Source organism: Chamaea fasciata, unplaced genomic scaffold, assembly GCF_029207755.1.
Source record: "Chamaea fasciata isolate MVZ Bird 193981 ecotype frontalis unplaced genomic scaffold, bChaFas1.0.hap1 SCAF_1, whole genome shotgun sequence".
NCBI classification, from domain to species: domain Eukaryota; kingdom Metazoa; phylum Chordata; class Aves; order Passeriformes; family Sylviidae; genus Chamaea; species Chamaea fasciata.
In genome coordinates this window covers 30,626,786-30,698,874 of record NW_027094086.1, presented here as the reverse complement: position 1 = coordinate 30,698,874, position 72,089 = coordinate 30,626,786, and positions in this window count along the sequence as shown.

The following is a 72,089-nucleotide window of genomic DNA, read 5'->3' as shown; positions in this document are numbered from 1 at the left end:
GATGTTTTTAGAAATGTCTTTAAAAAAAAAAAGACTTGCTGTTGCATAAGGGTACCAATGCTTACCTCTACCTCATTTAATTGGAATGTAGTTTCCTCAAATAAAACATTCAAAATGAAGAGCTAAAAACACAGGAATCTATAAAAGTAACTGAAATACCATTAAAAGGCAAATTGTTCTCCATCTGAAGCAATTTTCATTGTGCTTATAAATTACTAGATAGACTATGCTATCCAAGTGCCGTATCATTTGTTTGAGTTAGCTCTAGCTGCGTGTTGTGTAAATTTTAGCTGAACTGACAAGTAATGTATCACTCTTGGGCATGTCTGATGTTTCTACCCTGAGACCATTTTCTAGAATTATAGGACGTAGCTTTGCCAGCTAGTGATGAATTTACAAAGGCAATACCCCGCATAAGCAAACAGTTGGTCCATTTCAGCCCTGAAGTCTAGAAAAACTTAAAACGTAAAAAATGTTGAAAAAAGAATTTAAAATGAAACATTCTTAATTTCAAGAAATTAGTTTGAAAACTTGTGTGCAAAAAATTAATTCAAACTTTAAATATATTTAAAGTTTGCCACTTAACTTATATAAATAACATATATATTCATTGTCTATGTAGATATGATTTCTGTGATTTATACTTGGAATTCAGTATATGTAAATGAGATACCATAAGAGCTTGTGTTCCTTTCTACAGAGCAAAATCAAGAGTGGAAAATAAGGCACTATACAAAATGGTATTTTTATTCTTTAGTGTCAAAACAAGATATAGATAATTTATTTATTTTAATGTTTGGTTTTAACATGGCAACATTTTTTGTTCTTCCAAAGATGTTAAAAATAAGATAATTTTCATCCTGTGCACACAAAACTGCAGACTTTCTGCTACATGTTGCTGTATGTTGTGAGTAGTAAATTTTTTTCGTTTGTTTTCTGGATCTTTTGTAAGCCATGATTGCCATATTGCACAGTGCTTCTTGCAGAATGTCTCCTGGAACACATAATTAACACTGTGCAGTAATTTGGAATAAGTGCTGTTAAACAAACAAGATAACATCCCAGTTATTTTGCTTTCTTTTCACCTTCCCAGGTGGTAAATAGAAAAGGTAAATTAAATAGTTAATCTTGGGTTTTCATTTTTATCCAGTTTTAGTCTATTTTGTATTTTTATAGCAATTAGGTTTAGTAAACATTTTTTTTTGGTGCAGATAATAATAGCTTTTGTTCCTGTATTGCTTTTCTTTTAAGACAATCACAAGATTTATTTTAGGAGTTCTAGTGTTTCTCTGTTTCAAACAGGGTGCTTCACATAGCCTCATTTTGTGTACCTCTTTTGTTAATATTTTAATATGAACTTGAGATTTTATTCAGGATCTTTTCACTTGTCACACATCTCATATTTTTGATACATTTTTAAAATGGTATTTTTAAAGCTTCCAAAGGGAAGTAGAAAAAAAAATTATCCATTTTGCTTAGATATAAATAATAATATGTGTAATTAAATTTAATATTTCAGCTTTGTAGTTAAATGTGCAACTCTGTTCAGAAAACAGAGGTTTTAGGTTTTGTTTTACACTGCATAAGAAGAGTATGTAACATTAATTTGTAATAACAATGAAAAAAAAGTCTTGAGGTGAGAGAGTAAGTTTAGGTTAGATATTAGGAAGCAATTCTCTGCTGTGAGGGTGGTGAGGCACTGGGACAAGTTGCTCAGAGAAGATGCGGATGCCAATGCCTGGCAGTGTCAAGGCCGGGCTGGATGGGGCTTGGAACAACCTAGTCTAGTGGAAGATGCTCCTGCCCATGCCAGGGATTTGGAGCTACATTATCTTGAAGGTCACTTCCAATTGTCTGAGAAATGTCTTGATTTATGGCTTAAACATTTTTATGAGACTTTTGCCCATTATAGCAAAACTGTATAATGAAGCTGCACCATAGAAGCCCAGCCTGAATGGGCGTCCTGGCTGAAACCCTGAACTGTGAAACCCCTAACTGCCTAAGGCTATTCAAGATGAGGAAAAGTGACACTATAGTTCAAAGCATCTCAGGTCTGGAAAGTAATGGATAAGGCTGGGAGAGCACTGGAAAAGCCAAGCCCAGCAGTTTCAGGGTAGAAGCCATAGCCCCAGGCTTATCCATTGCGAGGTTTGCACAGACTCCTCCCGGCCCCCAACCCCAGGGGGAAGGAGGAGAGGTTTTGGGTTTGTGAAGTAGCCTCTGGTGGGAGGCAGCGAACGCCCATCTTCCTTTACACAAACTGGCTCAACTGTGGGGCTCCCCACCGTGGCAAAGGCACGTCTACAGGACATTCACATGAGTGGCAGCTGAGAGGGTGTCATGGTCCACCCAAGGCCTCCCAAAGAGTACCTCAGACCCTGCACCAGAGCACTGCACATGATGCAAAATGATGCAACTGACCCGAAGTCTTGTAAGAGACAGTGTCACATTTGCACCTCCTCAGAGGAGGTACCTGGGCATTCCCACCTGGCCCAAACGTATATTAATCCATTGGATTCTGTGGTTTTTGGTGAGGAACCATCACCACCAAGAAGACCAGATGGCAGGGATCAACAAGGCATTATTGTGAACCATGGAGTGCTGATATGTTTCTATTTAATGTCCTCCTGTCCCATCTCCTAGCCCTCCATCCCTTATCCTATTTCTTTTTCTTTCTTTGTTTCTTTCTTTCTCATTTTGCTATTAAATAAAAGGTATCTAAATCTTTGTGCCAGCATTTAATGTTGTTTGGTTTTAATCCTGTTTCGGGGAATATTTGAACCTCAGGATTCTATCCATAATCTATTGAAAGCTCACTTTGCTCCTCTGTGATTAGAGTGGATCATAATACCACCCAACCCAAACCATTCTGGGATCCTCTGATTCAATGGAAATATCCTTGTTTTAAAAATGTACAATTTAGACCAGATTGTGGATACACAGGAAAGTATTATATCTTAAATTTATAACTATTTCTTATCTTTGTGGGTCTCTGTATGGATATTTCTATTCTGGAATAAATATGGCTATGGATAAACTTCTAGTGACATAAATATCATATCTAGTGATATAAATTAATAATTACATTATGTAAACAAGTTGAAGTACCTGTGCCATGTGCAAACTCCCATACACTCTGCCAGGAAGGAATTCAAGTTGCCTATGCTAATGGATTAATTCTCCCTGTGTGAATATAAAAGAAAGCAAAGTGGAAAAAAATGTAAAAAGCATGTTAACATTGCTATAAAAAGTAAAAACCATAAAATATTTTTTAATTTTATGCGCTTTAAAAAGAAACAATAAAGTTATTACTTGATTGTGTAGTACTTAATTGAATATTTTGAAAACTTTTCAAAGTAAAACTTTCATATTTAGAAAACTGAAACCAGTCAAATCTATATATTTAATCTACTCTTAAATAAAATGTAGTTCAAAACAAGTAAAATTCTAACTTGAAGATGTTCTACATATGGCATATTCCTTACGATGAATAACGAAACAGGGCTATCATGGAACTAACAGGGTCCTTAAAAATTTAAAGCACCACCTCTGGTAAAAACCAAAGTGTGACTGCTGGTTATCTCAGTCCTTAAACCTTCCTCTCTCTGTTGAGGGATAGAAATATGTGAGTCTTTCTTACAATTTGCAAACTCATGCTCAGAAACACATTCATTTGTAAATGTGAAACCTGATGTATTTCTCCATCATGAAAACAGAATAGCCATCCCTGATCAAAGAATGCTTTTTCTGATTTTTTCCAATTTAAGTAGTACTACAGATTATTATACAGATTAGAAAAGAACTTTGGGGGTAAAGTCTGTAATAATGAATGTCTTCCCTCTTCCTGCTGCTGCCTGTGGTATGTAAATAAGACTTGTAAATGCAGTCAAGATTGAGTGATGAGAATAAGGCAGAGGTAGGTACTGCTTAGATTATTGTTGTAGATGAAAGAAACTGTCATCAATGTAGAGCTCGAGACAATGGGCGTGAGATTTTACAGAACTATTTTTCTTCAGTTTGAGATGCATAGTAGTTTGCAACAGGATTTAACAATGCTGATTTCACAAATCCAAGTCATACTAAAAATGCAGAACACTGAGGTGAGCTGCAAACCATTTTCAAGCTGTTCAAATTCCCCTAATGCTACCCTTTTAGGTTGTATGCACTAACACAGCTTGAGAACTGCTGGTGTGAGAGAAGTTACATGGTTGGGCCTCAGAAATATATTTTATTCCTCATTGTTGATCTTGCTGTGGACATTTTCATTCCTAAGTGGCATCTGCTCTGCTAGTCTTAAATGATGAGTAAAGAAAGAGTGGGAGCTTTGGAACCAAACCATTTGGCACTGTAGCTATGTGGGGATTGCTTAATGTGTGGATTGAGGACATGAGACAATTGCAGAGTAATAGACATTACAGATGGAAAAAGACCTGTTAGGTCATCCCGTCTGTCTCCTTACAAATTCAGGACTATTCCCTGCAGAACATTTTCCAACATTTTGTCCGGTTTGGTTTTAAATATCCTAAATGATGGAGATTCCACTACTTCCCCTGGGATGCTTTTGTGCTGCTTTGCTGGTCTTATTGCCAAGTAGTGTTTCATCATACTCAGACACAATCTTGTCTTTACTTTTTAAAATTTGTAATTATTATTCCTCCTTTTAAAATTAAATTCAAATTATTTAATAATTATAAAAATCAGTCATATAAATATTATGTGTAATTGTTGGTATCCCCGTGGATGTCTGTGATGTCACTTAATCCTCTGTAGTGAAATTGTATTTTTAATTTTCAAATATTTTTCTTTACATGTCAATGTTGCTGACTCTCTCATCACTTCCACTGGCCTTCTCAGTACACTTATTTACTTACACTTACTTATCAGTGTGTGTGAACACACCTTCCTAGTGAACTTCTATGATTTCCTGGTGGTCAAATGAAATGTTAGGAAATATTTTGGGTGCATTGGCATGGACCTAAGGTTAGAGTTTCTATGTTATTTCAAGGATTTACAGTGACAGTGCAACAGTGGGAGGAAGGAGTAGGTCATGTGTGTACATTGTTGGTATTCCTCTGTAACAGCAATGTGAAAGTAACTCCTGAATACAGAAGTGACTTGCTGCTGAACAGCTTCAGATATAATCTTTACAGTTATAACATTGGATGTAGGTTGTCACTGTTACAGACACAAACTGATTTTGTGGCATTAATTTGAGAGTCAGATATTTCCTAATAGCTCTTTTCCCACACTTTTTTTTTTTTTGTAATATCGGTGTCAAGCATCATAACTCTTGAGGGAGAGTAGCTGTGTTTTGTTTTCAGACTTTGTACAGACATTAATTCCCACATATGTTTATTATCTAGGGAGGTGATTAATTCATTAGGCTCCATTAGCACTTTGACCAGTTGTTATATGGCCTTTTAGATGCTGTTGACTGCTCTCTAACATTAAGAACTGTAAGATGTTTTGGTGTGAGGCATCACTGAGGAGTAGTGGAGAGGTAATATTGAGACTTTCCAAGCCTTTTCATAGAAATCACAAGAATGTATTTTCTTTCATTTCCAGTCTGTTAATTGTGTTAAAACTAGAAAATCCTGGCATTTAACTTCTAAAAATAAAAAAGAATGGAGGGGTGAAGAATCCATCTCCTTCCTCATGTTTTAGATTCTGTTCTTGCAAAACTCTTTTACAGAGTCTTCTCTGAAAGGAAGATGTCCCTTTTTAAGCTACTTGTTTATTGATACAGTTTGGCATTAGTTTCTCATGTTTCTTTCTGTTTCCAAATATATTTGCATTTTGCCTTAGTCAAGTTTGAGTTTCATATGATGAATTCATATTTGAATGCACTACAGCTGCTCCAATGATGCTTTCTCATCTACTTTGTCTTTCAAAAATCATCACCCTGATTTTCTTGTTGATCATATATATTCAGTTACTCCTAAATATATAAAATTCTGGACCAAGCCTTCATGTTGTCCCTTTAGATTTCTGTTGTGGCAATGAGCAACTTGATTTTACTTAGCTGTCTGATCTCAAATCCACTCAAAAACTGCAAGTTATAATGTGTTATTTGAAGCAAGCCCACTTATGGTGTATTATATGTATCAGAAATGCACAATGGAATCTATAAAAAGAAATGAAAAGTCCAGGTCATGGGACTCTTGCTTGAAAGATAATAAAAAACCAAACCAAACCCAAGAAACCTCACACACACAAAAAACCCAAATTAGCAAAAACAATAAAAAACAACAACAACAACAACAAAAAAAACCAAACAAAAAAAACCCAAAAAAACCAAACCAACCAAAAAACCAACAAAAAAACTAAGCACAACCAAACAAACCCAAAAAACCAAAAAAACCCCAAACCCCACCCCACCACCAAAAAATGAACCACCCTTAAAATTCTAAGGTAAAATTTACAGAGATGAGAATTGTCTTGCTACCAATGGGTTCTGTGAACAACCGGTACATGAGTAAAAGGGCCAGAGTTACAAGTTTTGGGAGAGCTGCCCTCAAATAAATGTCCTAAGTTGGGAAAAAAGTTTTCAAAAAAATGAGAACTGAGCTTTTCACTCTTGTGAGCAGTGGCAGGACTCAAGGAAACAGCATGAAACTGATTGAGGGGAGGCTTACGTTAGGTATTAGAAAGAGGTTTTTCATCCAGAGCATGATTAAACACTGGAAGGTGCTCCCCAGAGAAGTGGTCACAGCACCGAGCCTGACAGAGTTCAAGAAGTGTTTGGACAATGCTCTCAGCCACATGATGTGACTTTCAGGGTGTCTTGTATAGGGCCAGACATTGGACTCCAGGATTGATCCTTGTGGGTCCCTTCCAACTCTGCACATTCTATGATTCTAAGTATGATGCATTACTTTCTTAATACTACAAGCTTTAAAAAGTCTTTCAAGATGCAAGTCGTGGCTGTCAATCCTGCTTTGAACTATGGTTCCAGTTTTTCTTTGCAATTTTGCCTTCTCCTGATAGGACTCATTAGCTTCTCAAATCCACCCTGTGTTCCTTCCAAGTGAACTGCGAGCTGCCAGATTCAAATGTCAGCCATTTGCCACAAGACCTCTCTGTCTGTCAGTTCTTATTTAATGGGGCAGAATTACTAGCCTTAATAATTCTTTTAGTCCTTAGTTATGCTCAAGTGCAATTCTCTCTCAATGTTCCATGTCATGGTGGACCTGAGTTGTGGTCCTGCATAAACTATGATCCTTCATTATGGTGATCTTGTGCTTTATCTAAGGATTCAGCTGGTTCCATCTCTCCAATTTAACACTGTCATGTAAGTGTAGAATGATAATGTCCAGTGCAAAATATTTGTGTCATGTGTGTGGATTCTTTTTCTTCATCTGCAGACACAGGTCTGCTGTTAACAGCAGGACTATCTTTCTTTAACAATATGGAAAGCAATTTCTGGGTGTAATTTCATAGTTAGCTTAAAATATTGCTTGCTGTCCTTCCCATCTACACAGTAATACAGAGCAGCCTGCTTTTCAGGATAAAAGTCCATGAAAATGAAAATCAATATTGTTCATGTGGGCACAAGGTGGCTGCTACAGCACAAGGCTTTATGGAACCACCTCTAGAACATGAGCAATGTGGGTTTTTTAAGGCAGTCCATCTTTGATTGGTTTAATCTGCCATGTGTATGTGCTCTGTGTTCTTCCTCCTACAGAGTTTATCCTTTTTGATTTTGAGAAAAACACCCAACCACTCAACTATTAATAGGTCCCTCTGAATTCATATTATTGTTCACTTTGCTTAATAATCTGTTGTAGGTTACATTCAACCATGTCCTCAAAATTCTTCTGTGTCCCATTTAGACATGAAATGAAAACACTGATTATAAATTATGTGTAAATGCAAGGCAAGTAAAACCAATTATTATATGTGTCCCAGAATGGTTTGGGATGGGTGGTGTTATGATCTGCTCTAATCACAGAGGAGCAAAATGAGCTTTCTCTGGATTATGGATAGAATCCTGAGGTTCAAATATTCCCCGAAACACGATTAAAACCAAACAAGGTTAAATGTTCACACGAAGAGTTTGATATCTTTTATTTAATAGTAAAATGAGGAAGGAAGGAAGGAAGGAAGGAAGGAAGGAAGGAAGGAAGGAAGGAAGGAAGGAAGGAAGGAAGGAAGGAAGGAAGGAAGGAAGGAAGGAAGGAAGGAAGGAAGGAAGGAAGGAAGGAAGGAAGGAAAAGAAAGAAAGAAAGAAAAAGAAAGAAAGAAAGAGAAAGAAAGAAAGAAAGAAAGAAAGAAAGAAAGAAAGAAAGAAAGAAAGAAAGAAAGAAAAGAAAGAAAGAGAAAGAAAAGAAAGAAAGAGAAAGAAAGAAAGAAAGAAAGAAAGAAAGAAAGAAAGAAAGAAAGAAAGAAAAGAAAGAAAGAGAAAGAAAAGAAAGAGAAAGAAAAGAAAGAGAAAGAAAGAAAGAAAGAAAGAAAGAAAGAAAGAAAGAAAGAAAGAAAGAAAGAAAGAAAGAAAGAAAGAAAGAAAGAAAGAAAGAAAAGAAAGAAAGAAAGAAAGAAAGAGAAAGAAAGAAATAGGATAAGAGATGGAGGGCTGGGAGACAGGGCAGGAGGACAGATTAAATAGAAACATATCAGCACTCGATGGGCCCAATAATGGCCTCAAATATATTGAGATTTGGAAAACTTATATGTGTTTTCTTCCATATAATCTGAAGTCTTGGGCCCATGGAACTAATATCCCTATGTACATCAGCAAAAACAAGAAGGCTTTTAGATGCTGTTGTTGTTGGAGGTCTTAGAGGGATTCCTGTGCTTGATTGAAAAAAAAATAATCCTTTTCTATGGAAATCACAGTCTCCGTTCTTGGTATCAGGCACCTAAAATCTGTAGGCAGAAGAACTACTCATTGTTACACATGCCAAAATACTGCCCCCACATACTTTTGTCCTTCCGCCCCAACTTGGCTAATGCATCCAGCACCCTTTGGATGTTGTCTTTTTACTTTTTCTGAATTGAGGGCCAGAGAGAGAGAAAAGCCTCAAAGTGTTTCCTATGGTGTATTTCCTAAGGTATATTTGAATATATATATATATATATATATATATATATGTATACCTTTTCAGTCTAATGGGAAGGTGTTAAAGTTCTATGTGAAAAGGTGTGAAATAACCTGGTATCTTAGTTGCAACCTACAGTCCCCACCCTGGAGACTGAAATGTACTTGACCCTGGTCTCTCAACTCTATCCTCATAACCTATGTTTAGTAGCAAAATTCTCAGGTATGTGGTGGTGCCATTTACATAAATTAGATTTTGATCTCCTGTTAAAAATTGGTTTTTAAGAGCAGAAAATATGCCAAAAAGAGAGATTTTGTATATATTTCAATTGAATTATCATCTTTCATATCTAACTGCCAAATTCTTTTTTTCACTAGAGAGAATTTTTCTCAACACATCTTTTTTATAACTGTGCTGTTCACATTCATTGCTGATTTTAGTAGATCTTGGTAACTTTTACCAAGGGTGGAACTTTAGAGATGCAATTCTCAGCAGATGAACATGAAAATGAAACTAGAATTTCTTATGTTTACAAAGACTGCTAGTATTTTCAATAATGATGACTTAGGATACATAAGCACCTGTGGCTTAAAAACTGATTAATATAGAATGTTTTGACAGATTTTCCTTACTGTTGCTACGGTTGTTGACGGCTGATGGTTGCTGTAAGGGTTGAAATAGTTATTTTAATATGGTTTGGTGAAGGAATCTGTAGGGTAATTTCTCAATGAGTCTCAGTTGCTGCTGGGGTGTTGGGGTTTATTTTTGTTTGCTTGTTTTTTGTGGGGTTTTTTTGTGTGTGTGTTCTTCGGTTTGGTGGTTTTTGTTTGTTTTTGTTTGTTTTTGTTTGTTTTTGTTTGTTTTGTTTTGTTTTTATGGGATTTTTTAGGTTTTTGGGAGGGGGTTGTTGTTTTGTTTTGGTTTTTGTTTTGGGTTATTTTTGTTTGGTTTTTTTTGTTGGTTTTTTTGGGGTTTTTTTGTTTTGTTTTGTTTGGGTTGGGTTTTTTGTTATTTGTGTTTGGGTTCCCCCCCCTCCCCCCACCGCCTCCCCATAAAAAATATTCCTTGTGAGTATGCATTTATACTGAGGGATGAAAAACAGAAAAAATAAATTCACCTTTCAGTGTTTAGAGCATAAATATTTCTCATTTTCTTCAATGACGTTTACTGGATTTGGGAAGTATTTAGTGAATATTAAACACCTATCATGTTTTCTTTTGACCGATGGTGAACTGTAATTGTTCTTTCTTTGTTAAAACACTTCCACATTGGAAAGATGATGCATACACAGTGTTTTAGGTTAATTGTTTTTTACTGATAGATTTTTACAAGCAAAACCAGAAATTTTGGTGATTAGGGTTACAAAAGGACATTAACACTGAAGATCTCTTCACAGAATTCAAGTTGCTTTGGGCAGCTATCAACAAAATAACCACACAAAGTGAAACCGTAGTGTAGCCTTGGAGCATGTTAGTTTTGCCATGGACAGCATTTTTAGGGGTTTTCAATATAAACACAGGCAGAATAAAGTGCACCAGCACTTCCTTTACTTTCTGGGAAAGGCAGTATTCTTTCAAGAGAGCTTGACTGAAGTGATAGGAAGTAATACATTGCATAGGACTGAGAAATGGTAGTGCTAATTAGCTTAGCTCTTTAGCAGTACTGAAGTAATCCTTTCCCACCCCCCAGATCAGCAGGAAGGGACATCTTTTCTTAGCAATGACAATAAATTATTGGTGTGGGTTACTACCTATTAAGCACAGTAATAGTTGTCATGGATCAGATTTCTGTTCTAAAGCTGATGCGCAAATATAAACCCAATATGTGATTCTTGGTCAGATGTGCTCAAAAAAGTCAAAAGCAAGGAAGGGCAAAACCTGCGTCATGGTGCTTCACCTTCAGAACTGGTTTGCATCCAGCATGTCCACACAGTTGCATTGCTCTGTAGTTTGCTAGCAGTTACTTCCTATGAAGCACAATGGGAATGGCTATGTGGAGGAGCGATGGAAAGGGTTAACTGCTGCCACCAGTGTTATTCATCTTCCTTGCATCAGCTGCTGAAATTTGATATGTAGTCAAGATGACAGCCAAAAACTAGCTGTGGGATGAAAGAATAACTTAGAGGAAGGCAGTCTACTCTTACGTCCTTCTTTGTTGTTTACTCCTCAGTTATGGAAAGGATTAGATATATACTATGCACATGGAATACAGTTGAAATTTACAAATCAAATATTGTCTGGACTCAGTGAATTCATTGTGCATTTGCAGATTGACTGTTGCATGCATATTTGGAGAAACACAAGCAGTGGGATTCAAAACTGGGGGAAGGTAGTATGTTAACAACTTGCCACTTATATCTTGTTCTAGAATAATATTATTACTCTTCGATATACTCAACAATATTCGACAGAAAACTTTTTATGCCCATGACTGACTGTTCTTGGAGGCTTCTTTTTCTTCTTGGTCCCACTCACTTGACTGAGAGTGTTTGGCTGTGTCTAGCAGTCTGTTTATAATAGAGAATTCTGAATTTGTTCTCTTTGGGCCAAAAATTCAAAAAGAATGTCCAGCTTCTCAGCCTCATTACTTAATAGCACAGCTTGGCTCTGAAATTTTTACTTACACTTCTTAGTTGCTAGCACAGTGTTAAAACCTACATGTTATATTGTCTGAAGCTGCGTCCAGTACAGTGCAATCCTCAAAGAAAATTTTAAAAAAGCTAAAACAAAGGAGAACCTCAGCAATCATAAAGAATTAATCTTTACAGATAAAATTTCCAACTTTATGCATGCCCCTGCTTTTTTTTCTGATGGGATGATCTACTTTCCAGATGAGCCATTTTGCATGTGCACATGCACTGTTGTTTAGTTCAAAGTCCTCTGAGCAGGCTATGGCCTGCTTAACCCTTGGCTCTTCCTGATCCTGTTTGAACTTGCTGCAAGTTGGATTTCAGTTGAATTTTTTAAAATGCCTTCTGGAAAATAATATACATCTTCTTATATCCAGGGCAGTAGGGTAGAGAAGGAGGTTTGTATCAAAAGGTTCTGTGAGTAATCTGGTAATCTGTGCAAGATATTTAAACCTAATATGGGGAATTCAACTGCCTAAATCAAAGGTAAACAAAATTAGATGAAGACACTTTTTCAACATATAAATATTTTCAGAAATGTTGGTACTTTTTTGTGTTGCAGAAGAAGAGGCTTAGGAAATAGTGCACTTCCATGCTCTGGGTTGTTTTTGTTTGTTTGTTTGTTTGTTTCTTTTGAATCTTTTATGTCTTCAATCTGTACATTATATTTTGTTGCAACAAAACTGGAATTAAAAAAAATAATTAGGTAAATTTGAGGGAATTCTCCTTTTCTAGAAGCTTCCAGGTTTACTGTCATAGTAGATATGTATTTACTGTTTTTGAAGCCATAATGAACAACTTTTATAAAAGGGGATCTGAGGAATGGACAAACATTGTAACTAAATGTGGAAACAGATGCTCCCTTGCAAAATGCATGTTGAGCTCTTAGACATTTATTACCCTGAGTTCTTACACCCTCTTCCACTGAGGTAAGATAAATGAAGGAAACAGGTTCACATAAAGAAGTATGAGTAATATTAACTAGCTACTGTTTTTTCCAAGGCTTTTTCTTTCTTATCTGAGTGCCCAAAAATTAACCAACCTTTTTTTTGAGTTTTGCTGATTATCAAGACAATTTATTTTCTTGCAATTTCAGTTTTTTCCTAGTGTATTTTCTTCAGATTCTTTTTCATCTGGAGTCAAGTATAAATTAACTAGGAAGAGAAAAAATGAACTGTTATTGCTTAGAAGAGGTAGAAAAATGAGGGCAAAATGTGCCAAACCTTGCTCCTAGATTTCAGTTGAAAGGATCCTTCTGCTGTATCTTTCCTTTTCCTAGTTTGTGGCACAACAGAATTATGTAAGATTTAGAATTCTAAATAAGTTTTAGATGATACAGATGTGAAAATATGTAGTGAACAGAAAGGAATAGAAAGTAGCTAAATATTTAGAAAAGGAACACAATGTGTAGTGCTGAAAGATTAGCTCTCGCACTGTAAGTCCATCATTAGGGATTGTTCTTCACTGAATTTTGTTTTTAATAATATGGTATTATATTTTTGTATAAAGGTTATGGTGGTTCCTAAAATTTTATTTTCTGATAAGACACACTGGCAAAAGTGCCAAAACAAGAAAAATCCATTTTGGGTTAAATATTGTATGGTCAGCAGAATAAACTACTTAAATTGTCCATGAACTTAGCTGGGCATAAATTCTTCAAGTAAAATAAAATAATTAAAAAAAAATTATAAAAAGCCTTAAAAATTGACTCCAATATCCAGAAATATAGAAACTTCATAAGATTGCAGTTTAATGAATATTATCATAGATATAGTGTACTATATGATGAGATTTCAAAAGTTTAACAAATTATGTTAGTAAAATTAAAATGTAGTCCAAGGAGAGAAAATAGTTTATTACACATAAAGCAAAACCTCTAAACTCTGTGACTTGAACTTGGCTGAATTTTGCTAAAGTTCTTAAATGCAAGTGTTCAATTATGGTTAATATCTTGACAATACAAAAAATGCAAAGCTGCAATGTTCAATGAAAGATTGCAAGGTGTGTTGTTTTAAATGAGTTTATCGTTGTGGGTTAAAATAAACATATAAAACTACTTGAAAATTCATACCTAACTAGTTAAATAAAGAAGGTGTCATAGCAGGAAAGTCTGGGGACCCCATTTTGAAGTGTGTCTGTGCAACCTTAATGGTGACATTTCTTTGTTTTTAGGCCTACATATTTTCCTTTTAATATATTTATTTTTATGGAATTATTATAAAATTGTACATTATTCATTACTGCAATTATTCTGGCATTGGTTTTTGTGTAAAAATCCCTTTCAGACTGATGCTATCTTTATTGCAGTTTGAGTGCTGTCTTCTAGGTGAGGTTATATTTTTTAAATGCTTGATAAATTCAAGCTGAAGAAATCACTGATATGTGTCTGCACCACATTCTTAAACACATATCACGTAGAAATAAATAAGGTAAAATAACTCTGAATCCTACAAAGAGAAATGTTATTGCTTGATAAAGTCCTTGGGAATTGCAATAGGTACAAATAAGCCCTCCAGTCATGGAAATGATCAATGGCAGGTAAGCAGTCTCTTTTTGGTTATATTTCTTCTATTGTTCTGGAATGGACAATTACCATGTCAAAGGACTTAACCAACTGCTTTAAAATGTCATTAATTTTCTTAAATGAAATGTATCACAGGAAATAGCTCCAGTGCTTAATTTCAGAAGCTTGGATAATATACTGTGGACCTATCTTGGGACAAGCAGTCCTCTAACATTTTGTTTGCCCTTGAGATTTAGAAGGAATCATATCTATAGTATTCATAATAAGTAGCAATTTAACCAAGTTCAAATTAGATGTGAACAAATGGATTAACAAGCACCTCATTAAAATTTTAATTTCCATTCCATTTATCACTTTTAATAGAATCAACTCTGTTTCGGGGTGGGGGAGGATTAATTTCCAAGTATGACATTAATTTCACTTGTTTTTATCAATAGCTTGAATTTTTTCCTATAAAATATACTTTGTGTAGTTTCAAAATATGTGACCTGCACGTGGAAATAATAAATTTTAAAAGGATAAGGAAAATCTCTCTTGATTTAGTGGATATGTTTTTAAGTACTGAACTTTACAGTACTATTGTATGTATTTTCCTCTAAGTGGTAATATGTGCTTACTTGTAGTGATTTTAAGAAGAATAAATGAATTTAGAATAAGTACATTTGAGGAGTTATCTAAATAATTTCACTGAAAATATCAATGTAAATATTTCAGAAGTAAATTGTGACTTTTAAACTTAACATTCAGATTCCAACTTCAAAGCAATATTTTAAAGTACTTTGAATTCCTTGGGTAGCATAAATCATAAATGTGCACAGTTTTCTTAATTTAATGTTTTCATTCAAATAAAACTATTCTAAAACTCAAATGTGAATATATCTATTAGTGAAGAATGATTTTATACTAAAAGGCATTGGTTAAACACATGGTTTATTAACAGTTGTTTTCAAGGGAAAAAGAAACTAAATTGGAGGAATGTAAGAATTTTATCTTTTGAGGGTTCATGTGTTCTTTGAAGTCCCTGCATTCTGTTGTGGTGTGTTCTGGGTGTCAGGTGCCAGTTTTTAGGTTACTTAAAGCTTTTTTACAGGCATGTTTTTACCTCAATTTTTTTTTTTTTTTTTTTTTTTTTTAACATTTTGCACTGGTATGTACTGTATAGATCACTGAAAGAAACAGGATAATTATTTAGAGCCCTCTTTTTATGTTGCACCAATATGAATGTCAAATTCTTAAGTCTCTATCAAATAAAATAGAGATATCTGAATCACTTAAAATCTTTACACAGCATGTGGGAAAGAAAGTAGTTTTCAACGTAATGGCAGTCTTGAGAGAGAAGAGAGAAATTGGAATAGTATTTTAGGCACCTGTGAGATTCTTTCAGCATGTGATTTGTGCAAGAGAGAAAATAATAATATGAACAAATGTTGGGAAAAGATTTCAAAGCAAAATATGTTGTTTAAGATGAAGAACTGTGTTCATCTTTTTGGGCATCATTACAGGTTGAGGCTAAACTTAGTATTTGTTGAGTGAAATTTTTAGTGCTTTTGGATTTGTGCTTTTTTCCCCCCTAAATAAATATTTGTAATTGTAGTTTCTCAGTAATTATGTAATCAATTTTAGACAGTATTTTTCACTGAATTGATTTCAGCTATGGTACAGAAATCTAAATAAGTACCAGAGCATCCATTAGGATCTTTAAAAAAAAAAAAAAAAAAAAAAAAAAAAAAAAAAAAAAGGAAAAAAAGAAAATCACCCCCTAGGAATTAATTAAATATAAAACCAATAATGCCAAGAGTAACGACCTACCATAGTGAAACATGAATAGATCTTTCTCACTTTTTTTTCAGGTAAAGTAGTTCTGAATGTTCTTTCCTGTTATGGAAAACTACCTTAACATTTTGCAAAAGTGATAACTCTGGAAAATGTTCTGATTTCACATCTGAAACATAAAGAAATATTAAAGATAAAGAAACCTTGAAAGTGCATACATATAGGCTTGTGGTAGTGCTTCTTGGTTGCTGCTGAGGGTGGCTGACTACTTCTTTCAGGAAGAACTATATGAATAGGCTAATGAGGAGAAATGGTTGTCTGGATGTAAGCAATGCATCAGGTCAAATTAAATGTGTTGCAGGACATTTGTTGTTTAACTTCTTCAGCAGCCTGACTTTCCATTCTGCAAGATTCCTTTATGTGTTTGAACTTCTCTTTGGCAAAAGAGTAAATAGAATCCTTTTTTTCCTCCAGTCTACTTTCTGTTCTTGAGAGTTTTGTTCTGTGACAAGTTTATGTTCTTAATGTGTAATTATATCTCTGATATTAAGACATCTAATTTGATGTATTTTGATTTCACCCTAGGTGTACAGATTTGTTTCTGTCATACAGATTCAGAGCTGACTTGTAATAGCTGCCATTTTGTAAACTTCATGGTTTTACTCCAGTGGAAAACTAAGCACCATGCAGGCACTCGTTCACCTTCCCCCACTCTGCTCTTCAGGGGATGGTGGTGAGAATTGGAAAAGTAGGAAAAAAGTGAGAAAATTCAAGGGTTGAGATAAAGACAGTTTAATAGGTAAAGCAAAAGCTGTCCACACTAGCAAACCTAAGAATCCATCCACCACTTCCCGTGGGAAGGCAGATGTTCAGCCATCTTTAGGAAAGCCGGGCTCCATCACATGTAATGGTTCCTTGGGAAAACAAACACCATAACTCTGAGCTTCTCCTCCTTTCCTTCTTTTTCTCTACCTTTAAATTTTGAGCATGATGCCATATGGTATGGAATATCCTTGTGGTCACGTGGGGTCAGGTGTGTGTCAGCTTTGTCTCCTCCTAACTGCTTGTACACCCCTGGCCTGTTTGCTGCTGGGGTGAGAAGCAGAAAAGACCCTGTTTCTGTGTAAGAACTGTGCAGCAATATCTAAGACACACCTGAATTATCAGCCATTTCCAGCAGAAAGCCAAAACATAGCCCTTATTATCTACTATGAAGAAAATTGACTCTACCCCAGCCAAAACCCGCTCAGTAAATCATGCCTTGCTTTACTATATTAAGTAGTGTTTTGACAGGTTCTAATCAAACTTTTCTTTCTAACTTGTTGGAGACAAAAGAATATGTCAAAGAACTAAAGGGTACTTTGAGTTATTAAGGTAAATTAATTCTGGTAATTGCTATGAAGGTAGAAGATTGAAGTACAGGCTAAGGTTAATAAAGATAATTTAGACATTTTATTTATATATATACACTTTCTGTTTCTGTTAGGATTAAAATTTCCCAGAATGCCTGTTTAGTTTGGATTTCAACTAGTGGCCTGAATGTAATCAAAGACCGGGAACATACCTGGAAAAATACAACTCTTTGCTCCTTTTCCAGAAGGTACAGTTTCTCCTGTAAATTTAAGTCACAGTTTATGGAAAAGATGTCTTGACAGAAATAACCCCAAACAAACAAACAAACAACCCCAAAAAACCAACCAACCAAACAAAACCCCCCAAAAAACCCCAAAAAACCAACAAAGAGATAAACACCAAAGCCAGAGAAAAACAGAAAAAGAAGTCTGTTAACCTCATTTGGCTGGATATTTTCAAAGACGTAGCCTTGTCTTTCTGCCATTAAAAAATCACATGGAAAAACTCAATATTTTAAGGAAATGTCTGTATTTTACAAAAAGGCAGATGCAGTGAATAAGTATTTCCCTTCTGAGTAGTCTGTTCTGTGAAGTACTAATACACAACATGATGATGAAATACTGTCATCAAAGGCAAATTTCCAACACTGACAGATATTTAACATCCTTGTGATTGAAAGACTCAGAGCACTTTTCTTTTTTGTATCTTTTTAACATCTTAATCAAAATGTCTAAGGTACACAGCTGAATGCTTACAGAAGTCTAACTAGTCTCTAGGGCCCTATGATGGCTTGCACATTTGTGATGTTATTTGACGGATTATACATTAGGCCATTTCAAGCATTGTTCAAGTCAGTAGACAATCCAAAACCATAGTGTAAAGTGGTTTTCAGTAAAAATTCTAGTGAAAAATTTTCTTCCCATTTAAGCAGATGAATGGCAATAATATTTACATAGAAATGCTCTTGTGATGCCTGTTATGACTTAAATCTTTAGATCTTGAGGCTGATTGTGTAGATCAATTTCAAACTTAGATATTGTCATAGAATCTTATACTGGTTCAGGTTAGAAAGGACTTCAAGAGGCCAACTCCCTCCTCAAAGAAGGACAGGCTGTAAGTAAGATTTTATGCAGTCTGGGACTGCAAATTTCTGAAGCTGAAATCTGCATAACCTATCTCGTCAACCTATTCCAGTGTTTGACTAGCCTAGAGGTTGGAATTTCTCAACATCCAGTCACAACTTTCCTTGCTTCAATTTACATGTTCTTTGTGCGTCACAGGGTATGTGTTCTGTCCCCTGATCATCTTGGTAGCCCTCCACTAGTATTTTCCAGTATATCAATGGCGTTGATTGATGTGTAGAGGAGGAGGCAGCAGAATAGGATGTGCCATTCTAGATGCCAGCTAGCAAGTACTGGGATGAAGTGATGTAAGGATATAATCACTTCTCTGGTCTCCTGGCTCCACATAACCTGGGATGGTGCTGGCTGCCTTTGCTGCCAGGATACACTGCAGTCTTATTTTAGCACACTGTTTGTTAAGACAGGTCTTTTCCGTAAGAGCTGCTCCCCAGGCATTCAACCCACAGATTGTAATGGTAGGAGGAGTTCTTTCCCAGCTGCAGGACTTAGCCTTTGCCCCTCCAGTTTGTATTTGACCATTGTACTGTCCAGGCCGCTCTGACTAGCAGTCCCACTCTCCAGCATATCTATGGAACCCTTTCCAGTTTGGTGTCATCTGCTGACTCAGTGAGAGTTTACTCTGTCCTCCTCTAGGTCATTGTTGGTGTTGTTAGAGAGGAGAGTTCCCAATACACCTCCCTTTAGTACTCCACTTGTTGCTGGCCTCCAGGTAAAGTTTATCACATGAACCCCCTGAGCTTGACTATCCAAGCTTTTTTTTTTTTTTTTTTTTTTTTTTTTTTTTGGTGTAGCAGTCCATAAAGCCAGACTAACATCTTGCATTGGGTATAGTAATATAGTGGGGACAGTGTTTAAATCTTGACTGTTGATAGTGGATCCCAGACACAGTTAAAATGTCTTGGAATGAAGAACAACATTGATGCCTTTCAGGATTTTTCCATTGTCTAGGAGATAGTCCATATCCTGATGGGCAAATTCACCATTTTTATACAAATAAATGTATGTGGAGTCAAATATTTTATCATTTGTAAATAAGTTGTTTAGAAGTGATGCATCATTACTTGGAGCAATTTGATAGGTTATGATCTTGTCATAGAGATCATAAACTTGACATATTTAAGTATGAAGGCCTTCATTTCATCCAAAATGTTTTTAAAACCTATCATTTGATACTCATCTGTACTGAGTTTGGAAAAATCCATAGGAAAATAAAAAAAATATTGAAATAAAAATACATGCCAGAGTAAGGAAGTAATTTTCTTCTGAAAAGTCTGTGGACTGAGTGAACTGAGATGGTCTTTGGGTGTTGTTGTTTATTCTTCCATTGTTTTTAAAACAAAAGCAGTACTCTTGACTTGCATTTCACCAAATCAAGATATTTTATTTCATGCACATAATGCATCTGCTTTACTAAACAGATTTTTGAAGGGTAGGCTTATATTTCTTTTCTTGTCAGGAAAACCCAGCTTGCTATTTTTTTTTTTCTTTCAAGGAGGCAGAATCTCAGTTAAGATAAATCCATCATTTTGACTTGGCATTCATAGTACTCCATTTAGATATACTAACAAAGATTTTGTGACCTCTGTTTATGCCAAAATGGCCCTATGGTTTCATTCTGATTGGTATACAATATGGTTTTACTAGCCTTATCTTTCTAAGTAGCAAAACTCAACCTTGTAGAATTCTTTGTATTGTGTTTATGTAGAAAGTCTATTTTCAGTCTTGTGCAGGTACTTAAAAAAACAAACAAGCCTATAAGGTTACTTACTTTCAATAAGACTTTTTTTTGGTGGTGGTTCTGTACAGGTATTTTCAAATACTTGCCTCTTTTTTGTTAGAACTCATAATTTTACTGACCGAATTCCATGTGATGCTTCTGGTGTGTGTTTTCGTCTTGTGTATTCATATGCAATAGAAACTTCTGAGTAAGACTGCCTGAAATTAATTTGTGACTACTGTGATGTTCACATAAAAATATCCTCAGGGTCCAAGGTTAGGTTGTGAGACCTCACCTGAAATCCTGTGTTCAACTCTGCAGTCTTCAGCATAGGAAAGTCACAGACCTTCTTGAGCAGTTCCCATGGAGAGCCATGAACGTGATGAGGAAGCTGCAACATTTTTCCTAGGACATGCTGAGAGAGTTAGGATTGTTCAGACCACAGAAGACAAGGTTCTGGATAGACCTTACTTAGTTCAGCCTTCCAGATCCTATGGTAACCTTACAGGATAGATAGAATGGGACACTTGATCAAGGAGCGTAGTGATAGGACAAGAGGTAATGGTTTTACACTGAAAAAGGATAGGTCCTGATTAGATGTAAGAAAAATTATTTTCTGTGGTAGTTGTGAGGAACCGGTTGCTCAGAGTAGCTGTGGATGCCTCATCCCTGGAAGTGTCCAAGGCCAGATTAGAAGGTGCTTTGAGCAACCTGGTCTAGTGCAAGCTGGTCCTGCCTATGGCAGAAGAGTTGGAACTAGATGATCTTTAAGGCCACTTTCCACACCAAGCACTCTGATAATTAGTTTGGGGTTTTTTTTTAGTATAAATTTATAGTATTATAATCCTATATTGTAGTGCAGGGTTGATATTACCAGAGAAGGCATTTTGAAGGAACTAGAATTTCGAGTGTGCCATTGTCTTATTTCCTGTCTTTCAAGTGTCATAGAAAAAGGAGGTGGTTCTTTAGATCATTTGACTGAAAGATGTAGAAGAGTTACGATCTGTAGCTCAGCCTGGATTAGATGAATCATGGACTGACTAGAGGAGCTGTTGAGCGAAAGTGGTGGATATAAATAGCTGCTTTTTGACGTATTCCGTACTCATATTTATTGTCTCATATTTGTTAAACTCAAACTAAAATTTTTCAATTCTATTTTTGAGCATCTTTCAAGATGTTACCTCAGTGTTTTCATGGTAGAAGAGAGCAGTAGTTGGTTTGTTATTGTTGAAACTACTGACATGTTGAAAAACTGGTGCTGTCTCTGTACACCTTCCAACATCACTAATTCTTGCTACAGGCTTTGAGCTTGTGAGAGTGGCTTCTGTGATTACCTCTCCTGCAGTTTCCAAGGCTGAATATGTTGACAAAAAAAACCTTCAAAAGCTTTGGTCTTAAATCCAATCATACAAGTTTGTGGTTTTCTTTTCTCTTGGGTTTCTTTTCTGCCTGTGGTCTTTCTCAGTCTTCTTAGCACTTTTGCTTTTTATTGCCCTACAACTCTTGGCAGCCAAGGTGGTGCAGAAGTACTGATAATGACAGATGGGACCTTTGACAGTAGAAGTTTTTTAAAGCATGTGGAAAAATGTTAAAATAGGAGTGAAGAACTTCAGGAGGGGTTTTAACAACTTGTTATCTGTTAAATTTAGCTGTTTGGTGTTGCTCTGCTGCTGTAAAATCAGCTATGTTTATGTTGTTTAAAGCATATCAGAAATGAATGAGGAAATAAAGATTATTCTTTACATATTAATATACTTAAAACAAGGGGAAGCTTAGGTTTAATTACTTATTCTTTTTAACAGGTTTCACAGTGCTTTCTCCAACTGATCTACACTTTGTCCACTATACCAGGATATGCTCTTCTCAGTTGGCATCACTTTTCTGGTTTAAGCTGGGCCAGTAATCAGACTACAATTGAATATCTGTTGGATGAAGCACTGAGAGATGTGTAACAAGCTGGGAAAGCCAAATCCATTATAAGAAGCTTAATTCATGTTTTGTTTAATCTATAATATGCAATATTAAAAATGCATTTTAAAAAAAGAGAAAAAACCCCATGTTTCATGCATGTAATGAATTAGGCATTGAAAGAAATTGTTATTGAATAATGATACTGCTGATTGACCTGCAGGATAGAAGTCTGATGAAGTATATAAAAGTAATCAATGTATGTAGTACAATGTATGGCAAATGTTTTAGAACAGAAAAACTATTTTACCACTTAGTCTGTAACTTGTGTTTTTTCATTACTTGAGTACCTGTGAGAGCAATTGAACTGTGAGAGAGTTAAAAACAATCATCATTTACTATTACAAATATTTAAACTTCAGAGTAGAGCTCATTAAAATTATAACTACTCTGTGAAATTCCATATTGTTTTACTAATTTGGTCTATTTTGTTTCCTTTACAAAGCAGTCTTTTAGTGTCTAGTGTAGCAGCCTGTGACTTAATCATTAGATTTATACTTCCTGTCCTTAGAGTGTTGAAAGGTCAGTAGAATCAAAAAACATTGCCTTTGGCCATCCATTATGAGTCACAGACCTATTCTCCTTTGTTGAAAGCAACTATCAGACTATCTAAGAGGTATTCCTTTCAAAGGTGCAATGCTTACTTTGTTTGCCTCATAACCATTTGGAGTAAAATCTCCCAAGTATTTGAAACTTCTAAGCAATTTGCTTAGAAACAGCAAAATGATCTGACTGACCTTAGCTGCCTATATTGCCAACCCTTTGAAGAAAAGCTGTTTTTAAGACAGGAGATGTCAGAATAACATGAACAAAGACTGTGTATTTAACTATAACTTTAAAGAAAGAATATTGGCATTTTAAATGACTTGCAATATCAGTCACTAAACACTATTCATAATTTTAGTCCCTTACTGGAAATGCAATTCACTAGTAAAGTATTTCAGAGGCAGTTATTTCCTGAAATAAAGAAGATAGTAAGAAAAGGTACAAGAAGGATTTGTTAAGAGTTTATTAAGGACTTGATGGAACATAGCTGCAAGTGGTCATTATGTTACTATATCAGTTTTAATATCCATGCTGCATGTACTCTGAAATATAAGTGGATGCTGCTTCTAAGCATGGCCTCTGAAGAACATTCTGCCAAAGAGCAGAGTTGGAAGCTGTTATCTTGGAATACGTGGCTTGTATGCCAATTACCCCAGTGCCTAAGACCAACATTGAATGTACTAACTTTTAAGTACATTGACCCTTGCACTCCTACCTTCTGGGCACTTCGAGTTTACAGTCTTAACAGTCCAGGGACCATATAACACTTAAAGCAAGGACATGCCAGCTCTGCAGGGGAGTGTCATCCGCTTCAATAAATGGCACAAGAGAGCTGTAGATCATGTTTTGCATATTTCCTAAATTATAAGTTACAAGGATGCACTAATGTAAGAATTATTTTTTTATTTAGTTTGAAACTTAGTAGAAAGAATGTGCACCTACTCTAGGTTTTGTGTTAGAATTTAGGGAAAGGATTAATTTCATAAGAATGAGTTTATTTCCTTGAAGTGCTGAATAGTTTTTGATTATGCCATCAAAGGTTGAAGCCTTGTAAGAAACTTAAAGAACCTGAAGATAGAGCTTTCAGCTGTAGAAGCCACTTGTCACTGATACAGATTAGATGCTGTTAAATGTATTAGTGCGTGCTGCTTCTAGAACAAGCAGACTTAAGAACCAGCAAGATAATTTAATGGAATAAAAATGCAGATTTATACTGAAAAGTTTTTCTTCTAGAGTGAAGTTCTAATCTGTAGTAGTGAATTAAATTTTTCCTGCATCCAGTGGATTTAAACATCTGTTAATATTACTGTGTGTGTTACAGCTTCTATATTTAAAAGTCTTTAAAGGCCTTCATAAAAATGGAGACTCCATCCAGTCTCTTAAAAAAACCACAACAAAATAAAAATTTTGCCTCTGCATTTTATACTTAGTGACATGTGATATATATCATGTGACAGGTGATATATATGTGATATATACATGTTATGTAGCTCTGTAATCATGCATTCACTTAATGTGTTCTGGTATAAATACATATGAAAAGTATTCTGAAGTAGCCATTGTGTAGAACAGGAGAAAAATAATTTTGGCAGATTGAGGGCTTATCCTTTACCTTCTTGATTGTTGTGCACCATATAGATTTGATTCTGCTGTAATAGAAAGTGTAATTTCTATGACTTTAATTGATATCTTAGATACTATTGTAAGATACAGAATTGATAATGATGGTAACAGGGACCTTGGAAAAATTCAAATAGAATTAGAGTTAGAATTCTGTCTTGAGAATGTAAGGATAGTAGAATATTAATATACTTTTAGCTTGAGTTGTCAATTGTATTTTGTAAGTTTGAAATCTGAGCAAAGTGAAAGGACTCTGGTGGATGTTGCTTCCTTCTCTTTATATTGTTAAACAGCCATGGCAGGGCTGACTTCTATCACTAGCTCAATTTTGTATGTGAAATATCCCAGACCACAAAGAAAGTAGTTCTTGAATTTTACCCTGTAGAGAAGTACTCCTGGATCCACTTTGGTGCAACTGGAAACCTCATTTCCTTCTTCTAATGTTCTGTAATATTTTCTGAGAGAGTCTATAGACATTGTCTGGTTTGCTTAAACCTGAATTTAATAGCATAAAGTTTAAGGACTGTGTAGTGAACAATTGCAGTACTGACAATAAGAATTGAGTTTATAGTCTAAATCAAGTCTCATAAAAAAAAAAGGAGCTTTATGAAAGGTATTCAGAGTATTAAATGGAAGGAATATAATGAAATAAAATTAGTATGCTTATGCAAATGACCTAGCTATGACTTCATAATTTTTAATGGTATTCAGTTAGGCAGTGTTTACACTTGTTAATGACTTCCTTTATGAGTGATAATTGATCTTACTCATTATCATATTAAATCCTTGATCATATGTCATTAGTTGGGAATGTAATAAATGGTCTGTTTGATTTTTAGTGTAATGAACTAATTAGACTAATTAAAATCAATATGTGTGCCAATATTAGACTTTGAATCCAAATGCTGCTGTCTGCTGGCTAAAAATCAGCAACTCAGTAAAAAAGTGGCCTAATGCTGATTTACGAGCACTTGATGAACGTGAGCTAGAATAAATTGCTTGTAGTACTAGAAACAGCATTAGTGAAATACAAGGTATAAAGTACATTGTAAGATCAGGAATAAGGGCATACTTACATCTGTACTTACGTGGCACCTTTAAACCTTCCTGGTTGATTGGATCATTCTTCAGATATTCTTCAGACTAAATATTGAAAAGTGCATTAACCTATATTTATAAATGTAATATTCTACACATGTGTCTGTATGTACATGCAATTTATTTCTCTCCATGAGCCTATGTGTTTTAGTATGTTAGCACAATTTGTAAATTTTACATTTTGTACTGCATTTTTATTTTTATATAGTACTCTGTAAATATAACAAATAGGTCTCACTTTCAAATCCAGTAATGTATTGTTATTAAAATTCGCTATTCAACCATGGTATCCATTCACTCTTATGTTTATGAGGAATTGTGTTTATAAGCCCTAAGGGAGACAGGAACACATCCTGTAGTTCTGTAATGACCTTTTGGAGAAAAAGGAAATGGCTACTGGAAGGGAAGGGGAGGGGAGGGGAGGGGAGGGGAGGGGAGGGGAGGGGAGGGGAGGGGAGGGAAGGGAAGGGAAGGGAAGGGAAGGGAAGGGAAGGGAAGGGAAGGGAAGGGAAGGGAAGGGAAGGGAAGGGAAGGGAAGGGAAGGGAAGGGAAGGGAAGGGAAGGGAAGGGAAGGGAAGGGAAGGGAAGGGAAGGGAAGGGAAGGGGAATATTTTTACAGAATTCAGGATCTTGTAGCTGCAAAGCAAAACAATTATGGAAATCCTTTTTGGCTCAAAGAAGAAAGTAGAAAAAAATGTGAGGTGCTGGGGAAAGTATGCTACATTCTTATTTTTGAAAAAAATATTGCTCAGAGAAAAATGTTTGCATGTTTAAGTTTTAAATATAAATTAATGTATTTTTTTAAACATGCATACTTTTAAAAAGTCTCCTTAGATTCCTCTTAGGTTCTTTGTCAAGCATGTGATATTTGCAAAATGTAGTACTTCTAGTAATGCCAAGTGTTATCCAGATCAGAGTAATATTTTGCCAGCCTTATACTATTTATTTTGAAGTAATTATGTTTATTTTGTCGCTACGAAAGATCAAGGGCTACTTGCTTTCATTTTTAGTTGTTTTTTTGGGCTTTTTGTTTGTGTGGTTTTTAATTATAATGATTTTTGTTTGGGTTTGAGGGGGTTTTTTTTGTTTGGTTGGGGTTTTTTTTGTGTTTTTTGGGGTTTTTTTTTGGTTGTTTTTGGTTTTTTTTTTTTCTTAGATTATATTTTGCAGGGACACAGACACTCACAATTAGTGGGGTCTCTGTCCTTTCCTCTCACCTCTTTTCCCACACAATTCCATCCATACACAGTGTGATGTTGAAGAGAATACAAAATGCAAGAGAATTCAGTACTTTGTTACTCACACCTTGAGGATATTTTAGAGCACAAAGTTGTGAGAACCCTGATAAGTAAAGCAAAATAAATTAGGTAAACCCAATATCTAACTAAATCATAGTAATGGTCAGTACAAAAAAATTTAATTGTAAATAAGTGAATATGAGGAAATAGAGCTCAGAGACTTATGACTCCCAGGCCTAAACTTAATCCATGAGATCATGCAGCTTTGAGGAAGTACCTCTTCCACTTAAGTCACTGAAAATGTGGGTCTTCAGACACTAAATTTCAGGCTTTGTAGGAATAATCCCTTAATCATCTGACCTAATTTTGATGATGAATATTTTAAAATAGTGGTGACTTATTAATAAGGATTTCAGAAAGGCATGATTTGAAATAGGTGTCAACTCTAATTTAAACAAGTACTTGAAGAAAATCTAGAGGATTAATGTAGACTTAAATTGATTGTAGCCATTGAAATTTCATTTTTTCCTTGAGCTTGTAGACAGAAGAATTCGTGTTCAGAATATGTACTCATGTACTGTAAAGTGAGAATAAAATCTGTTAAAATAGTTTACCTTTTAAATGGTCCTTTAAGTGGTTTATCTGAGGCAATTAAAGCTTGTGAGTGTTTTTCACTAGACAATTACTAATTGTCAATTTCAGTAAAATCAGTAAGTGTTAATAGGAAATTCTTTACTGAATATCATTGCCTACAGTATTTTAAAATTTTTATCTTTGGATGAGATCTGAACAGAAGCTTGAAAATGATGTGTAGCAATCTAAATGTGGTAGAAGACGTATTGATTGGAAACTTCATTATGGCAAGGACTACTTGTAGTTCTCAGACACTGTGAACATCTATTGCAACAACAGACTGGGCTTGGGAGAGTATATGCAGCTTGAATCCCAGGGAACATACTTTGTTTTGTGCTTGAAGCAGTATACCCTGCAAACATAAATGAGATCCTTTATGTCTGAGATGCATTCACTATGCATATTATCAGCCCTCTGATCCAAAGCACATAACCAATGTCCTTGATTCATATTAAAGTGTTGAATGCCCTGAGGAGCTGTGTGGGTTTGAAACATCTGACTGTTGTTTGTGAGATGGCACGAGTTCAAGTACCTTTCTTAGCAGCGAGGGAGGGGAAAGACACTTCTGCAAGGTGTTTCAAATCAATTTTTTGTCCTTCATTTACCAAAGTTGAGAAAGCAACTAGTTTAAAATGGGGTGGCTCTCTCCATTGGTAGGTGCTCCACCATGTCTTTCTTCTTGTATGAGAGAAACAGAGTATAGAAAGAAATCTCATGTACATTTTTGTTGAATCTTGGCCCAACAGCAGGCAACAGTAACCCTTGACTTTAGTTTTACTAGAGTGTCTGTTAGGCAAAATGTATTCATGCTACTGCATCATTACTCTTGCAAGGTTTAATGTCTAATTTTGAACTTTGAGTTTTCCTTAAAGGAATTCTGTAGAAAAGAGGCAACCATCTTTTATGTTATCTTCTTTGTTGTTGTTGTTTTCCTTTTTAAATAATTTTTCCCCCCAGGATGTAAAGAGGAAAAATTTCTGAGATATTCCTTTTTACAAACAGTTTTACTTAAATTCCTTCTTTCATATTGCACTATTTCTCTCCATCTACGAAATTGTATTTCACTGACTTAAACCTTCTGTGAGGATGCTTATGTAGTTACAATAGTTTCAGCCTTTTTTTTTAAATGTTGTAATACTGGTAGACTTTGTTCTTGCCGAATACCTTTCTTCCTGGGTGAGGGATTTCAAGGTAAAGATAAAAAGGATGGGGAAAAATGGTAAGACCTATATTAAAATGAGTCAGTGTTTGCCTACAGAAGGGAGGTGAGGAATTACTGATCAATGGCAACAAGTGTCTTAGTGAGTAAGTTTCTGTGCTGCTGAATAACTCAACCCCATCTGAGAGCTCCTATGCCAGACAAACCATGACTGAGGGCTTGATAACTTGCAGACAGACCCTGAATTTTAGGAAGAGACTTTGGATCCTGTGATTATGTGTTTGTCCAGTTTACCTAAAAAAAATGACAAGGGATTCTAGTGTTTCCTGTCCATGGGATGCAAAAAGTATTGTATATGGAGACATACTTTTATTAAAAAGAAACCTGCAGCCTGGTACTTCAATCAGCATCATGTGTTCATGTCATTCTTGTGTGTATGAAGCTGTGAAAAGTCTTCACTGTTTGTATATTATGTTGTCTCAGTTGTACTCAAATTAATCTGCTACCAAATAAAGTCTTAGGAGTACTTCAAAACATTTATTCAATCCTATAACACTTGATTTGTAATAAGAACCAACCAATTTAATCTAGGCTGCTGTTATGCCACCTTTGTACAGACCTTCTGAAATTCCTCAGATTTTTTTTGTAGTCTGAAATGTGGAGTTACTTAGGGCTTGTGTTGGTCTTTTAATTCAGTCCTGACAAAAAAGACAGCTTCCTTATAGGATATAAAATGCTGTTTGCTGGTGCTGAAGAAATGAAGACCCCAAGTGAGTAAGAACAAATACTTCACGCCCATGGCCGACTCATGCTTTGCTCAGGGAACAGCTTAGCCTTGCACTGCCAGTGTTGATGCCATCATGCTGTGGAACAGGCTCCCGCCGTGTGTGTCATGAGGAGCAAACCATGATGGTGCCCTACTGCTGTAGCACAGTAAGCTTGCCTGGTCCCCACTCCTGCCCACTCCATGCGTGCATGTATGATAATGTAACATCTTCAGATGGAGCTACACCCCCTGCACACCCATAGGAGCTCTCCAGAGCTTTTAGCAGCAAGGGCTCTTCTGCTCTTTCTGCTGCTTCTGGTGCTTCTTCACTGCAGCAAATGGTGGCAGAGACACAAAGGGATTATCTTACTCAGATGAATGGTTTCAGGCAAATGCAGTTTAAAGGAGATGTTGTGCCCTTAAGGAGCCACAGCTCCTGTGTACCTTTAGCTCATGGTCCTTTGCCTCAGCTTCCTCTGAGTTTTTGAGTCATGAATTAGGTGACTGTACATGTAGAGGGGGAATTTATGGTAACGGAAACCCTACCTGGTGAGGTGTTAAGTGCTGCCTTTCTGGAATAACTGTAGTTGGTAGCCCTTGCCTCCTTCAAAGTCTTCTGCTGAAATCCATTGTAAATACTTTGGCACAACCTCACAAAAATGATGGTGCTTTTTTCTGTGGAACATCGCAGTACCAAACTCTTCCCAAGCAGTTAGCTATTGATTTGAGGTTAATCCATGGCATGTGTCTGGTTATAAAGACCTGAAGTGCCATGCTGCAGACCTGGCACTGTTCTCTCTTCACTGGTTGTGTCCTCAAAGTCATCCTTAAATGCACAGGAGGGCCATGTAGATCATTCTGTATGATGCCTGTCGCACAACCTTAGATAATTTTTACCAACTGACCCTTATGTATTTGTCAGTAGGTGTTGTGGCTGCTGCTGCAGGCTGTACTGAGCACTGCTTGCCTGGAGAGCACAGCCTAGGACCCCAGGACCTCACAGACTTTCAGCTTGGTCCTGCACTAGTGCAGGGTTGTGGTGGGCTGGCAGTCCTGCAGAGAGCCCAGGCTTGCAGGGAGCAGGTCACTGAGTGGGTGCCCACACCAAGCTCATGTGAGAATCATTGCTCCTTTATTAGCAAAATCTGCATTGGGAAGCTGCCAAAGTACATTCTGGACTTTTTGCAGTATGCCTGGCTACTCTTGTCTTGCAGACATGTTGTCTGCATCAGTGGTAATACAGGAATGAACATATATCTATCTATATATATGTCACTTGCACGTTGAGGTTTGTTCTAGTTCAACACCACAAATGCCATACGGGCCTTTGTGATCAGAATGGCAGCTACCTGCAAGCACCACATACACCATATCAGCAAGGACTCATCATAAATCCTTCCTACATCAAGACAAATAGAAAGAAGAATGGTTATTCTAAGCTGTCTTCTTATATGCCCAAAAGATACAATATACCCCTCAAAATAATACTTGAAGCCTCCAACAAACATCTTTCCTCACCATATCAAGCACAGGCAATAACTCAGTAAAGCTCCCTGACCTGAAAAAGGGAAGTGGGTCAGGAGTCTCATATCTAGTTACATTCTTTGGCAAGGCTGAGGTGCTCTGGGCTGATAGTTATCCTCAGATTTAAATGTTTCTGTAGTTATTGAAGACAAATGTGTCTGTTGTTCTTTTGAATTCCTATGGGTAGTTTATCCCTGACAGTTATTAATTGTTTATAAATCTGGAACTCTTATATCTGGCAAGATTCTGGTGTAAGTGGTGTTCTGCCTGCTACAACGTGCAGTCTCAACCCTCTGAAACTGCAGCATAGATAAGTTTTCATCAGTGCAGAAGATGACCAAGTATTCTCTAAGCAAGCTATGATTTTGCTGCAGTTAGCAAATTGAAATATGACAATTTATTTCAACTAAATGCTATATTATTCTTTTCAATGAACATTTCTAGTAAAAACATTTCTTACTAGTGCACAACAGGAGTGCAATAAACCATTAGCAACCTGATGATGTAAATATTAGTAATGTTTATTTCTTAAGATACTCCCTTGTAAAGTTAGTATTTTTACTACCTACAGGTAGAAAAAAACTCACCCAAATCTCAACCAAAGCCAAACTAATATTAAAATACACGACTAATTAATTTATTAACAGCACATAAACTGAGAGTGTATATGAAACCAAACAAGTCTAAGTCAAATTTATAATATTTTTACACTAGAGGCTATGTTAAATATAAATTTCACACATTACCATATGCTTGTTTTGTGGATAGATGAGGCAGGTTCAAAACCAATATATTTGATAGTGAATGTATGTAGAAATCTTTGAAAAATATTTTCAGAAAAAAACCACAAATGAATGGACACATCTTACTAGGTTTAATAGATATTTTTCATTTATTACCTTTGCAATTGTTTTTAATTTGTTCTAACCATATGTATCTTTTCAAAAACTGATTTCTCAAAATTTCCTAGGAAAACCAAAGTTTTTAATGAAAACTTTCTATTTCACAGGGTCATTTTCACAGATTTTACAATTACCTTCTTAATAAATTGTAAACCAAACATATTCTTAACGTGTTTGTAAAACTACTTTTGTTTTGTATTCAGGCCCTCATGATAGTCTTTGTTACATAAGAACATAATCTTATCTTCTTGCTGAACAGTTAATTCAATTAAGACAATACATAAGAAATAAAACCCCCTCTAATATTTCTTGCGAAGCATTGGATTTTTTTTTTGATTGCCAAAAGCTATATAATAGATCCTTTTAAAGGAATACTAAAGAAACTTTTCATTCCATCTTTATGCAGCTATGAAGAACATAATAGAGAATTTTTCACACTACAGAAATGTATCTGCCCTCCCACTACAATTTTCAAATACAAAATATCTGAAAACCAAAGTATATTTTCTAAAATCAAAGAGGAATTCAAACAAACAAAGCATAGTTACCAGAATAAGGATCCTGATTCACACCAGAAAATCTTCTGAAATATTTCCTTTACACATATCAGCTTAAATTGGTTATGGAATGCATTAGGTGCCTAGACAGTGACAGGATTAGGCCACCCTCTGACTTGTAAGACAGTATTTTTGTTTCTTGATGTCTTGTAATGTTAAAAAAAAATCAAATTGACATTAAGAAAAATAAAGTATGAAAATTGCTCATGGTACTAAGATTTCGCAATTTTCTACAAGGTGGACTTTCATACTCCAGTGTACAAATATCCAGAGTAACATTTTTAGCACAATGTATCATCATCTAACTTTGTTTAAAATAAAGCCTGAATTGAGAAAATATAGATCCTAAAGAAATTATATAGATACATTTTTTCCCATTCTTTTTACAGTTGCACAGAATTAGCTAGGAAAGCAGTTTTACATTTATTCACTTCTGGTATCATTTTTAATTTGCATCTTGCTGCTTGATGCCTCCATTTGATGGGTACAATATGACAACAGGTAATAGATACAATAACAGTAAAACAGTGATCATTACTGCTGGGACTAGAAACACCCATCATGGTGCTTTTTTTTTTGCTTTCCTCAGCTGGAAAGTTTTGACATCTGCTGGTTTGGGACATAGCTGAACAGCTGTCAGCAGTGGGGTAGCTGCTTTCAGCAGCAGTTGGCGGGATGGCAGGGTGCCAGCTTGTACCATCTGTGCGCCTGACATTTCATTCTAATTAACAGTAGGGTTAATTGTTCTGGCAGGCTCAAATGTAGTGTCTAACATTACCCAAGGGAAACATGTACAAGTGCAGGAGTGGCAGGGAGCTGGGGACAGCATTGCTAACAAACCTTTTGAGGGAGAATGGTTAACAAGTACTGATGATTTTACTAGCTGGCCGCATGCAATAAGGCTGAGGTATTTTTTTATTCTGATGAATTATGCCAAGCCTGTAATGATGTAGAAGAAATCAAGCTTTGAAAGGCTGAGACTGCTGCCTTGGGGCAATTGAGAGGGAACAATTTGCATGTTATTACTGCATATTCATACCTAATTGTGTTAGGCTTTGCTAATAGAGCAGAATGACAGTATGAAAAATCAAGCAACTGCTTTATAGCCAACAAAGCTAGTGTTTTTTCCCTACACTATGAGTGCTGAATGATCATTTAGACATTTAGTTGCTCAATATGACAAGTCTACCATTTGTTAGCTTGACATATAGTAATTTATAAAGGAGTATTCTAATTTTACTTTTAGTTTATTCTCATTTTATACAGTATTCATGGTAGCAATTTGAATGGGGATATTCATAGCTATGGTGAGTAGTTGTGATTCAAATAAAACTCTTTTGTATGAAGTATTTCTATTGTTTTATGATTTATTAATTTTAATGTTTAAATAGCTTTTTCAGATGTTAATATAACATAAATGGGAAGTTGATGAGAAATCTCTATTATGATCATGTTGCTACATACTGATTTAGCTAATCTTTTTACTTTCCCATTTAGACCCCCATTAAGCATATTTGGGCTGTGGGCTGGTTTAAGAAGCTGTCACGTAATACCATTCCAGATATTGTATTTTATAGATTCTAAATCCAAAACTTGTGATATACTCAATTTAGGCTGAGTTACAATCCAGGATGAAGGCATAAAAATCTCAAAACATCAAATAGAATGCATTTTTTTTCACATTATGCAATGTTACAGGAAAATTTCTCTTCTGGAAGAATGTACCTCAGTTTTACTGGAAGTTTTTAGAGGCTTACTCTTCCAAATGTATAGGATCTCAGTTCTTATTCCCTTCTTTCATACTGTTCTATGGACATGACTAAAACTCTAGAAAACATAGGTCACATTGCATACAATAAAATGCAACCAGTCTCTGAAAATCTTGAAATTAACTAGCTTAAGTGTTACAAATACTGAAAAAGTTGCTAGTGATATCACACATAATATAAAACTCCTGAAGGAAGGCCATAAATAAGATTTTCAATATCTCTTTGGTAATTTTGGAATCTAAGTTTCTTGAACATATAGCAGGTCTGAATTGCACAGTGAAAAGATGGTAAATTTGTCTCAGAAGCAGATGAGATTTTCAAGGCTTCAACACAAGAGAGGGAATTAGAACAAACTGAGGAGATTCAGTTATTTGCATGCTTTGCTGCAAAAGTAAAATAAGTTTTTACCATGCTGCGTGAAACTTGTGGTTTAAATTTTTTTATATTATTTGGGAATTGTTTACATGAATGCAATGCTTTCTTTATGGAAGAACATTACTTGGTTTTTTATGTAGTCAGCAGAAACATTTGTACTTCATCTACTTTGTTTCTATCCAAAATATTTCCAACATATAATGATACTATTTTAGTAATATCTATTTTTATGACTAATACAGATACACTTATGCAAGGTGTTGACTGCAGTTTGTGCAATTGGATATAAGCTTCCAATAGTTCACTACATAATTGAAGTGCATACAATATGGTTACATTCTAAACCTGTGGTCATTGGTATTTATTTTTTTTTTAACTTTACAAGTGGAATATTACTGCCAAACTTCTAGTTGGTTCTTTGGTTGGTTGGTTTTATTTGTTTTATTGGTTTTGATTGTTTTGGTGGTTTATTTTTTTCTTTTTTTGAGGATATTATGATTCATAAAGATATCAGCGAAAACATGAAGGCTGGTGTTGAGCCTCTGATGTTGCAATTGCAGTGAGGAACAACGTGACTGCTGCGGATAGGAATGCCCTTACCATAGTCTCATGGGTAAAAGATGTCTCACTAGGTAGATTTATAATTTTTACCTTTTAAATAAACCAAATTAACTTAATGGTTTATTTACTTTTAAAACCAATGAGACTTCTCTGGTTATATTTACCTGGATATTGCAAAGAGTGTCACTGAATATATATGAACATCTTTAGCAAATCAACATTCTGAAAATGCCTAGAGCTAATGTAATTTATTATGCATGGAAGAAGATGCTAAATATATTGGCCTTCAGCAGAAAATAATAAAATGGTTTGATTAGGTTTAATTTAATTATTGTTGTAAGTTAAAACCCTCTATTCCTGCCTTCTCTGCCCTTCAAAGAATTCTTCATGGAAGAAAAACAGTAAAAATCCACTCACCATGTTGCAAAACAGTATTTTAGTCAATACCATTATGAGGCCTTGTCTGCTTGTTTTCTTGTCTTCTCTTTTAAACTGTAGCAGCTGAGCTTCACTTCTTTGCCATCTGTACCCTCAGTATATATCTAATCTGATGCCTTCCAGACCTTCTGCTGAAAAACAAAGTAGAAAATTCACCAAGACTTTACAAGACTGAAAAGTTTAATTAACAAAATGTGATTAAGGTTAATGTTGCTATTTCAGGATTTACCAAAGAAGGGTATTTTACATTTAGGTTATTCTTTATTTGTACTCTGTATTTGAATCCTCCTTATTCATCCCTGCAGGTAGGTGAGCTTTATGCATTTCCTATATCCAAATCTCATAATCGTACAAGTTTGGGGTTTTTTTATCAATTTCCCTACAAAGCAAATATTTCTAGTCAACACTATAACATTACAATTACTTCTTTTTCTCAATCCCTTAATATCACATATTGCAGCTTTAAGTTAATAGGGAATCCATCTGTTCCATCTAAACAGGTTCTTGTTGGACTATTTCTTTTTCTTTTTATTGGTTCTTCTGCTTTTCACAGCATAGAAGTTAATGGTTAATGTCTTTTTTCCTTTAATTGGACTTCTATCATGTACTATTTCCTCTCATTAGGAAAATCCATGCCAGAATTTAAGTCACTTTTTTGACAGGAACCATATTAAAAAGTTCTTTAACTATCTATATTTTTATGTGTGTGCATGTGTTATCACTTCACAGTTACAGAAAATATGTGAGATCTTAGAAACTAAAGATTTTTGGGGGGTTTTTACAGACTGTTCTAAGGCTGTCTGAAAATTGGAAAGAAGTATATTTTCCAAGGAATCTTACATCAAGAGGACTGTGAAATATAGGTAGTCATTATTTAGATATTACTAGCTGAATCTTCGTTTCTACATGGCTTCTACTAGAAATTTCTTCCTCCCGACTTTCCAGTGCATATCCATGTACATTTCTCTTCATATACAGTTCATTTGTATGTAAGGAATTCTAGTGGGCAAGAAACAAGCAGAAAAAATACAAATCATGAAAGCATTGTTTACATGTAATTTTCACTACCTATCCTTATCCATTCTGGTTTTGCCATTTTCTTTCTCTTATATACTACCTTTTAGAAAGTATATATCATGCTATGTTGATTTCTGGGTATTTTTATGCCTATTTCTAGATGCTAATTTTCTTTAGAAGCTTTTGGAGTATGAAAAAAATGAACAAATTCACAAAATGTCCATCCCACAGGTGGATAAACACGTCATGGGAGGGGTGAAAAACTGGCTCAGGCACAAAGGGTTACAGTGAATGGGATGACATCAGACTGACCTGTCCCTAGTGAGGTTCTGCAGGGCTCCATCCTCAGCCCTGTGCTCTTCAACATCTTCATAAATGATTCAGACACAGGACTAGAAGGGATGCTGGGGAAGTTCACAGATGATATAAAACTGAGAGGAGCTGTTGGCTCCCTTGAAGCCAGGGAAGCCCTGCTGAGAGACCTTGACAAATCAGAGGGCTGAGTAATCACCAACCATATGAAGTTCAGAAGGGAAAGTGCTGGATTTTGCGCCTGGGATGGGGCAAGCATGGATGTATGGACAGACTGGAGGAATGAGATGCTGGAGAGAGCAGCACCGTGGAAAGAGACCTGGGGATCCTGGTTGATGGCAGCAGAGTCTGAGTCTGAGTCTGAGTCTGAGTCAGCAGAGCCCTGGCAACCATGTCCTGGGGTGGATCAGGCACAGCATCACTAGCTGGGCAAGGGATGGGATTGTTCTGTTTTGTTCTGCTCTGGGGCAGCCTCACCTCAGGTCCGGTGTGCAGTTTTGGCCACCACAATATAAGACATTAAGCCATCAGAGACCATCCAAAGGAGGGCCACAAGAGTGGTGAAGTGCCTTGAGGGGAAGCCAAATGAGAAGCTGCTGAGGTCACTTGGTCTGTTCAGCCTGGAGGAGACTGAGAGGAGAACTCATCAAAGTCTACAAGTCTCTTGTGAAGGGAAAAGGAGGGACAGACACTGATGTCTGCTCTGTGGTGACCAGGAACAGGACCTGAGGGAATGGCCGGAAGCTGAGTCAGGGGAGGTTAAGGTTGGATATCAGAAAAAGGTGCTTCCCCCAGGGGGTGGCTGGGCACTGGAAGGGGCTTCCCTGGGAAGAAATGTTTGGACAATGCTCTCAGACACATGGTGTGACTCTTGGGCATGTTCTGTGCAGGGCCACAAGTTGGGTTTGATATCCCTGTGGGTTCCTTCCAACTCAGCATAGTCTGTGATTCTGTGAATTTGTCATTCTGTGGTTCTGTGAAGTTGTCTTTATACTTGTCTTGAATGACAAGGCCTTTTTGCTTTGAGAAATTTTTTCTGTGCTGATTAGTGGTGGGTATAAAAATAAATGCCTCTAAGGTGCTGCTGGGCATGATGATGGAGACAGGACACAACAAATACTATTACTGATAATTTTTCTATCTCATATTTTTCACTATGCATGAGTACAGTATTTCAATCTAACATGTCAACAATACTGCATGCAGTATGTAAAAACCTTTAACTTCGTGGGTGAGTTTGGTACAGTTTGAGGGATGTGAGCGTTTGCGTATTCATCTTTAATTGCCATCTACTTCTTTTTAGATCTTTTTAGAAAAACCAAGGAAGAATAGAAACAAGTAGAAACAATCACATGGTGTGTCTTGGGCTGTTCTGCTCAGAGCCAGGAGTTTGAGTCAATGATCCTGATGAGTTCCTTCCAATTTAGCAGATGCTATGATTCTGTGATTCTAGGCCTCAAGAAATAGTAAAAATTTGGTTTGGCTGAAGCTTACTGAAACAGAGTTGTATTGATTTTGGCTATTTCTGTGCTGTATATTTAGTTGATCTGAACATGATTTTTGTCATTCAGTGTCAATAATGTTATTATGCTATAGTTGGAAGGTTATTAATTTTGAATACTATTTCCCATAGTAGAGAAATTGCAAGAATATTTATTATTATCTTCATGCCAACTATATATCTTTGTTAATATTCATAGTAAGTGTTCATACTGAAAGGAGCAAAAGACTAAATGGAATTTAAATCCTGTTGCTAAACTGAAAGGTTTTTGAAATTGTAATACCATAGAATTAAAGAGTATTTGAGCTGCCCTGTCAATGAGCTTGACTAAGAGGCTAGCTACATTTTCTTAATTCTCTCTATTCCCTTCTATCAAATATTTATACATATTGTTAGGATCCTCCTGAGCCTTCTCCCTGATAATATCAATGACTGTGTAGTTTCCAGGTAGTCAGTGCCCTCAACCTCTCCTCACAGGACTGGTGCTCCAGTCCCTTGTTCCTCCTTGTGACTCTTTGCTGGACTCTGTCAAATGTGTCCATACCTCTCCTGTACAGGGGAGATGAATTTCCTGTGCTAACTCTATACAGATACCATTTCCCTCCTCTTACATGTATAGCTATCCCTACATCAGCCAAAAAAATTCCTGGAAATTTAGAGCTTGCTCCAAATGCCCCTGAAATGGGGTTTAGTCTTCACTTGAGAATTTCCAGGGGTTTTCTCACAATTTTGGGTTCAAGCATCTAAGATTAGTTAAGTGAATCCATAAACAACACAAAATGGGATTATGTAGTCCTGAATAGGAATGAATAATGAAACAAACTGTCGGGAGTTGGCCTGCCTAGCTTTTATAGATTGCAGCTTTACTGCAGCTATTCCACCTGAAGAAAAATATGATTTTACAGTGACACTTTTCCTGTTCTTTATGCTGACTAGGGCTGGGTAATCTGGTGTAGGGTGTTTGAAAATAAGAAAAAGCTAAGTTTAAAAATAAAAACAGGAGTTTCCTTTGGAGTGTCTCAGGACATTGCGACAAATAATGAAATAAACTGTTGTCTTTGGCAGAGGTTAATGCTGGAGTGATATTAAAAGCAGTGTCAGAGATTTGGAATCTGTATTTGAGTGAAAATTTCTTAACATGGAACACAGTTATATATTCACAGGATATAATTTGATCCTATTAAAAATTCTTTCTTTTTTGTTAGAGAGCTACAAGTAATGCTTTACTTACCTTTTTTTGAGTCCCAAAAGACTGAAGGTTTTGTATTGTACCAGTATTAAGCAGGTGACAGTTTTATATGTAAGAGCTTAAAATTTACATAAATAGCACAAAAAGAGTATGGAAAATGAGATAGAAAATTAAAGAATGATGGCTCATCTGGATCCATATTAAGGTTATAGGTATTCTTTCAATGCTAGGTAGAGGGTATCTCTTCCTGCCTTTTTTGACTTTATTGTTACATCTGCTGTGTTACATCTTCAATTCCAGAAAAAAAATAAAATTGATATGCATTTTTTCCACAGTCTCTATAAATGATTGCACACATTTTTCACAAAGAACTTCTGCAAATGAAGAGTTCTGGTCTCCTTCTGGCAAAAAATGCTCACATCTGGAATAAATCTAACTATAATCAAGAAATAAGAACAGTTCTGTACTTCTCACATATCTCTTTGCATGTCATAGTTAAGCCAAAATTTGACTCTTCCCATTGTTTTTCTTTTTCCTAAGTGTCAAAAAATAATGTGATGTGTTTTTTTGAACAGTGAATATTTTCTAAAGAACTTGGGAAAGTTTAAGACTGTACTTTAATGTTTGCATGCATATAAAAGATAATATTCTTAAATCTTGATAAAACTAATAATTTAGGGAAATTTCACTTCCCTTTTCTATTTACACAGGGCACCAAATTGTAATCTTTTTCTTGTTCCATGATTGGTAACTGGTCATGGATTCATTATTCTGTTTCATATATTTATTTATTTATTTGTTTGTTTGTTTGTTTGTTTATATTAACATAAATAGCTAAATATAGCATTGCTTGCATTGCTATAACACAATTTACATCTGTTTAAAGATATTTTGGCTAGACTACATTTAATATTAAAAGCTGTCTTTTTTTTCCTTCTTTTTATTTCTATATCTCTTTATAATTGATTAATGTACATTTGGATAAATAATTTATAGCTCCTATAGCTTCTGGCTTATTAATTGTTTAATTACAGAGGAAGTATCTGAGTACTAAGGAGATGCAAGCTGTCATTCAAAGGGACATATTAAATTTAAATACTTCATTGATACATAGAGTAGAAATGGTCAAAGTATTTAATATGTACTTCTTACATCTATTACTATACTTGTAAAGAAGAATAATGATAGTGAAGATTAAAGGGTATTAGGATTTTTTTCTTTTTAGATAGATAAGGCATTTGATAGCATGTGATTTGGCAAATTTTATGATCCTGTGTTATTTTTATTTTTCTTTATATGCCTTTTTCTTACACTTTTACTTTTCTCTCCAAGGCCAAGCTGAATGAGGAGCAAATGGAATAAATCACGCTCAGAGTTAATAACAAATAAGACTGAATATGCAAATGATTAAATGATAAATTTTGGCTTAAGTAAGAGATAAGCCTTTTTGCCTTTGCAATTGAAATTAATCTCAAGATATGTTTAGATCAAAGGATCAGGATCTGAATCAACATTGATTTTTGATAAGGATATGTGGTAGTCCTCCTTCACTTGAGAGCCTGACACTTGCTAGATGGGACTTAATATTCATTTTAAGGTAGATCAAGAAAAGAAGTAATTAGTGTTCTTTAACATATTGAATTTGAATGAAACATTTTTGTAAGATTTTATTTCAGGAAATGCTAATATTAACAACTTCCCACTATTTTTGTGTTATTTTACACATGACATAAGTAGCTTCACCTTATACATTTACAGTGTGCTTTTTATGTAAGGGTAATTAATTAAAGACAGAATCTTTCAAGGAATCTTGTGTCTTGTCTCTTAGCTTTCTGTTCTATTTTTTTCCTGTTCTTTGAAAGAACTCAATTATTTATTTTTATCAGTGATGGGAAGGAAGCAAAAATAAAAGTCAAATAGCCTACAGTTGAATTTCTTTGTTTTGATCTTGACATTTAAAAACTGGAAAGTTATTCTATATCATGGAAAGCATGTAATGATATATCCTTAATGATATATATTTTGTCAAAGCCAAAAAAAAAGTTGTTAATGAGATGCACATATTCTTTTCTTTATTAAGCATTGATAGCATGTTCTGTAAGTAGATGAAATAATCCCAAAATAATTTGCATTTTCCCCATTTTCAAAGCTGCATGCCTTACATTCAAGAGCAGAAAGAAAAAAAAAACTGGGAAACACATATTCACTTCTATACAAAACTGATAGAAAAAGTAAAATACCATGCATGTCTGTTATCTTTACCACTCTCTTACCCTTATGAGCACTGCAGGAATATCTCTTTTACAACAAAGAAAAGAAATTGAGAAGGCAAATACTTTTATGTTAGTCATGGTCTCAAACAGCAGGAGGTCTCCACATGATATGACACCTGAAGGCCCTTTGAGTTCTGAGTCTATTACTAGACACCTGTTCAACTTCTTTTCCAGAAGCATCAGGTGTATACAATGGCTGGACTAGCAGGCATGATTGGTTCTCTGCAATCATCTTTCACAGCTCTGGCTATGAAGAAGAGGTGCCAGTTCTCAATAAACCCTCACAGAGCAAGGTTCCCATAGGTCCTAGCAGCATCTCTAACAGGAGAACTCCAGGGTGCCGGCTCATTACCATACCATCCTATCTCACAGTGCTAACTTTTCCCCTCAGACCTTTGTATTAGTTGGCAGTGCCAACTAATTCTCCAATTATCAAGTGTTCTATAAAACAAGTAATTGCAGGAGGACATCCCTTGAAGATGCGACAGCCTGCAGTCCGAACGTTGCATTCTTTAACCCTTCAATTTACAATGAGAGCAACCCTGGATCATTGACACTTGCAGTCCATAATAGGTCTTTCTCAAACTGAAGACTGAGTTGACTGAGACCTCAGCTATTGTGATTTCTGGGACTCTACTAACTATAGCAGTACTTATGTTTTCTGAAGTAGGATAAATTCAAAGTCAATGGATCTCTCAATTTTTTTTCTGGAAACTCGAATCCTTATGACAAAATCTGTATCTAAGAAGTGCCTCACAAATCGGTATGTCTAGGAGAAACTGCAGAAGAGGGGCAATATAAATATGAACTGAATATATATTTTTAAAGAGAAATGAAGAGGTTTTTTAACATATAACCTCATACCTTAACTAGTGTTAAGTAGTCTGGAGAAATACCAGAAGCTTTGAATTCAGGTATCCTACATGAAGAGAAGATATCTCAGTGGAAATAAATAAATGCAATTTCATGCTCAGAATTTCTCTGTTTATTTTTGTATCTTTGAAGTGCTTTGCAGTGTGTCCTGGGTTATAGTATAGGATGTGCACAAAGTATTCTATCACCATCTTCATGAACTACTGAATCCAGGTGGGGCAGTGTTTTCCCAGACCCCCTCCCTCTGGGCCATTATCTTCTGTTAATGGCCCATCAAATGCCTTGCCCATGACTCATAGATAACTCCCTCTGGGAGTTATCACTGTTTAATGGGCCATCAAGGACCTCCTGCATGACTCATCATCCCATTGTGAGATGCTCCGCCCAGGGGGAGAAACCAAGCATTCCCACCTGGATATAATCTGGGGTTTGGGACAGTACAGGGGGCCTTTACCCATTGGATTCCTAGAGGACCAGAGCTACCAGACCTTTCTACAAGATCACTGCTTCAAGAAGACTACCTCATCTGGACTGCTTCCATCACTCTGCTCAGGTTGTTTTCTGACTCTTTAGTGGTCTTTTGTATTATTGCATCCATTTTATTTTACTTTCTTTCCTTTCTTCCTATTAAATTGTATCTCTGACTTGGAGCCTCTCATTTGTTTTGCTTTCAAACCACTACACAGTGTTAAGTAAAATAATATTGTTTCCTCCTCCAAAAATGTTTGCTTCTTTCTATACATACACGGCACATGTTACCATATATGTAATTTTAGCCTTTTCATAAATATTTTACATGCTTTGTATTCTGTCTCTCAGGTGCCAACAATACTCATGTACAAATAAACACTGGATTACCTCAGAACAGTTGGTAAAGGGAGTTCCAGAAAAATATGAGGGAATCAATTGATACAATTGTTTGAAGGGAGATTAAATTATGTGTTGAGGTTTAAGTCCAGGAGAGTAGTCCAAGAAAAATGGATCATGAAACATGGCTATTCGCTTTAGCTGTCCCTAAATCCTCAAAGAGGAAACAGACAAGTACACAGAGGGTTTACTGGGAAATGAAAAAATCTTGTGTTGAGAAGGAAAGACCTAAGTAAATAGACCAAGAAACAAGAAGAACTAGTAATGTACCTGGAAAACACTAATTTGGCAAATATGATTTCTAAATCTTTTGTTCTTACATAGACACCATTTTTTCTTTATTATCATAATTGGTAAGTTATGATGCTACTTAGGAAAAAAAAATATTCCAAAATTTATATTTGTTACAGTTGAACCAATGCAATGTGCAAATACAATTATAAAAAAAAAATTGAACTTACCTTTTAAGCTTACTGCATCACTACAAGTTGGTTTGAAACTGTTTTACAAATACTAACTACTTAAGAAAGGGTGGCAGTAAAGGATGGAAAAAAGTGTGAGTCTTCCTGGATATGTCTTCTGTTGTGAACAAGCACTGTTGGGCACAATTGCCCAGCTGTCCTTGGAGTTTGGAGGTTAACTAGCAACTTCTTCTAGTTAGATCCCTACTGTTTCCAAGTTAATTGGTCCACCCTGCTACATTTGTACAGAAATCATGCTTCCCTGGAAAGTCAGTTCAAACTACCTGACATTAGACAGCATTTTCACAGGGGAAAACCAGACATTTTCTTAAAGATCAAGAGACTACAACCTTAGAAAAGTGGGCCCTAAAAGTATGATATTGAATATTTCCTGCCTGTTTCTGTTTCCTTGCTATGATGTGAATGAAATAATAATTCTCTTCAGAGGGAAAATGCAATTTGGGATGGCAGTTTGCACCTGGCTCTAAGTCAAAGTGTTAGATAACAGAATTTACATGGATATCTGGAGTCTGTCACAGTGTGGGGAAGTGAAGGGGTTTCTTACTGGACAATAGATTAGATTTGTGAGTTAATGTACCGGTAAAATGGACAGGAGATTCCTACTTAGTGTTAACTCAGGCACAGTTCTTTGTCAGTGCAGGATCCAAGTTGTGTGGTCAATAGAGCTTAGACAAAGTTTAGAGACACCTGTGAAAATGTGAAAAAATTAAAATCTAGCCTGTTTTTTCAACCATAGCCGAGAATTTAGATTTTTTTTCTTTTTATTAAAGCAAAAAATTCTTTAATTGAGCAAGCACGTACAGCCCTGATATCTATACTTCTCCTCATTGTAGAATATGTATCTTTTTTTTTAATTCAACAATTTTTATCCAAAATATTTGATTTCTTTATTTCCCACCAGGAAAGTTGACACACGCCTTCTCTTTTAGGACCATACTTCTGGTGATGTACAAGTCTCTCCTTTAGTTTTTCACTTTGATAATTATGGCTATAAAGTAACATTTTCCTTTTTTTTCTCTTTAAATAGCACCATGCCATTTCACAGTTATTGCAATATTATCACTGTTTTAACAGTTGTTTTTAAATTCTGTGGGAAATCTGTGCGATCAATGAGAAAATATAGATTTTCACAAAAGGTACCTAGAAGAGCCTGGTATAATAGATATCCTTTTTCTGTTTAAGAGATGTGAAAAACGTAGCTTGACTTACTGGATAGTCAAAGAAAAATACAGAAAGTGACCAACAGAAGGATGAGGGATTGCAGACTCCCTCTTTGTGATTTCTCATTGTGCCAATCTTGATGTAGCTTGCAATTTCATGCTCAAGATTTGTAGCTAACACTGGAACTTTTCTCAGGAAATTCAAATAATGTTCCACGATGGTGCAGAAGAGAAATAAGATATAATTACTCTGAATGAAATCCATTCTCTTTTTTTGTTTCTCTGACTTAAACAGGAAGTAGCCCTTTCCTTTTCTTCGTTTGAGAAGGTGTTTGCTCTCCCCCCACCTCAAAAATAAGTTTATCTGAGATTTTTTTTTTCTAAAATGAAATGAGACTTGGGCCTCTGCTCAGACATTGTATAGCATACCAGCACTGTATAAAATGATGGAAGATCAGGTTTACTCCTTTATTACCCTTGAGAAAGGAAATCAGAACCTTGATTTTCTACCACTTGTAATTGAAGGCCAAAGAGTCATAGAAGCATTTTGTATATTTTCTAAAAGCTCTTTTATGTTTTTTTGAGGTTTTTAGCTGCTTGCAATAATGCTACTGCTTAGATGAAACTCTTTCCTTAAGTCCACATTCAATTATCTCTCTGAACTGATCAACTTTGCCCTAAGACATTAAATATAGAAGATTCACAATTCGAACTGAAACTATTTCCAGGTCTCTGACTAGCAGCTGTCATTTTCATCACTAGGACATTAATCCAGCTGAATGGGATATCAATCAACTATATTAGACCTTTTATACCTTTACAAATAGATCTCCTGGCAGCAGATAGGGATTCTTATGTTCAAAATAAACTGGTTTCTGGGGTCTTATAAAAGCACTAAAGAATTTTCCAGCATCTTACATCCTTTCACTCTTTCCTTGATAAGTTTATTCCACATCCCTTTTTTTTGCAATGATTAGATGTTGCTAAATCATTAGATTTACTCCAGAACTCAGCAGTCAAATGATTTCTCAATATATCAATGCATTTTCAGTTGTCAGTCATTTACTTTAATTTTTAATAAATCCCTGATTACTATTATTTTTCACTGTGTGCAGGAATGAGTACAAATGAGAAACAAAAAAGTCAAGATTATCTTAATTTTTTAAAAAATTAAAGTTATGAAAACCACGATATTATTTTTGCTCTATGAAAGGCATGGTATTTTTTGTTGGCTTTTATTTTGTTGGTTTGTTACTTTGCTTTATGAAGCTTTTTAAAAAAGAATGTATAAATGGTGGTATCAAAGTATTTTTGCCCCCATTTTTGAAAGAGGTATCCACTTATTCATTGCATACACACATAATTTTTCGTGTCTGTTGTTCTGACTCGCCTGACAGATGCAAAAGAAAAAGACAAAAGAACCTAGTGTGACTTCATGCAAATAGAGCTGCAACAAGTGTGTAATATCATAGTCATATAAAGAAGTATGCCATTTTATAAAAGAAAATTTAGAAGATATGTAGTTCCTCTGAGTGTATCTTTTGAAAAGATAATTTGAAAATAATTTTTAAGCCAAATTTGTTCTCTGCTGTTAGGTTCTAGTTTGAGTAGCTCTCCAAAGAAAGCATCAGGCTCAATTGTTCAATTCTGTGTCAAGATTACAAAGAATGTAAACACTAAAATGAAATAATAGCTGAAGTAGTCTGGCCACCTCCTTTTTTTTTTTTTTTTCTCTTTTCTGATTATTTTGTACAGTATCTCACCTTTATATATTAATATAATTAAAGTAAGAATGTCAGCTTCTGCTTTGGGCTTAATTTGGCCTTTATAAACTAGCTTGACTTTTGAAATTTTTCAGTACATTTAAAAATTAGATATAATTAAAAAAAAATTTTTTTTTCTCTAGGCTGCTGTTTTCCTTTTGCTCCTGAAAGTAATACAAGAGGGATGTTGTTGGGTGCTTGTTTAGAATGCATTTATGAAAGAATTACTTTTTATTCTTAGAGCAAACGTCCTTGTAAGCAACTGAAAAATACCAAGAATTTAAAAGAAATGGAGTGTTATGCTTAAGTCTGTTGCATACAGTTCCATCCATGCTCATAGATTACAGAGGTAGTTTAATCACCCATAAGAAATTACCAGCATCTCTGTTCATGAAGCATGACATTTCAATTGCACAGCCAATAAAAGAATTACATGAAGAGGGCTGAGATGATTTACTGTATGGAAAGCCACAGGACCAAGGTTACCATGGTGAACTACCTTTCTGTGTGTACAAGGTCAAGTGAGAGTGAACTGTCAGTGGACAACCTTCAGTGCTAACATAGTAATATATTGCACCAGCAGTGGTTTGTTGATCAGCTTCATAAATAATTACAAACATTCTAATATTTGATATTTTTTCATTGGTGAATGTTTTACACATAGACAATAAGGAATAAAGAAATATTCATTTTATGCTTTGGCAACAGCAGTTTTACAGCATTAGATGAAGATCTGTGTTTAGCAAATTTTTATGAATTGTAATTGTATGCAGTAATATTTCTTTGGGTATTTCCAGAGGTTAAAAAAAGCTTACCAAGGGTTTTCAGATATTTAATCTAGTCTGTATGAGATGCTAGCTGATGCCTTTCATATTTTCTGACTCTGCAATATTGTATACTGCAGAATTCTTCTTTCAGTTGTGATGGGGCTGGAGATAGGGAAGCAGGGAGGATTGCAAATAGTCTGTGTACAAATATTGTCAAAGAAAATATACAATTATAATTAAAATGCTCAGGAAAAAAGCCTGAAAAGCAGTGAGTTCATCTAATGGTTCTCTGAAAAATATTTTGTTGATGCATAAAATGAGAACTATACTAATAAATGTCTCTTGCATTACATATGCTGTAAGAAAATGAAACCCTTTGGGTTATGAATCTTGGATTTAAAGAGGCAGTCATCAAATATTTAAGATGAAAATGCAGTAACACATGCTAGCTGTCATGTGTAAGTTTGGTGAATGTTATGACAAGGTTTTTAAAACATTCATACTCAGAGTATTTTTATAAAAATGTTCATTGATTCAAACAGACATTCATATCTGGCAACCTGGTTTACAATCAAGATTTCTAGATGCATGAGAATCTTGGTAAAGCCAAGAAAATATGGGTGAAATATATGGCAATCATGTTTAAATTATACATTATAAGGCACACCTATCGGTATGTTGTCATATTATGCATTAAATTTAGTGCATAAATCAGGTTGTTATAATTCTGATGTCACCAAAAGGCACAAAATATGACAAACAGGACTAGGCATGTAGATATTATCATACTCAATAATTCAATGAGCATTTGTTTTATGTAAATAAACTCCTGTTAATAAAAATTACAGTCATTTATTTTACCACTTCCAAGTGATAATTAAAAAAATGTCCACTTTCTTGAAAATCATTATAAAATGTGAATAATGTATTTGTTTAATATCTTTATAAACAAGATCTTACCATCAGATTAGTTCTGGAAATGAAAGTGTTATTGATTTCTATAATAATTTCGTAATACTGTTACATTGCAGTGCTGAAACTGCTAATCTTGTTTTTGTGGAGAACTCTATGCATTTAAAGCAGTGCTTGAACTCTCACATACAGCATATAAACAAGATTAATTTCATACAGACTTTTATTGTTGAATCTGAAGGAAAAGTACCTTTCAAAATATGGAGCATAGAAGAGGGAGATTTTTTTTAACTGCAGCTTTTAATACAATGAACAAAACTGTCTGTTAAAAAAAATGTTGTAATACATGGAGGTATTTTTCAGTAAATTCAAGCATATTGGGTGGTAATATGCCAAAATGTCAAAATGATTTCAGTCTTCTTAATTTGAATTTGATATATGTACCAACCTGAGAAAAGTTTAGAGTTGTCATCTTAAAAAAATACCTGACGTATTATGATTATGAGACATCTATAATAAAGGGTACTATATATCAACTGACTTTTCATCTAATTTTAAAATTAGATTTAAAAAAAGGAAAAAAAGAAAGAATAATTTTAAAAAAGACAGGAGACTTATTATTGTCTGCCTTTAATTCCAGAATATCTTGATTAACTGGAATACTTTGTCTCTTTTTTTTCTCTTTTATCTCCTTATAAAAATTTGTAGGTGCAGACTTCCTTAAGACACAAGGATCTTACCAGAACAGCAAAAGAAACAAGTGAATATATGTGTGGAAAAAGATTCAAGTCAAGATCTACCTCATGCTAAGGAGATTAAAACAGAGCTGAAAACATTTGTCTAAGGGCTCCTAATCAAGTTAGTGAGCCAAATCATGGCAGACCTGTGGACATCTTGATAAGACACAGCACATAGGGAGGACAAAATTCTTGAACCTAACCTGCTTCCACCCTTCATCACTGGATCCAACAATCCTGCTCCTGATGCCTCGTGGCAGGAAATAAAAGACTTTCTATCTTTTGATCTTTACGAAAAGTAGCTAAATAAGTACTTTAAGGTACCAGGCTTAGCTGAAGTTGAGTATGCTGCTGTGAATGGTTGTCCCAGCTGAGCGTCATGTCAGAGCACTTCTATTCAGCTGATTGTTAGTGAGTGGCAGGCTGCTAGAGCCACTTCTTAGCTCTGTAAAGTGGCAGAAATCAAAGGAGGCCTTGTTGCTGTGCACGGAGAAACAGCAAATTATCCCAAAGTCCATTTTCCAGCTGCTTTGGAATGTTATGGGAGCAAACATTGAAAACTGTGGGGTGTGTACTCACTGGTACTCTTCCGTTTGCTTGCAGGACACTTCACACGAAATTTCCATACTTTATAAAGGACAGACAGTTAGACTGCCAACTGTATCCTGGCCAGTAAAATATTATTTGAATTCATGGTGAATTTGATTCCGATGTCAGACTTTCAACTGAAGAACTGAATATGGTAAAATGTATTTGTATGTATTAAATTAACAAAATTTTAATACACCCTATTAGAGAGATTTTGCCTTTTGATTCCACTCTCCTTCACTTTAAATTCTGCAAATTAAAGGTCGGATGAACTACAATGATAAAAGAACACCAAAGTCACTGAATACTCCTGTTTTCCTCTTTATACAACAGCACTCTAAATAATCAATTTAGGTATATATATTAAACTGAAAAGGTTGTGATACTCAGTAGATAAAATTTAACTGGAATTCTTTTTTTTTTGGCCGCTGAATCATTTAGAAGAATATATGAAGGTGAAGCCTTGTCTATTGGAAGGGAATGTTCACTTTGCAAGCAAAATTACTGGCAGCAGTGTAATGCAGAACAGATTACTACCAAGAGATTCCTTTTTTTGCCTTTGAAAGCAATCCAAAATGCAACTGATAATATGCAGAACTATGCCTATTTTTGTAAAGGAATTTCTCAGCCATTAAATATTTGTGAGGTCATTAAAATACACATTGGTCTCCTGCTCTATTAGGGAATTCTGGGCACATTTTTCTGGAAGAACTGCTGGTTTTGGAACTTGTCTTCCTTTTCTACAGTTTTTAGGATTTGGCTCCCCTTTCAAGAGTATGAAAAGAATTTAGCTTTAGTTCAGTTTTTAGTATTTCTCATCACTAACTTCACAATTTGACTGCCAATGTAGTAGAATCTGTAATTTTTTAATCTGACAAAATGTCTTTCTCTGGATTTGTTTTGTCCAGTTAATAATTTCATTATAGTTTTGACTAGGGTATAGTTAGTTTTCTTTGTAGTAACTAGCATGGGCCTGTGTTTTGGATTTGTGCTGAAAACAGTTTTAATAATGCAGAAATATTTTATTATTGCTGAGCAGTTCTTGCACAGTGCAATGGGTTTTTTCTGCTTCTTACCCCACCCCACATCAGCATAAGAAGCTGGGAGGGGACACAGCCAGGACAGATGACCTCAACTGACCAAAGAGGGATCCCACACCATAGGACATCCTCATGATCAGTGTATAAACCTGGGGGAAGAAAAAGAAAAAGGAAGAGAGGGAGTCTTTTTAGTAATATAATGGCATTTAATTCTTAAGTGTATACAAGCCTTATGTGCTGGTGGAAAAAGAAACAAAACATGGACTAGGCAATAACCTTTGTTTAGCAGGAGACAGTACAAGCACAAATCAAAGTAAGGACTAAATATAAAAAACGTAAGTTTACAAAATCAGAATTTTAAACTTGACATAAATCCTTGTTTCTTCTCCTTTCAGCTATATACATAGAATTCATACCTATGTGGAGAGAGAAAGAGAAGAGAAAGAAGAGTCATTGCACACTAAGGATCTTATGCAACCTATTACAAGTGCTACAGATATAGCAGATCTCCTGAACCTCTGGAGCTATATGCAGCATTGAGCATGGGAAAAAAGATTGTTACAACTATTTAATAGTAATCTATTTAAATTAAGATGACATTTAAGGTAAGCATGCATTAGAGGAAGATGGAACTTGAAAAAAACAATATCCTTGAATATTCTAAACATTTTCATAATCTATTGAGTAAAACTTTTGGGAAGTGTTAATTTTCTAAAGGCATTTTCTCTCTCATAATCATTCTGTCTTTTTGTGATCTATTCTGTCTTTTTGTGATCTATAGGATCTATAATTGCAGTTTTACTACAGATCTGCTGAATTGGCACTGCTAGTTCATATAGCAATAGTACTGCATACAGCTTCCCACGATTTGGCAAAGACTACTGAATAAGTATTTTTGAAGAAATGTGTATACACTTTCTAAAGTATATTTATTGGATAGATGTTGCATTCCATAGCAGTGTCTAACACCATCAGGGTCTTTAATTGTGAATGTTGTTGTCATTTTCATTATGAAGAAAATACTTTCTCAAAAATAAAATCCAAAACAAGAAGAATGGTCCAGATGGAGTTTCTCATTTTGAATTCTTTTCCTTGGAAAACTGCAGGTGCATGATCATAATATGACAATGCTGCATTATGGATTAGCTAGTGAAGGCTATTGTACAGTGAGCTCTGCAGCCAACTTACTGACCTCCTTGAAGTCCAAGCATATAATCTCTGTGACACGAACACTGCTGCCAAGCTCACATTTAAGTGGAGCAGCTAACTAAGTCTTTGAAAAGATTGGTTTTAAGAATACTGAGAGATGTAGACATTTAATTCTGCAAAAAGTAATTTTATAAATAGGATTTGTAGTTCCTAAGGCTATAAAGAAAGTAATAAAATTGCACTGATTAATGTTTGGCACTGTATAAACAAACATTTATTTTAGATATTAACGAATTAATAGCATATTCATATACACTGATGACCTATATGTGAAGTATTAACTTGATGCAGTTTAAAATGCTTGAGAGATTAAAAATGTCTAAAAGGTTAAGCCTCTGAAATATTTTTAATATAAAAAAGATTGACTGTAACTAAAATAAGAATAATCTGTGCAATAAATTATTGAAATACATGAACTAATTTTATCTAGTTGTATGTTTTGGGGGTGGAAGGTTGCTAAAGTTGAGAAGAAAAAATTCTGGAAAAGTATTTAAATCTAAATATAAAATCGAGGTCTATTTAAACACAGATTTTACATTTTCAAAGATGCTTCTGTGCATAGAGTTTTGCTGGCACAGATATAGTAGATAGATGGAGAAGCCTGTACCTTTCCAACTCTGGAAAGATATGACATTGTAACAGTAATATCATGCAAAGGATTCTTCTGATTAAGTTCCTGGCTACAGGAGCTGAATCAAATAAAGAAAAAGCTATATTCAAGTACTTAATTCCACTTAGAGAGTTCTGACAGCTTTTAGACTTTTCTAAGACAGTGTTTCTCTCTTAAAAATAAAAAAAAGAAAAAAGACATCGTTTGGAGAACCAAATTTCAGATGGAAGGAGTTTGAAACCATGAATTCAGAAAGATAAGAAGATTGTAAAATAACAGTGGAGAAGGTACTTGTCTGACCAATGTGGAGGTAGAGAAAGCATGAGTTTAGAGTAGAAGGAGAAAGGAAGAAAACTGTAACCTAAAGAAAATGGAGTTTTACATAAAGCCTTGAATGGCTGCAATATGTTATTTTCCTGCTCAAGTACCTTTTCTACTGTCACTTTCTATCTACTTTGTTTCCCTTCTTTGTCCAACTTCTCCACACGCTCTTACTATCAATGTCAATTTTCCTTAGGTGTATCTTTTACCTTCTAAATTCCATCAGAATCACTGTTTACATATCTGTCTTTAAGTCTGTGAATGCTAGTTCTCTTCCTAGCCTTGTCTTCCACCTCTTGTTTTTATTAGCACTTACTTTGCAATCTAGGTGACCTTGCTTTTCATCACATTATTTCTACACTGAATGCTTTGGTTGCCCTTAGTGCTCACCTTTATATAAAAATTCACAGCTCTCCTAGTATGTGTTCATAAAGAGAGGAAAAACAGTCCATGAAAAGTTCATCAAAAGCAAAGATTGAAATTACTGAGTATAGTGGAATTGAAATTTTAAAGGTTGTATTTATTTATTTATTATTTATTCAAATTTGTTATGGCATTTTCCCATGCTTTTTAAGTTTCCTGTTGTAGAAAAAAACCCCATACTTTTATACAAAATTACAAAATTCCTCATGTTTTTGTCTTACTCCTTTGACTTCTGCTTTTTTTTTTTTTTCTGCAGAATCACAAAATGGGAAGGCTTTATGATCTTAATACTGCTATTGATAACTTATGGTTATTGATTCATTTGACGTCTTTTCTGGCTTATAAACAGAGGGTTTTGAGGGTTTTGAAGTTTAGCACTAAGCAGTAGTAAATCAGAATTCGTTTTTTCTGGACAGGTTCAGTTGCAAATGTTGAATCCAATATGTAAATTAGGTCCTATCTCATCTCATAGTAGTTGAGCTTTTTTGTATTTTGGGATTCATTCCTTTATTAGCAGCAACATTTAGGAGATGCAAACGTATTGATGAACAGTAGAGGTTAATATAGAATATATCTCATATACTGTAGCTCTTTTCTTTGATAGTTATTTCAACCTGTACATATGTACATTCAAGAATCTGTAGATTTTTGAAAGCACACCTGGATTTTCAGCTTATCTTTTGAATCCCTGTTTCGTTCTTAAAAAAGTTTAGTTGAATTGCCTTGCTGGCTCTGTGTTCTTAAGCAGTTCAGATATGCTTACCCACAGTGACATGCTTGCTGCATTGCCACACACAGAATGACTTTCAGCCTGAGAAACGTTTGTAAGACTACTACCACCCAAACCGAAATGATCAATTGTTTTATACTGGTCCAGTTTTCAGCTTCATTTCTTTCCTAAGTCAGCTGAGGGATATTGCTGCATAACCAGAAGATGCCATTTCAGTTTGCATCTTAAACCATACTTTGTCCCCAGATGATATTGTAAAAGGAATTGCATTCAGGCAGAGGCTTCTCAAGTACAACTGCTTCATTTAACAGCAGCATATAAGCATTCAACTCCCAATCCCTGGAGTTCTTCCTTTGCTAACAGTTACAGCATCAGACAAACCGGCAAGGTGTTTTGGAAAATGCAGTTTTTCTGAGCCAATTAACTTACATTGTGAACTGTACACTTTTTTTCTGTTTTAAATAAAGCAACCAAGAAACCTAAAGAAATCACAAAGAGTCTTTCGTTGACTTCTCAGATAAGAACAATAAATAAATCCGGCATTTATCTGAGACTTTGGGTAATTTCAAATAGAGCAGGAATTTGTGTCTGAATCTGTTTGTCTTCAAGAATTTGCTAACAAGTATAATCATAGTTAGTCTTTCAAATGCTAAAACAGGAACAGAAAAATCCATATCGATGCAAACTTCTGTGAAATTCTACTATTATTACAAAAATCTTAATGGGAGGACTAAGAATTGATATACTGTGCACAAAATTTTAAAATTGTGGAGTGTAAACTTCTTTTATCTGAGTGCTTTCAAAGAATTCATGGATACTGTTACACAAGAGCTCTCTCATCTAGGGAAATCTTGTCAAGGGTTTATTGATAAGGAAGAAAGATTAATTATATTTCAATTAAACCAAGCTCTGTGACAGAAGTGAATTCTTTTTTTTTCTGCCTTGGGAGAGCTACTGTTTTCTCCTGGAATTGGCTGGATTTGCAATGAGGTTGTGCCTGCAAGATTTTGTACATTCCTCATTTTGTTCTGTTTTCTGTAAACTCATTTTTTTCTTTCACTCTCTGTCCTGAGGAGACTTGAGGAAGAACTTAACAGAAGTAGACTATGCCAGTCAGGGATTAGAGTTTTACTCTGTTTATTTTGAGATAGTAGAAAATAGCTGGCAATGAGATGAAGACAGATTAAAAGAAGACATTCATTGACTCAAGTAATCAGCCTCCCTGAAAAACTGGAAACAGATGAGAGTACTGAATTTTAAAAATACCAATAATTCTTTGCATTAGTAATTTCACTGACCATTGTCTGGTGTTGGACATTGTCTCTTTTATGAGAGTGTATTGAAAAAAATACAGTCACAGATACTTCATAAATTTCAAGTCAGTCTTGGAATTTGGTTTTGTCTGTATGCAGTGGGATTTGCATGGATGGCTAATCATCTTTAAGTTTTTTGTATTTTGCAGGTGTTAAAAAAACAGAAAAAATTCATCAGGGTCATATATGGACATTTGTGTTCTGGTAATTTGAATTTTTAAATTCGAAGAGAAAAAAAATAAGGTGGTAGGTGTTTTAGGGGAATCCCAATATCTAATGATGAGCAACAAAGTAATTTCTGTGCTTTAGAGCTTAGCTTTGCCACCTGTTTTTTTTCACCCTTCTGCAAGAAGGTGAAGGGCCTCAGTACTTTGCCATATACCAGGCAATGCTATTTCTTTGTTGATTGCATGTGATATCAGTTCAGTGCTTGATATCTTTCCAACTTACAGAGACCAGCATCAAGTGCAGTCATCGTAACCACATTTAAGACTAGATAAATATTTATAAACATAGAGCTACTTTGAAATGTAGCCAATAAAATGTTTTCATCCTCAGGTAAAACCATGGTCTTTTCATTTACAGGACCGCAAAAGGTCTGCTTTGCTCTTTGGGCAAGAAGATTCAGGAGTACCTCAAATCCTCTTTTCATCTGGAATTTTTTTTTCTGTTTTAGCTGTACATGTCAATGATAAATTTCCCTTCCATCACTAACAGATTCCTATGTTTCTAAACATTTGGAATATTTAAATCTATACACCTGACACCAATCTTCTTCAGTGATCATATTTTGTTATAGAAGAAGAAGCAATTTAGCAAATCATCTTGAATATAAGAGAACTAAAATTTTGTATCTTCCAGTATCACTATAGGGATGTTAAAACTAACACAAATTCTATCTGTTGAGACTAAAAACAGATTAACAAAAAACAGATTAAAAAATAGAATATAAAAACAGCAAAGTGAAAAGTGAAAGGCTAAAGAATACAGGAAAAAAACCCAGACAAAAACCCATGAAATGTTGAAAACAGTTTTATAACTCTTGCTTTCCAAAATATCTATTTTTTACATATTCAACTGTTTCTAGCAGGAATCAGTTGAGATCTTTCACTTTAGTCTTCTTTTTATACTGTTAGGTTTAAAAAATAAATTTACAATAATTACCCACAAACACTGATTTACAAGGGTGTCCCTTGATGCTTATTGAAAAAAGTGGTGAATAAGGAGATTAACAGTGTAATACTCTATACACATACAACTCTGTAGAAGGCCAAGGCTCTTTTCAAGCATATAGTTGTGAAGTTGAATGCTCAAAGTCAAGTTACGTGTCTTTACAGATCACAGAGTTTGTTGAATTGACTGGAGAGTCAATAGTCATGGGAGCTTCACTGCTTGTAGAAAACTTCCATTCTACCAAATGCAGTTACTCAACTGACCTCTTGGCCAAAAACTACAATTAAAAAGTGCATCTCCTGTAGAGAATAGATGAGTACAGTGTCTTCTACGCTAGCAAAAATAGAAACAAGTTTCATAGCTTTGTGTCTTCTGTCTTTCCTAGTCTCTGAAGGTTCTAAGAATTTTGAGTCATCTGCCTAAACTGACAGGTTCTGCTTTTTCTCTTATCCTGCAGTTCACGTATTTCTTGAGTAGTATTTTTAGAGTCCCTCCTATCCAGTGAGATTTTAAATTAGACCAATATATATTAATGATACTCCTTTAAAAATATTCTTCCTGTACCTAAAAAAACTTTCTTTCTTCTTGTCAGCACAGGTGCTAAGTGGTGAACAAATTCAGCAATTGAGGAATGATGCTTATTGCATCTGTTTTTCAGAGGTAGAATCTTCTAATGCATCTCCTAAATTTATCTCCTTTTGTCTGTAGCCAGTAAATTAAGCTTCCAAATTTCCTTCTTAAGCTTGAGACCTCTGAAATAAGCATTTACCTTTTATATGTTCAAAGTCAAAAACATTCTTAGTATTCACAGGCCCACAGGCATCAGGAAATTTCCTGTGCTTTTCATTTTACGAATTTAGCCATTTCTACTCAATGGCTGTCTAAATGGATGGTGGCCTGAATTGAGTTTCACTATGTAACTGTTGAAATATATTCTCCTAATAGAATCAGGGCATAATCCACCAGAAATCAGACAATATTACTGGCATTGTTCAGAAACTTTTCTTCATTTCCTGTCATACCATCACTGAATGCAATATTGTTTTGGGTTGCTGAAGGCTAATATAAGTCTACATTTGCTGATTGCTTTAAGTGCTCCAACACTGCTCTGCTAGATTTTTAAGAAAGCATTTTCTTGGAGTTATTTAAAGTGTGAATGAACATTTAAGCTATCAATAGAAGTGAGCGAAGTTACATACCTGTAAAGGATAATCTTTGAGATTTTGAGTCAAAAATTACAAGTTTTCTGGTTACTTTTCTCTTTCAAAACTCTTAGTTGTTTCTAGATGTACATTCCTTTAGGTGAACAGATGTTACCTTGTCTGGATGCTGGGCATGAGCAATTGAACAGTCCTGTGTGAGGAGGAAAAGGAAAAAAAGGTTGTCTACAAGTAGCAAGATGGAAGTGCTAGCCTCATGTTAATGTATATGTGGTTGTTTCAAAACTATTTATTTAATTAAATACTGCTTGTATTGCTCAATCTTTTTTTTTGTCTTTTATCTTCAAGCATGATATGCCTTTACATTTTGAGAATAATGTTATGAGAAAGTGTTGTGCATACTCAGTTATGAAGATGCGCTTGTTGCACCTGGACAGTCAGCATGAACATTACAATTGACTAATTTGTTTGCCTTCTATGTTGGAAGGACTGGTTATGTGGGTCCACGTAATATAACTCAAACACAACTTTTAACGTCCTTTTCAAATGTATTTTTATTTATAAACTGAGATGAATGTGTTGGATGAATGAGTTGGTAGATGGATTGAAACATGATCAGGCATTTGGACTCTGATGATAGTAATTAATGACTCAGCTTCCAGATGTCATCGAGTCAATACAACTCCCTTTCTCATTCAGTTATTTTCATCAATGATGCAAGTATTTCAAGATGATGAGATAGAATGGACCCTCAGCAAATTTTCACAAGAGGCAAAATTGAGAAGTAAAGTTTAAGTGACACTGGATGGAAAAACATTGAGAAACAGAGGGGCTGGACCAATAGAAACCTAATAAATTCATAAGGAGAAATGCAAAAGCCTTGCACTTTAGAAAAAAACAGCCAAGTGCATGAGCAGAGTTTGAACACTGTCTTGGTAGAAACTCTGCTGAAAGGAGAGGTTCTAGTGATTTGCAAGTTGAGTATGAATGGAATGGTGTCGCCACAAATAAGGCAAGCTGGGCTACATTGGAAGGCATGTGGACAATATATTGAATAAAGTTATTGTTCCTTCGTACTTCACATATACTTTGTTTACGTCCATCTTGCAGTTCAAGAGGAATATTGGAAAACTGGAAAGAATCTAAAAGAGGGCTAACAAGAGTAGAGTCTTGGTTAATCATCTTCATGGTTAGAGACCTAAAGAACAGGGTCTTCAACTGGAGATTGCTTAACCCAGTGAAAGAAAGGCTAAAGAGACCCTTAACAGCAGTCAGTGCAATTTGAGGGTACACTGTGAGGATGATGTACTACAAGGTACACTAGCTGTCTTCACTATCAGCACTTGCTATATTAAAAGGCAAAAGTCACAAGTTTCAACTTTGGCATCAACATTAGAAGGTGTGCTTCACCAGAAGGATTGTATAGCACTGGAACACTTTATGAATTGGAGTGATGAAATCTCCATCCTTGGGGGTTTTTTCAGACTTGTCTAGATAAAGCCAAAGTTGACCAGATCTAGTACTGGCTGAAGCCCTATTCTGACTGAGTCCAATTAGGTGACCTATAGACATTCTTTTGATTGTATGTTTTGTTCTACTGAATAATTACAAATATCAGTTGTTGTACTTTGTATTGGGTGAAAAAACACCGTCAAGGTCTATATCCACTATGTTTATTACATATGTCAACATAATAGTATAGGAATTCAATGATTAATTAAATATTTCCTTTTCTTCCCACAACCACTGAAAGATTTACATACTGAGAGAACAAAAGCTTTAATGTCATAATCCCTAAACAGTAGCAAGAAACATGTATTGTTATCTTCATTCCCCAGGATTCCTAACAATGTTTGTATAAATTAAAAACTGCTAATAGCGGAACAGTGTAATTAATTAGCTTCTGTATGTTTGCAGCTCTCTTTAATTGCTTAAAAATGCCATTTGTCAGCTTCATGTTCTATTGACAATGTTATTGATTTATCCGATTTGGGCTTTGTCTTGTCTCTCGTACATAAAACTCACATATGCAGTTCAAATGGGAAATGACTCTATTGATTTCCTTAACTTGAGCCCAAATGCTAAAGATTTTTGGATAAGCTTTCTCATTATTTAAGCCAAAATCAATGAGAGAGAGCATCTTTTAATGAAAGAGCAGTTTGAGCAACGTACTTCAGAAATAGGGTCCTGTTCATCCTTTGCTTTACAAATCGATCTCTTTGGTTCCCTAAGTGAGGTCCAATTGGTTGACATTGTGGTTTGTCTTTGTGTGTAAACTTGCAGTTTCAGAGAGGAGAAGATGAGCTACAGAGACAGTAGAAGAAAACACTTTGCAGCAGGAAAAGGATGATCTTCTTATTGAGGTACCACACTGTATGCTGTGTGTTCCATAAAATTCTTGCTTCTTATGAATGTTTTAAAACTATATATTTTATAGGAAAAATAAGATTTTTTTCAATCCTCTCTCTTTTTTTTTTATTATTCATTTGTGGATTGTTATTATACTCTTTAAAATATTTCATACTTAAATGATACAAGTAGTTCATTTGGAACTGTCACCTTTTATGATTTTTCTGAGTAAAATTCCATCACAGGCTACAATCCAATCACATTGCTTTCTTAACCTGTTAATTTGTTCTGGTTTTATTTCAGCTCTATCCTCAAGAAATTAGACTTAGCAGCTCCAGACTAAGCTGTGTATCGTGAAATCTGAGATAAAAAATGAAGAGCTGAAGTTGAAGAGCTACAGAATGAACTGGGTATATTCAGCTAGTTATATGGGCAGGCCAAATGTTCAGGTACTGTACTAAGATATCATTAACTGACCTGAACTACATAAATTAGGCTGATTATGCCTTCACTTAATTAACTGAGAATGACCTATTGATGTATAGGCAGAGCAAGGTAGAGACTACATGCTGCACTGGGCTAAATTTATAGGTTTTCAATTAGTTCTGTTATTGACCGAGACTACTTAGAAAAGAAGTTGATTTTTATGTTTTGTAGAGGGTTTTTAATTTAGGAAGTTATTTGGAATTGTTCAATTTGTATCTCTTGAATGATTCAAAAAATGATCCAGTTAAAATTATTTATTCAACTTTGCTCCTACCTGACTAACACCTATAAAATGTTTGTCTTTCAAACTGCTGTTATGGCTTATTATAACTATTGATGAATAATGTCCAAAATATTAATAATTTCCAAATTAAAGTTGTAATAGTTCTAGGAATAATACAACCAGATTATTTGTTTAAAAGAATATTTTAAAGGAATGCAAGGAAAATCTCCACAAAAATCTGATCATTTTATCATAAATAGAAACAGAGATTTTGTTTCAAAAATTTTACATTCACTGTGACTTTTAGTTAAGCTCCATACAACACCTGATAGCAATTTACCTAATGTATCAAATAATCTCAGTAATATCTACAGATTTTGTTCAGAGGAAAATATGAGTTTGTGTAATGTAGGGATTTTTATTATGCAGACTGATGGAGTTAATTAGGATTTAGTTACAAATCAACTTCCACTGTAGATATGATTTCAAAAAAACACACAATTAGACAGGAAAAAATATAGCTGCTAATTAGTAGTACTGCTAGAAATGTTGGAGAAAAGTAGTAAGTTTAAATATTAGCATGTTATAGTAGTAGGACTGTTACATTAGACTGATGTTTCTTCTGTAATGTTTCTATTTTAAAAGAGAGAGATTTTGAACAAAAAGAAAAAAACAAAACATCTTACAGATAAGCTTGTTTATTAGTATACCAAGTAAAGAAACCATCATGTATATTAAGCTAAAAAGACCATGACTATTCATGTTTTAGACCCTGAACAGAGTTTTCTTTAGCTCATTCTTAAGTATAAATTTTTGGGGAAATGAACTTTCTCTACAGATAAGGTACATATCTTTAAGGTACATATCTATGACCAAAGTTATTGTAAATTCTGCATTTTTTTTAATAATGATACACCAAAGGGTCGCTGTCTTTATTGGTGCAGTTTCCCTCAAGCTTAAAAAAAAATTAAATATTGTATATACATAGATTATAGTATGTAATTGTGTATTTTTGAGATTTATGGTTAAACCTGCCCTTTGTAATTCAGCAATCACTTTACTGATATGTCTTCTGATATTTTCCTAGTCTATACTGAAAACCTGTGTACACATGCAGCTCTTTTCCTTCAAATGTGGTTCATAAGCCTTTGGTATGTACTAGTCACATATGGAACAAAAAATGCATCATGGAAACTTGATCCAGGTCCTTGACTTCACTAAAGTTAGACTACAGCAGCAGCCCCAACATCTGGTGTTCAGCTGCTGTCCAGCTTCTTTGACTGTTACTGATCAAACAAGCCAAGTCTCTGTTTTGTCCTTATTGACATGTGTATTAGCACATGCAACTTGTTACTCTACTGTATGATAATTTTCTTAATTGCTATGTTGACTTGTTTACTAGTTCATTTATTGTTTTTGGTAAATGGCTTATGAGTTCCACCAGTCACCAAACACCTGTCTGTTCCTCAGTGTTTTATCTATATTTTCTACCAACTAATTTATATTAGCTTCTTGTACATCAGATCTTCCCCTCCTAGCACATCTCTCTGTATTTATCCTGCCCTTGTCCACATTTGCCCAGGCCTTTGCCTTTTTTTTGCTATCCTAGCTGTCATTGCCATTTTTAATTACCTGACTCACTTTTTAAGTCTCATATCTACCATTTAGATCTCTTTCATTAGGAGGTCTTATTCTGTGGATTCTCTGTACACAGGATGGTCCACCTTCTCTTTTCACTGGTTTAAAGCAGTTCATTCCTCAGCATGTCCTGGGGTGCATCAGGCACAGCATTGCCAGCGGGGAAAGGAAGAAAGGAGATTGTCCCACTCTGCTCCGCCCTGGTGCAATCTCACCTTGAATCCTGTGTGCAGTTTTGGTCATCACAATATAAGGAACATATGAGACTGTCCCATCCAAAGAAGGGACGCGAGCATCGTGAAGGGCCTCGTGGAGAAGCCACATTGAGGAGCAGCTGAGGTCACGTGGTCTGTTCAGCGTGGAGAAGACGAGACTGAGGGGAGACCTTGCTTCAGTCTACAACTTCCTTGTGAGGGGAAGAGGAGGGACAGGCACTGATCTGTCCTCTGTGATGACCAGTGACAGAAGCTGAGGAAATGGCCTGAGGCTGTGTCAGGGAATATTTAGGTTGGATATTAGAAAAAAGTTTTCACGCAGGGGGTGGTTGGGCACTGGAAGAGGCTCCCCAGGGAAGAGGTCACAGCACCACTTCAGCCTGAGAAGAATTGAAGAAGCATTTGGACAATGCTGTCAGGTGTTGCAATGTGGGCCAGTGGTGACTCGCTGCAACCTTCCAAAAGTGTCTCCCTGAGGAAGGTGTTCAGGCAGACACGCAGCAACCACTCACCCACACGCTCACCACAAGTAACTTGCTGACGACGGAGGATGGGAAGGGCCTTTGCATACAATTCCAGTGGGGTTTATTGCAGCCACACACTGAAGGGATCCAGAGGCAAAGATAGCGACAGTTAGAGGGTCAAGGCTTATACAGAGGCACAAGGGGGTGGAGCTAATGGTAGCAACCAATTACTGAGAGGTATGGGTGGGAAAAAGGAGTACACACCAGTAGGGAGACATGATGGTAAATGGACAGGGGTACAAGCCAATGGGGTTACAGAGAATGGGGAATCTGCTCGAAACCTGACCATATTAGGTCAACCAGGAGTGTAATGGCCAATGGGACAACAGGGGGTGTTGCACTGGGGTTGATTTACAACCTGTCAGTTAAACAGGGGTTTCATAAGAGAGGTTAAAGTCTAGGGGACATTATTCCAAGGCATAGCCCCCGGAAGTCCCCTAGAAGGCCCACAGGCCTCCACAGTCAGGTACATGGTGTGACTCTTGGATATACATGTGGGTTCCTTCCAACTCAGCATATTTCATGATTCTATGATTCTGTGTTTCTGTGATCTCACATCTCATGTTGATTCTCTAGTATCACAAACTCTTATCCACCCACACCACCTTAAGTTATCCTGTTTGGGTCCTTAACTGCTTTTCCCAGTTACCTGAAGAATCTCTACAAATTTTCATGAGTCTAATCTCTTTCCTCCTAGGCTACCATAGTCTCACTTAGCAGACATTTTCAGCTAAAGTAGTCAGACCATTTACTTTCTGCATCATTTCAGCCATGCCACTTTTTATTCTTTTCATGTCTCATGAAATTACTTTTTTTTTAACCCTCACCGGTTTTTCTCATTTCTAACATTTGTCATTTACTATGTCACGTATTTCAAATTCCTCCTTTTGTCTGTGATGTGAATTTTTTTTTCTGCTTCCTCATTGACTGTCTTTATACTTTTTTCCATTACAATCCTGAAACATGCTGTATTCTTCTTTGATTCATATTTTCTTAAACTTCTTCCTCTTAGTCCACCTTATGATGTTCTTTAAATAAATTGACCAGCCAGTGATTGCTAAATTTTGCATCAGTGGAACAAAGCTGATGGATGACTCTTTCCTCTTCTTCTTGTCTCCCTGACAAGGATCCAGACCTTTGCACAGGGTGTAACAATCAAGTTTTACAGCTTGCATATTCATGTTGTCATATTTTAATTACAGTGTTCAGTCCTCTCTTCTTCCAATTTATCACATTCACTTATGATTAACTTCAAATGGTGTTATGGATTAATTAGGTCAGGAATCATGCCTTCTTTTATGCTTTTTTTTTACTGGTCCAGCATAAAAGGCTGCATTTTATTTATAAATGTAAAGATAATAGGATCTGCTGCTTTTATATGCTATTTGTGCTTCCCCAGCATATTCTCAGGAATTTTTCAGGCATTTGTATAGGCTTAGGCTCTTTTCAATAGGCATTACACATGTTTCAAATCATGGATGCTGACTGATCCATGATCACTGGCCTCAGTGACAAAGAATAGTTCCTGGCACATTTAATTTACTGGCATGGATGAAGTCTCTCTTGATCCTGACTGGCTTTTAATTGCTACCTTTGCACATAAATAGTAGTTCATCTAATAATTGCAATAATTTAGGCTGAGAGAAGATGAAATGGAGTTTGTAGTATTATTTTCATTAACTGAGAATAAATCCAACCATAAGTCATCTTAAATGACTAAGAAGTTTAGGTCTGTGTAGTACATGTAGCATGTTTTTTTCAGAGAATGATATATTATTATTTCTCCCAAAGTATTTGCATGCCTGTCATAAATGGAGGACTGCTGCTAAAATGCCTTTTCTAGCACAGTTTTGACATGTAAGCTAAAGTAAGCAGAATTCTGTAGCTGTCCTTGAAGGATATTTAAGCATCACCGGCAGTTTTGGGTATAGGTATTCATACTGAATGACAAAGGTATTATTTATTCATTCGACAGAGCTCTCAGACCTGTATCACTCTGCTGCCTGGGTTGTAGTTCTTAGACTGTAGATCTCTCAAAGAGGCACAATAAAGAAACTTGACTTTGTGGGTTACAGCTTGTTATGTCTGTTGTCTGCTCTGGAATGTTTCTCTCAGTTTGGTAAGAGATAAGAAAATTTGAGAAAGAAAAGATGTGTCAAAGGAAATTATTTGTGTCTTTTACTTTAATACTCTTTTCTTCAGTTCTCTGCCCTAATATCTTAGTTTCTCTCCATAGACAGATGTGTTGCCATGTACACTGTCCTTTTGACACCTCATTTCTTTCTTTTTGAAAACCTTTCTCTGCAACTTAGGGTAGGTATTCTTCAGTCCAGAGTTTGATTCTGCAAAAAAGTTATTGGCAATAAACGCAGGGCTTTATCATTTTCTTCCTAGCCTCTCTTTGGAACAGTTGCTTCATCTCTGAGATGCCTGAGGTGTCAGTTTATGCACTTTGACACATCAAGCTCTCTATTCCTGTTTTCTTTACAGTGTTCTTTTTTATTTAATGTATTTTTCAAGCATTTTTCTTAAATGAGGTAAAACAGGTGGAGTTGGACCTTAGCCCTAATAGATCTGCATGATTTTTTCCTTGATAAGTGAACAGTTTGCCTCCAAGTGAGCAGTTTACTCTCCTAAAATTCTCCAAAAAGAAACCAGATGAGATAAACTGAAATACCTCTACTTTGTGAAGAGCTGAGGAAAATTTCACACTGTAATTTGAGCTCTCAATTTGCATTTCACTGATGGGGTTTTTCTACTGAGTAGTTGCTGAATGCCATCTTATATTATGATTTTACATGAGTAGTATTCTTCGAATGCTTGTCCATCCATATATTCAGTGAGTTTGCACTGCAGGTATGTTGAAAGAACCAAGTGGTTCTGTTTAGCCTTTTAGACTATATAAAATAGTAAAAAATAATGACTAGCACACAGCTTTTCTCCTTAGCAATCTGGAAGTGTTTAAAACATAGGTTTTGAAAAGGGGAGGGAGAGAAATGTGGGGGGTGAATTCATAAATAAGCAACAATTGAAAATCTAGAACAAGTACCCTCTCTCAAATGCAACCTCTTCATATGTATATTCTCATGGTGCATTTTTCTTAGCTGTACTTTTGCTTTGTATTGAAAGTTATCTGGAAGTGAATCTTGAAATCTTCTTAGAAGAGCAGAACCATAGAACAGTTCCAAGAAATTCATCCTCCGAATGTCCGATTCCAGAGAAGTAATTGACAGAACTGAATATGCAGTCCTGAGTTCCCACTCTGCCAGTCTCAATAATACTGGCCTTAACTGGAATTACTACGGTTAGAATTTTGGCAGATTTTTCTTTCTGCAAATCATCATATATTCTCCTTAGTTGGACAATATGTACCTAGACATGTTGGTGTCATTTGATTTTTCATAATCATAATTGAAATAATTATTATTTTGTGGTACCTTACTCAAATTTCATCATCATGCATGTTTCTTCTTCATAACTTTTCCATAATAGTGAAAATTATGGGAGAGAAGACTCATTATTTTAATTTTAGTAATACACCCATTCTATAATGTATGTATTTTTCAATGTAATGATATTTTTCTGTACAAATCAGGGTATTTTATTTACTAATGCAAAATTTAGTAGTAAATTTTATTTACTAATACTAAAAGATGTATCAACTTTTAAACTGAGTATTAATATTTTATATGTTGCTATATAAAAGTTGTATGTACAACCACAAAGCTCACATTGCCACAGATTTTTTTGATTCCTTTTTGTGAGCATTCAGAAGAATAAAAAATACTTACATAGTTTGTCAGATTGTATCATGTACTGATAAAATACTATCTTACGAAAAATGCCACGCGAAATAATTACAAGACAATTAAACCGCAAAAAGGACCACCTCTGTGCATGTAGTTACAAGAATTTTGAGTCTTTCCCAGCCAAAGCTATTTTCACAGTTTTCACTAGTATTTTTTATCCGTTTGCTTGTGTTACACATAACTTATGCATTAATTGATAAAATGACTGCAGACATTAGATGGATGGATGGATGGATGGATGGATGGATGGATGGATGGATGGATGGATGGACGGAAGGTAAGATGGTGGTCTTAACCAATGCTTGAATAAAAGTATTAAGAGAAAGTTTTGAGTTGTCTTGCAAAATTATGAAAATACTACTGGAATATTTGGATTTGGATGAGTTGAGGATAATTGTCTTTATAGAAGTCTATGTGTGATGCTGTGTTATATGTTGGTGACCAAAATAGAGCTGAAAACACACCAACATTTTAGCTGTTGCTGAACAGTGCTTCAAGGATGTGTTCTGTGTTTCTCACTCTGGCTCTTCAGGGAGCAGTTTGGGGGTGCGGAAAAGAAGCTAGGAGGGGAGTCAGCCAGGACATTCATTTTTTCAGACAGCTCTAGATAGCCATAAGCCGTGATATGTTTTCACTAGGGCAAAATGGAAGATGAAAAACAGAGCCTGCTTCCAAGCTCTGCAGGAACAGCAAACAAATTAGGAATGATGGAATGAAGTGCTTCTCCTAAAAAGACAGGTAGACATTGACTAGTTTCAGTGTATTTTCAAGTTTTAAGTTTGACGAAAATCTAGGGTGGAAATGAATGCAAGAATTCAGATAGAAATTCTAGATTTTTGTTCAACGAGATTAAAGGTGAGCCCAGATTGCAGTGTGTATGTACTTCTGAGGATGAGAGAAGACATGGAAAATGCAAAAAGCAGGACAAAGGCTGATGATAATAATTGTAAATAATATGTGGTTCAAAGGAATTTCTTGCCTAGATAGAAAATAAGTGTCCTTAGATTTACTAGCAATGGGAGAAATTAACTACTTAATGAGAGATGAAGAAAAAAGTGAAGTAACAAAAGAAAAAAAAAGGAAATTTCTAATATTTTATTCCTCATTTCCTACAAATTTAGTTATATGTGATTACCCTTCTAATCTGTCCTCTAGAGATTTCTAAATCAAAACTAAAATCCAAATATCAAAGATAATTTTGTAAATTTTGTGGAAAAAAGTAGCTGCATAGTAAAAACTCAGACTACCACTCCTTTTGAAAGGTGAGGGCTGGGTTGTCTGGCTGAAAGCTAATCAGATTAAACACAGGACCTGGTGAGGCTCAGAGGAGCAATGTGAAAGGCAGAGAAAGAAGCCTTTGCAACCTAATGGAGCTCACTGAACTGGCCGCTTCTCATACCAACAGAGGAAAACATTTAGCCTATTGCCCTCGATGTAACATCCACTAGCAACAAAGAAATAGACTAGTTAGGGTTGGAAGGGACTTTAAAAATCACCTTGGTACTGGCTAGGAACAAATGAAGCTCAGCAAAGAAAAAAGAAAATAAAGAATCATATGTACAGTTTTCTGGCTGAACCCTGTGCTTTTTCACTTCAGTGTATTCTGCAGTTTTACGAATTTCTTTTTCTAATCCTTGTATGTGGGCAAGCTCTCTGTCGTGAGCCTGCACATTTGAATGGTAACAAACTGCAGACTGGAGAAACAGATGAGTAAGATAAGAGGTGTGACTGCCAGTGATGAGAGAGAGAAAGAAAGAGTTTGAGATGACATAGTCCAAAGGATCCCTGTATCTGCCTGTCAAAAAGAGGTGAGACTGGGATCTGGGAACCCCACTTTGACTCTCATAAGCCTGAGGTTGGAGAGCCTGTAATGTGTATGAGTGCATGCAAGACTGCTGTCAGGCTTCAGTCAGACAAGCTGATGGGTACAGAGAGAGGTCAGAGTGCCAGTGTGGGACCACAAGTCAGAGGGCTGAGAGTCAAGGGTCTGAGAAACTGAAGGAGATCAGCATCTAGGGGCCAGCTAAGAGGCAATCCTATGTTATGTCTGTGTGCCAAATTCAGTCCAGGTCAGATGGAGACCATAGAGAAAATTGGACTTCCTGTGCTGTTCACAATTACGTAAAAGCTGTTTGTGTTGATGTGGACCACAGTATGGGCCACATCACTTCTCACTGTGCAGTCTGTGTGCTTGGCCACATGTGGATTGTTTGCACTGTGTGTGTGTGTGTGTACCTGAGCACCTCCTGGCAACACACAACTTACAAAACTTCTACTGGCTGGACATGGAGACATAGAGCGCTGGGAGTCTTGTTTCTGTGGGGATGGAACAAGAGAAGTTCTGAAGTCTGTCAGTGTCATCTCCCTCTAACTGCAGTGTTACACAACTCGGGTAGCAGCTGCTGCCTGCCTCACCCTGAAACGCAGGGTTGTGACAGACTGGACCTTGCTGAAATCTTTCCAACTCAGTGAAGAAAAGAGATAAAGTATACAATGAACGATAAAACCTTTTAGTAAGTTAGGACATAATGCTCTGTCTACTTGGGGCAGCTGTTTGTTTAGATTTTCCTTGTGGTTTGTTTTTTATGTATGTGTTTGTTTTTGTTTTTTTTTTTTTTTTAAACAGAATGATAATATCATATGTGAACAATACAAAGTGTTTAACTGCTATTTCATGAGTTATATTATAATCATAGGATCTTTTGACTGAATGCAGCTTCTCTCTTTTTGTTGCTTATGTTGTATTTGGAGATCTGGAGGTCAAGTAACAGGGACAATACCCAGGCATTGGTAAATATCTTTTTTTTTAATATATAAGTATTTTGAATTTATTATTACTTCCTGCATTTCATATTATGAATTTAAACTAGCTAATATTTAAGCTTCAGCTAAGTTTAAGACTATATTTGCCTTGGAACTTTTTAGCAAGATAGAATGCTAAAGCTTTGGACTTGCCAGCTTTGGACTTCTGCTGACTTCAGAAGTCAATATTTGTGTTTGATATTTTACAGAGGCTTTTTGAATGCTTATTTAGAACAAATAATATAATTTCCCCATAAAGGGTACTGCAAAATGTTACTAATTGATGTGACACTTTTTAGGGTCTTGATTCTTTTTTAGAAGTGGTCATAGTATTCACGAATTTCTTTTTTTGCTAAGTTGGGGGTTTTAGCATCCTAAATTATAAGAGATAAAACAATCTAAACAGTAAAATCAGGCTTTGTTAGACAACTCCATTAAGAATAAGCTCTCTTCATGGGAAAATTATATTGAAGCTTATTTAATTTGAACAATGTGAAGAGTTGAGAAATGTATCTTTTAATCCATGAAATGTAATACTGTTTAAAGATTATGTTTCAGAAGTGTGCTATAACTATAATGCAATGTTTTGCTGGAACTTGTTTTCAGAAGATTTCAATTTGAAAAACATCAACATTTCTTAAACTTGGATGCAGAAAACTAGTCTCTCAAGTGTATATTAGATATACACAGCTTGATTATGAAAAATACTTAATGGTTAAATCTCCAAATTGTGTATGAATTTTTTTTGAAGATAAGTTACACATTTGAAGCTACTAGCTAAGGAGTGTTTAGGTGCTGTGCTAGCTCTCTCAGTATGTCAACATCTCCCAAGGACTGACTTTTGAGACAAGTTCAATTGTAACTACAACCTGCCTGCAGTGCATATCCTTCCCCAGAAAACTTAGAATTCCTACACAGAAATTACACATTTTCTAATAGTGAGAACAAAATTAATATTCCAAATAGCAAACAAAAGTTATTGCAAAAAAACAAATATATAAAAGTATATATATAGCGAGACAGGCTTGGTTCATCAGATGGCAAAGAAAAACTGAAAGATTGTGGATTTTTTTAACTTAGTGAATTTAACCAATGTTATCTGAACATATTTACATACCATATGCATGGACTGGTTGGGGTGGTTGTCTCTGAAATTTTATTTTACAACCAGAATGTAGTTCGTGCTCCTTGCATTCTTTGTCACTTCTAATATATTTGGCAATTCTTGAAATATTTGATGCTGCAAATACGACTTGTCATTTCAACAGATGGACAGATTGAATCTGTCAGACTGGTGGAATTTGCAGTAAATTCACTGCAGCAAAAGTGGAACCATGAAAAATTTTATTGTCTTAAATAGCTGAACATAAGTCATTTCTTTTCATCAAAATACTATCTGGCTTTTAAGTACAAAAGAGGAAAGTTTATTTGTAAACAATCTGCATAGTGGATTCAGTTAGAATATTTACTATTAATCAATATTTGAGTATACAGCTAAGAGCAGAAGTATTTTCAATCAAAACTGAGCACTTTAAAAATGTTTGGCTGTAACTATACTCTTGAGAAAATTATGTTAAATATTGGGCTCCACAGAAAAATAAAGATTTTAGGAAATAAAAAGCCAATTTTTTTTCTTTATTCTACTTATTTTGAAAATAGAATGCTGACTATTTCTAATAAGACTAATCAGAGACCTTCACAACAGAATCTGTTATGCAAAATTGAAACACACCAGTGTATTCAGTAAAGGTTTAGTAGTTTGTAGAACACAACATTTTAGGTATATAATTGCCCTTTTCTGTCACTGTCTTATCTAAAACATACTAACCACATATTTTTTACAATAACATAGTCTAGAGCATACTTTTTTTCTGAGCTATATTACAACAAATGATGGCTTTATGGAGATAGACACATCTTTCTTCCTGGTACTGAATTTTGTTGTGTTTTGTAGCTTGCTACTGTTTGACTGAGGACATTTTCCTTGTGAGGGCAAACATATTTCAGTGCCTGTTTTGCTGTGTTTAACCTAATAGTTAACTTTATTATTGTGCCTGTATGAATACTAACACTGTAACAAAAATAATTTTATTAGTCCTGTGAAGCAGACCACATAAACCAAGAACACTTACTTTCATCGAAGGTCTGTGCTAATTTTTTATTAAGAGATACATTAAATATTGATACATTCAACCTCTGATTGAACCTTCAGAGTTGTCACATATAGGGGTAGCTGAAGATTTATTATGCAATATAAAATTAGGCGTATACAATAAGTTTCATTATAAATGAC